This window comes from Macaca thibetana, chromosome 9 (genome assembly GCF_024542745.1).
Source record: "Macaca thibetana thibetana isolate TM-01 chromosome 9, ASM2454274v1, whole genome shotgun sequence".
Classification (NCBI taxonomy): domain Eukaryota; kingdom Metazoa; phylum Chordata; class Mammalia; order Primates; family Cercopithecidae; genus Macaca; species Macaca thibetana.
The window spans coordinates 38025798-38092469 of NC_065586.1; the positions used below are offsets into that span (position 1 = coordinate 38025798).

The 66672-nt window shown below is 38.1% G+C and overlaps 1 protein-coding gene and 1 non-coding gene across 3 annotated transcripts; both read left to right on the forward strand.

Annotated features, from left to right (window-relative positions):
• The first annotated feature begins 27614 nt into the window (after positions 1 to 27614).
• On the forward strand, positions 27615 to 43008 carry LOC126963114 (putative ankyrin repeat domain-containing protein 30B-like). 2 transcript variants are annotated; one of them, XM_050805106.1, is made up of 7 exons: positions 27615 to 28070; positions 32160 to 32274; positions 32437 to 32610; positions 35906 to 36012; positions 36984 to 37121; positions 39694 to 39758; positions 42375 to 43008. In XM_050805106.1, exons 1-7 carry the CDS (start codon positions 27853 to 27855, stop codon positions 42473 to 42475), a joined length of 918 nt encoding a protein of 305 aa, XP_050661063.1. In that variant the 5' UTR covers positions 27615 to 27852; the 3' UTR covers positions 42476 to 43008. The 2 variants fall into 2 exon arrangements, with proteins under 2 accessions (XP_050661063.1, XP_050661064.1); XM_050805107.1 differs by having other exon boundaries at positions 42378 to 43008.
• On the forward strand, positions 38318 to 38424 carry LOC126963433 (U6 spliceosomal RNA). The gene has a single exon (XR_007729073.1). It is a non-coding gene; the product is annotated as a U6 spliceosomal RNA (small nuclear RNA).
• Positions 43009 to 66672: the final 23664 nt, after the last annotated feature.

Below are 66672 nucleotides of genomic sequence, written 5' to 3' on the forward strand. Positions count from 1 at the left end.
CAAAATGGAGGAAGGTGAACAAGATGGCACAGTCCCGATTGCTTCTGGGTTCTTCATCACCAACTTTCCCATGCCCGGGAAAGTGCAGGACAACCAAGCATGAGCCAGGTGAATCAATCCAAAGAGATTGAAACTTACTTGGCCACGCCTATGGAGACACCCCTATCACGCCCTTGTCCCACCCACTGCCTGCACCCATTACCCCTTCCAGTACCAATGCATAAAAGTCCGCTGCCGGCAGGAGCCGGTGTGACTTCCTCAGCCCCTCTTACTTGTGGACCGGAGAACCTCACCCGAGAGTGCCACCACGACTTCCCTGGCCCCATACCTGAGGACCGGAGAACCTCGCCCGAGAGTGTGTGCATATTTCCAATAAAAGGCTGCCACTTTCTTATGTACTTTGGCTTCATGTTTAATTATTTAGCTCTCCTAAATTAAAATAACACATGTAAGAGTTATAATATAGATTCTAATAATCATACCTAATTTTGAATTAAGCTCTTCTGGCAAATTCAAAAAGGATTTATTTTTAAATAAATATGTATATGTTTTTCAACCTTTCTCCTGTGTTTGTTGTATATCTATATACAGCTTGTGTACACATGTGTTTGTAGGTCAAACTTTGAATGAGTAAGTTTTGTCATTTTCTGTTATTTTGTCTTTATGACAGGATATCACAAATTATAATTACTGGACCGACTTATAGCAGATGATTTTACTCTTCAATTCCTTAATATGTAAATTCTTAATTTTAAATGAATGCTCTTTTCCCTCCATCATATGTAGCTAAAACCCTGGGGCATAATTGCAAGTTTTTGCTCATGTATTAGTGCAGAAATAATTTGCCCAACACTTCCTAATATTGACTTCTAAATTCCCAAATTTTCTGTAGGACTATGTTGTATTTTCTGGTGCTTGTTATTTGTGTCTTACTTGATTTACATGATCATATTAAAAATTCCTACATTCAAGTATCAGAAGGTCAATTCAAACTAGCTTAAGAATTTTCTGGTTTACCCTACTGGGAGTTCTCAAGGAGAATCATCAGGCCCAGTGAAATCCAGGTACTAAAACAATGTTGCCAGGCCAGGCACAGTAGCTCACGCCTGTAATCCCAGCACTTTGGGAGGCCGAGGCAGGCAGATCACGAGGTCAGGAGATGGAGACCATCCTTACTAACATGGTGAAACCCTGTCCCTACTAAAAACACACACACACAAAATAAATAAAATTATCCAGGCATGGTGGCAGGTGCCTGTAGTCCCAGCTACTCCAGAGGCTGAGGCAGGAGAATGGTGTGAACCCAGGAGGCGGAGCTTACAGTGAGCCAGGATCTTGCCACTGCACTCCAGCCTGGGCGACAGAGCGAGACTCCATCTAAAAAAACCCAATATTGTCAGCCAGGACTCTGTGTCCCTTTCCCCCAATCTCTCTACTCTACTTTTTCTCTAGGGCTTACTTTATTTATTTATCTATTTTTATTATGCTTTAAGTTCTAGGGTACATGTGCACAACGTACAGGTTTGTTACATATGTATACATGTGACATGTTGGTGTGCTGCACCCATTAACTCGTCATTTACATTAGGTATATCTCCTAATGCTATCCCTCCCCCGTTCCCCATCCCCACAATAGGACCCGGTGTGTGATGCTCCACTTCCTGTGTCCAAGTGATCTCATTGTTCAGTTCCCACCTATGAGTGAGACCATGTGGTGTTTGGTTTTCTGTTCTTGCAATAGTTTGCTGAGAATGACGGTCTCCAGCTGCATCCATGTCCCTACAAAGGACACGAACTCATCCTTCTTTATGGCTGCATAGTATTCCATGGTGTATATGTGCCACATTTTCTTAATCCAGTCTGTCACTGATGGACATTTGGGTTGATTCCAAATCTTTGCTATTGTGAATAGTGTCACAATAAACATATGTGTGCATGTGTCTTTATAGCAGCATAATTTATACTCCTTTGGGTATATCCCCAGTGATGGGATGGCTGGGTCAAATGTTATTTCTAGTTCTAGATCCTTGAGGAATCGCCACACTGTTTTCCACAATGGTTGAACTAGTTTACAGTCCCACCAACAGTGTAAAAGTGTTCCTATTTCTCCACATCCTCTCCAGCACCTGTTGTTTCCTGATTTTTTAATGATTGCCATTCTAACTGGTGTGAGATGGTATCTCATTGTGGTTTTGATTTGCATTTCTCTGATGGCCAGTGATGATGAGCATTTTTTCATGTGTCTGTTGGCTATATGAATGTCTTCTTTTGAGAAGTGTCTGTTCATATCCTTTGCCCCCTTTTTGATGGGGTTGTTTGTTTTCTTCTTGTAAATTTGTTTGAGTTCTTTGTAGGTTCTGGATATTAGCCCTTTATAAGATGAGTAGATTGCAAAAATTTTCTCCCATTATGTAGGTTGCCTGTTCACTCTGATGGTAATTTCTTTTGCTGTGCAGAAGCTCTTTAGTTTAATGAGATCCCATTTGTCAATTTTGGCTTTTGTTGCTGTTGCTTTTGGTGTTTTAGACATGAAGTCTTTGCTCATGCCTATGTCCTGAATGGTATTACCTAGGTTTTCTTCTAGGGTTTTTATGGTTTTAGGTCTAACATTTAAGTAGTCTCTAATCCATCTTGAATTAATTTTTGTATAAGGAGTAAGGAAAGGATCCAGTTTCAGCTTTCTACTTATAGCTAGCCAATTTTCCCAGCACCATTTATTAAATTGGGAATCCTTTCCCCATTTCTTGTTTTCGTCAGGTTTGTCAAAGATCAGATGGCTGTAGATGTGTGGCATTATTTCTGAGGGCTCCGTTCTGTTCCATTGGTCAATATCTCTGTTTTGGTACCAGTACCATGCTGTTTTTGTTACTGTAGCCTTGTAGTATAGTTTGAAGCCAGGTAGTGTGATGCCTCCAGCTTTGTTCTTTTGGCTTAGGATTGTCTTGGCAATGCGGGCTCTTTTTTGGTTCCATATGAACTTTAAAGCAGTTTTTTTCCAATTCTGTGAATAAAGTCATTGGTAACTTAATGGGGATGGAATTGAATCTATAAATTACCTTGGGCAGTATGGTCATTTTCACAATATTGATTCTTCCTATCCATGAGCATGGTATGTTCTCCCATTTGTTTTTAGTTCTCCTTTATTTCACTGAGCAGTGGTTTGTAGTTCTCCTTGACGAGGTCCTTTACATCCATTGTGAGTTGGATTCCTATGTATTTTATTCTCTTTGAAGCTATTGTAAATGGGAGTTCACTCATGATTTGGCTCTCTCTTTGTTGCCGGTGTATAAGAATGTTTGTGATTTTTGCACATTGATTTTGCATCCTGACACTTTGCTGAAGTTGCTTATCAGCTTAAGGAGATTTTGGGCTGAGACAATGGAGTTTTCTAAATATACAATCATGTCATCTGCAAACACGGACAATTTGACTTCTTTTCCTAACTGAATACCCTTTATTTCTTTCTCTTGCCTGATTGTCTAGGGCTTACTTTTATATGCATATATATAGCTTTTGGCAGCCTCTGACTGACATACTTCTAGTTACAAAGTTTGACACATAGATGTAAGATCTCTTTCTCTCGTTGTGTATCTTTTTGTTTCTCTCACTCTAACTTTGTCTTCCCAATCTCTTTTTCTTCCTCTTCATCCTAGTATAGAGTTCCAGAAAAAATATCAGTTTATATGTACTTATATTACGGAATCTTTTTTGAACCAATTGTTGATAGAATAACAAGATTCTCTGAATGATCCAGCATAGATTATGTATCTGGCCCTATGGCCACTAAGGATTTTTGGAAAGGTAATGGTAGGTCTTTCTTTTCAAGAAAGATACTTTGGTGTGCACTATAATTTCTTCTTTTTTTTTTTTTCCAACTGTTTCTCCTTCTTTTACTTTGCATTTTATTTTGTTTTTTTTTTAGAGACAAGGTCTTGCTCTGTTGCCCATAGCTCACGGCAACCTGGAACACATGGGCTCAAGCCATCTTCCTTTCTCAGCTTCTCAAGTAGCTGGAATTACAGGTATGTGCCACTGTGCCTGGCTGCATTATTATTTCTCTATATATACTTTTCCAGAAGTATTCCTACCTAATACCAGAAATTATTTATGTACAATAAGAAATGCAATCTTTCTCTCACCAAAGGAATATAACCCCAAACAAATCTCTATCTCACATTTTTTCCAAGCCAACGTATTAGGTAATAAGCATCTTTTGAGACAGGTCTGGATGTGGTTTCTCATGGTCTAGCAACTTACAGCTAAAAGACTAATTAACAACCCCTAACACACCCAATGTAACTCCATTAGAAAGGGGAAATGAAAATCTACTCACTACTTCCTTGGCACTACAATGATTTCTTGGATAACTAATCTAATCACCCTAGTTCTTCCCCTAGTCATGCCCCTTGCCCATCCCATCAGTGATCTTCACTGTGCCTGGTGTGTGTGTGTGTGTGTGTGTGTTTTTGTGTGCAAATACATTGGGGGTGTAATACCTAAGTCAGGGAGGGAGTTGTTAACAAGTTAATTTGAGTTTCTCTATTTTATTTATTTGACTGAAATCTCAGTATTATCTTGCCTTGTGTTTTCCATATCTCATCCTTTGTAGTACCACGGTTGTCTTGAAACAGAAAATTTATCTTTTGCAATTTTTTAATTCACTGGATGAAGTCAACCAGGGATATTTAGGCTTTGGTCACTAATCTCTTTGATAATGTTCTATGGAGTATTTATGCACTAACGTAAATTTATGACCTAATATATTTTAATATACTATGCTATACCTGGGTAATAGTAATGTAATTTTGTAGGAAAAGAGATGCTTGGTTTTTCAGATATTCTAAGATGTCATATGTATGTGTTTTGTTTCTTATGGTTCTTGATCAATTCAAAGAATTTGATGGTGTTCTCTCCTTCTTCATATTAAATGCCAGACATCTTCTTTAAGTATTGTTTTAAAACCAGCCAAGTGCAGTAGTGGGTCTCTGCCCCAGATCAGTACAAGCCACTTGTGTGTTGTGTATGACATTGGGTGTGTTTTATTTATCCAGCATAAAATTATATCATCTAGAAATAAAAATTTTTAAGAATCCATAAAAGAGATGTATTACTTTCTGTTAGATTAACTTCATAAGCAAAGTAGTTTTTCTTTAGTTTCTTTTAGCACTTCTAGGTCAAAATAAGAAATAGAGAGGTGTAGGCCAGGTGCAGTGGCTCACGCCTGTAATCCCAACACTTTGGGAAGCTGAGGTGGGCAGATCACGGGGTCAAGAGATCGAGACCATCCTGGCTAACATGGTGAAATCCTGTCTCTACTAAAAATACAAAAATTAGCTGGGCATGGTGGCACACGCCTGTAGTCCCAGCTACTCAGGTGGCTGAGGCAGGAGAATCGCTTGAACCTGGGAGATGGAGTTTGCAGTGAGCGGAGATCGTGCCCCTGCACTCCAGCCTGGCAAAAGAGCAAGACTCTGTCTCAAATAAATAAATAAATAAATAAAATAATAAAATAATAGAAAATAAGGAAAAAGAAAAAAAATGTAATAGAAAGGTGTGACCATTTTTATCAATTGTAAAAACAGAAGCCCTTGTAGTGCTAGACTCTTAATTATTTCATTCTCCTGTTGTGTGAGTCATCTTGTTGATGGCTTAAAGTCTCAGATTACTTCCTGTCTGTGATTTCTGTGCATGGTGATGTGGCATTCTTCCTAAGGGATGAAGCATTGCCATCAATGGAAGGTTTCTGAGAATAGAAGAAACAAAGAAAAGAAAATCATGTTGAAGGCATGGAGAGTCCCTGAATGTTATGAACCTGAAAGAGCCAGTCTCTCAAGATAAAGTTCAAGTGGCTAACTGGGTTTAAATGTAAAAAGGAGCCAAAATGACCATTTGCTGATTGGAGGTCACATCTTCCTCTGAGTTTCTGGAAAACACACATATCTGCTTAACTTCAAGAATTTCATAGCTGACTGTACACGGTCATAACATCTAAACTAACCGATAGGCTGTGGCTTGCATCCATCTATCAGAACTAAGCAAATGTGAATCCTTTATTTACATAGGAGGACCTGACTGGGAACCTGGGCAAGAACATTCCCTATAAAAGCTAGACTCCTCGTTTGTTCTCTGGAACACAGAAGGCTATGTCTCCTCAGTTTGCAAACTGTTCACTGGAATAAAATGTCTTTCCTCCAAATTCCTCTTTAGAGAACTTCTCTTCACAATATGTTAGCACATTCACATACTATTTCTGTATTTATATAAGAACTTTGGATTCTTTCCAAATACTTCATGCTCTTGAAATCTTTTCCCTGCTTTTCTTTGAAATTTGCTTTAGCTGATATTTTTATTTGCATTACTTCTTTCTTAATTTTTTTAAAGTATTTCTCCAAACTTAGAATGTTTTTACAAGACCAGTCCAGATCCACCTAAAAGAAAAACTAAAATTTATATTTGCTTTGAGCTTCCAATATTTTAACACATTTTTGTATTATTAATTTCTAGTTATTTTCAACTTTTGAATGATCTGAATTTGCATATGTATGAATTCTCTTTTTTAAAAAAGCTTTCTTTCAGAACAATAAGATATATTGTTTTATTCTCAAGTGGAATAAAATATCAGTATTAAAGGATCTTATAAAAATATATAGTGGAGAACTTTCTGAATAATTGTAATAGAAGATAAACAGAAATGATTTCTGTTTAAAAAGAACAAGATTGTGTTCCTATGTAAAATGGAGTTTGATTTTATATATATATATATAAATATATGTTCCTATGTAAAATGTTCCTATGTAAAATAGTCACATATATATATAATATATATATATCAGACCCCTGATGAGATATATATATATAGAGGTATGGATTTTATACATATATATACACATATATATATTAGACCTCTGATGATCTATATATATATGTATATAGATGTGTGTGTGTGTATATATATGTACATATATGTACTAAATACAAAATATAGTAGTGTATATATTCTACTAAAAATGCAAAAAAATAGCTTGGCATGGTGACAGGTGACTGTAATCCCACCTACTTGGAAGGCTAAGGCAGGAGGATTGCTTGAACCTGAGATCACTCCACTGCATTCCAGTGCAACACTCTGTTTAAAAAAAAAAAAAAAAAAGTTGGGATTACAGGCATGAGCCACTGCGCCCGGCCAGGTAGACTTGCAAAAGAGTTTGTTACTCTGAAGGTGAGCATTCAGTGAAGAAGTTGGTGGATAACCATGAGAGAGGTCTATGCCGAGGGTAAAAAAGGAACAAGGAGGAATATAGAAATCACTGAAGCAGTATCTACAGAAATATTTCACAGAGGTCCAAGTGATTTGGACATGACTGAGAAGGATGTACTCAAACACAGTCTGATACAGAAAGAGTTGACTACGTGAGTCAGTCTTGATGGGTCTGAATTGAGATCAGATCAAGGTTTCAGAGTCCTCTATGTTGCAAAAGAGTTTGCTACTCTGAAAGTGAGCATTCAGGGAAGAAGTTACTGGATAACCATGAGAGAGGTCTATGCTGAGGGTAAAAAAGGAACAAGGAGGAATATAGGAATCACTGAAGCAGTATCTACAGAAGTATTTCACAGAGGTCCAAGTGATTTGGATATGACTGAGAAGGATGTACTCGAACACAGTCTGATACAGAAAGAGTTGACCAAGTGAGTCAGTCTTGATGGGTCTGAATTGAGATCAAATCAAGGTTTTGGAGTCCTCTATGTTAAGTTGTAATTGAAGGCAAGGAAGTTGCATGGGACTGTCCAAAGTAGAAGACAAAAGCAAAAAAAAGTTAGGAGGTGGAACCATGGTTACATATGCTCAAAGGAAAGGTGGTAGCATCATGGACTGAATGGAGGGGCTACTTTCTCAACACATAAAAGACCCAGGAGCACAGGCCTTAGTGCCAAGAATATTGGGTGCTGAGATGACTCTGGAACAGTTCAGGGGCACTTAAGATGAATCTACTTGGTAAAGTTTGTGGGTTAAATTACTTTTCTGAGTGGCTACGTATGTTGATCCGCATCCTTTAATTGTCCCTGAATAAATTTTGATTACTTAATATAAGCTACTATTTTTTATCTCCCCTTTCCTCCATCAGAATTTGGTCTATCTTTCATGCCATGGCATAGGGAAATGATTTAAATTAAACTTAAGACAGAGGCTGGAAAGAAATCATTCATGTTAATTCTGTTCAAAAGCTAAAAGAAAACAAGGTTTTAAGACTCCTCTAGATGCTAATGCAGTAAATTTATTTTCACTTAAAGAATTTTATGGTCCGGGAGTGGTGGCTCACCCCTGTAATCTCAGCCCTTTTGGGAGGGAGGATGGGGGAGAGGGAGCAGGGAGCGGGGAGGCTCAGATATGGCAGGCTGCAGGTCCCGAGCCCTGCTCCATGGGGAGGTGGCTGAGGCCCAGCGAGAATTCCAGCTGTGGTGCACATGGGCTGGCAGTGCTGGGGGACCCTTCGTAAACTCCGCAGCTGGCCCAGGTGCTAAGCTCCTAGCTCCTCACTGCCCTGGGCCCACAGCTCGGCCAGCCATTCCGAGTGTGGGGCCTGCTAAACCCGCACCCGCCAGAACTCATGCTGGCCTGTAAGCACCGTGCGCAGCCCCAGTTCCCGCCGGCGCCTCTCCCTCCACACCTCCTGCCTAGGGCAGCCCAGAGAGGGGTTCCCACAGTGCAGTCGCGGGCTGAAGGGCTCCTCAAGCGCCGCCAGAGTGGATGCGGAGGCCGAGGAGGCGCCGAATGTGAGGGCTGCTAGCACTTTGTCACCTCTCGATAGGACTCCTAGTTTCAGAGTACGCTAAAAGGGAAATAGAATGAGAAATTCACATTCATTTCTTTGTGAATAATATAAAACTTGATGCCTAAGACCAAAAGGTAAATGAGAAATATTTTTGTCTACTGTGCTTCTTCATTTACTGATTAAAAAAAGAAAAAAATAAAGATTAATTATTCTTCTCTTTAAGGAAATGAAGCAATGGGAATAAGTAGAATTATAGGAATGGATAGAAATAGCAACAGGGGAAAAAATTAAAACAATGTATTTGCATCAACCAACAATTTGAAATACAAGGCAGGTAAGAAAGAGAGTATATAAAAACAGATTATAACTACTGCACAACTTTAGCCTTTGATAAAGTACAGTTTATTGTCTGCTTTACATCAAAATGAATTTCTTCTGGAGAAAAAATTATCCTCTTGCTTTCTGGAGCACAATATGCAAGAAGTACATTTTAGTTTTAATTTCCCTTTAGTGACAGTGACCCCTTCTGCCCTCTCCATTTTATAAATTATTGACAAAGCATCATGAAGATACCAGTTGTGCAACAGCTAATTGGCCTCTCTGGTCATTTTTCAACAGCCCCCAAAAGTTCATTGGTTTTCAATAAAGGCTTTCCTGGATTTGCAGGCACAAACATTTTTTGCTTTTTAAATATAACATTTCTTGACCAAGGCTTGGCAAAAAATTATGAGGTTGGGATACTTACTTGCTAGGAAAAAATGAGAATTAGAATATATGAAATTAAATTTGAAATGTATATTTTAGAGCAAAGATAGACTTTTGCTAACTTTAGAATGGGAAAGAATGAATGTTGATATAGACAAGATTCAGTTATTATGAGAAAAGATTTAAAGATAGGCATATGTAAGTAAAATTTTGTCATACTCAAGCAATATCTTATAAATGTATTTTATAAACCTTAAACTGAGATCAGGATTTTAGCTTTCAAGATGTATTATTTCTGTCTGCGCAATAAAGAATGTCTTTTTGCTGTGAAGTGATTGGGTGTAGAATGAAAACACGGACAGCTTATATTTAAATTACCGGTAGAATATTTTCCAGTCTCTTTATGGAATTTTATTTTGGTTGAGAATTGTGATGTCAAAACCAACTCTTTTGACTGACTTCTAGCTTCTATGACACTAAGACCTCTGAAGTGTGTATGCTGCAAAGGCACATCTGCAGTTGTGACCTTAGCTCTTTCTACAGGATGAACTTTAATCCAAGTAGGCGGATGTTTTGTTCCACACATTGGAGTTATATTCAAATGCTCACAAGAGAAACATCTGAAAGACTATTGGAAAGACCTTACCTTTTATCACTGATAAAACAGAAATGCAATTACTTGCCAGGGTCTCATTTCCATTTTCCGTCTACATTACTTTTCTTTTGCAGTGCTTTTACAAAATTATAGTCTTCAGGTTTTGTGTGTGTGTATGTGTATGTGTGTGTGTGTGAGTGTAAGTGAAAACGTGGTTAGAAGAGATGAAAGCAATTTTCCATATTGCTTACCTCTGCACATTTTCTGTTTTTTTAAAAGCATTATTTCAGTTGTTTATAAGAATAAAGACTTAGAAATTATATCTCATTTTTTATTTTAGAATTTGTCCAAGAATTGTCTGTTTTTCTCAATATATGATATGCTCTAGAATAGAGGTTTTGTTCTGTTTTATCTTCCTTAAACTTTCCAAAAAATAAGATTTTGTTTGATCACCTATTAAGGGTCTGTTAACTGAAAGGTAATCTATGTAAATAAAAGGAAACAAAGTGTAAATTTAGGTAGAAAAAAATTGAAAAGAGGAGAAAAGTAATATGAAGAACACTATTTCAAAATTAATAAAACTATATTTCTATTCAGGTTCATAAATATTTTAAAAGCCTAGTGTTCTTCAAACATTCTTTCAGGAAGTTGATTTTCAAAGTATTCTTATTTTCAATTAAGAGGAAAATAAAGGGATACAGTTTAGATTATGTCAATCTCAATTCAAATGAAGACATTTTGTTTTACTTTTTGAAACTCTAGAATGTAACAATCTGAACATATTTTGAAATTATGTTCAATATGTATATTAAGTATTAAGGATAATCATTTAGAGGCACTACTTGTAGTCTAAATTAAGAGATTAAAAATGGATGTGTGTGAAACAGAAATAGTGATTCAGCACCATTCCAGATTTCAAATGGTTATTTGAGAAACTTCCCACCATTTTGAGCCATCTTGTGCAACTGGATCATCACAATTTTTGTAAAGACAGTTTCTCACTACACAGTGCAATTTCTGCCCTCTACACAATTTATGATTCTTAATTTCTGTATCTGTGCTGCATGCATTCAGGACGTATGAAAGACATTGGTATTGCTTTTCCTCCTTGAGTTGTAGAACTGTAATTACTGAAAGCAGACATTTCTATTCCTTATTTACCCTGGCATTTCAAGGCATTCCAAAATTGTGATGAACAGACACATTCATGTTTACAAATTTTCAGTTAAAAAAAAAAAATCTTCAATGTTCCCTTTGTTTACTAAATGAGGACGTTTATTTTGTAACTGGTTTGGCTCAAATTGCGGAAGGTCACCCACACATCCAGATGTTGACCATATCCTCGCTATACAATCTGGTGGTGGGAGGTTTGTTTGTATGTGCTTTGGTAATCAGAGATCACAAATAGTAATTCTGTGTGCTTGATATCTGTTATCCTCAAAAGTCATGTGATCAGAAAGAAAGACAGTCCATAGGAGGAATGAAAATAGAGCACTGCACATTTCTGCACATTTGGGCATGGACTGCCAGCACCCCTCATGTCATGCACACAACAAGCTATTGTGTCAGTGAGTACAGGGCTCACATTGGATATTGTTTAAACATTATGTTTCTTTGTACCTATTTGTACAACTTTCTTTTCTTCATTGCACTCCCAGGCTGGAGTGCAATGTCGCAATCTCAGCTCACAGCAACCTCCTCCGCCTCTCGAGTTCAAGCCATTCTCCTGCTTTAACCTCCAGAGTAGCTGGGATTACAGGCATGTACCACCATGCCTGGCTAATTTTGTATTTTTAGTAGAGACGGGGTTTCTCCATGTTGGTCAGGCTGGTCTCGAACTCCTGACCTCAGGTGGTCTGCCCGCCTAGGCCTCTTAAAGTGCTGGAATTACAGGCATGAGCCACCGCCCCCAGCCTGGTCTTTCTAAAATTTGACCTAAACAATTCATCCTGTCATGTTCTTCATGAGAGATGAAGGTCCGCTATTTTTCTCTTGTTATTTTAATAAAAACAACCATTTACCTTGAATATACTGAATATACACAAAATACATATTCATTTACACACCATGGCTTTTTAAAAGGGTTGTTCTTAGATGTGGCCTCCAGGGATAGTTAAGCCATAAATGGAAGGCTTCATATGTAAAGATATTTTCTTTTTGACCTTGTCTTAAATAGTGAGTGTGTGTGTGTGTGTGTGTGTGTGTCTGCTTTTAGTGGTAGAAGTTAAGGGGAATCTCTATGATTGTTTCTTTCTCTCCATTTATCCCTCACTTTCTTTCTTTTTTTTTGTTTTTGAGACAGAGTCTCCCTTTGTCAGTGCAGTGGTATGATCCCATCTTACTACAACCCCTGCCTCCTGGGTTCAAGTGATTCTCATGCCTCAGTCTCCCAAGTAGCTGGGATTACAGGCACCCACCACAACGCCCAGCTAATTGTTTGTATCCTCAATAGAGATGGAGCTTCGCCATGTTGCCCAGGCTGGTCTCAAACTCCTGAGCTCAGGCAATCTGCCCACCTCAGCCTCCCAAAGTGCTGAGATTATAGGCATGAGCCACCACGCCCAGCCCCATTTATCCCTCACTTTAATATTTTTTTAAAATTTTATTATTTTTTCTTTTTCTGAGACAGAGTCTCGCTCTGTCGCCCAGGCTGGAGTGCGGTGGCAGAATCTTGGCTCACTGCAGCTTCAGCCTCCCAGGTTCAAGCAATTCTCCTGCCTCAGCCTCCCAAGTATCTGGGACTACAGGCGCCCGCCACCACGCCCGGCTAATTTTTTGTATTTTTAGTAGAGATGGAGTTTCACCATATAAGGCAGGATCGTCTCGATCTCCTGACCTTGTGATCCGCTCACCTCAGCCTCCCAAAGTGCTGGGATTACAGGCGTGAGCCACCATGCCTGGACTATCCCTCACTGTATAACTTGAATCAAGTTGTTTTTAAATTTTATGTTAAAAATTTTTGAATTTTGTCAATCTATTTTGTTTTTCTTCATAAAATGATGACCAAAGCTAGAAAGAACATTACAAAGTATATCATAATCATTAATAGAAAGAGCTCTATAATCAGCTTAAATTTCTTTTCTCTCTTTCCTAGTTATGTGATCTTAGTACCTGTGTTCAGTTTATTTATTTGTGAAATGGGGAAAATAATGGTGCCTGTCTCTGGGTAAGATTGTACTGAGGGTGCATAACAGGTTTATCAAGCATAAAGCAGTGTGTGGGACACAGGAATTGCCCACTTTGCATGCCCCTGCATATGTGTGCATATAGGCATGCATCACTTGATGATGGAATAAATTTGGAGAAATGTGTCATTAGGCAGTTTTGTCATTGTGCAAGTATCTTAGAGTGTACTTACACAAACATAGATGGGATAGCCTACTACACTCCTAGAGCATATGGTATGGTTTGTTGCTCCTAGGTTACAAATCAGTACAGCCTGTTACTGTACTAAGTACTGCAGGCAATTGTAACACAGTGGTAGGTATTTTTGCATCTAATCATAGAAAATGTGCAGTTAAAAAAAAAAAAAAAGGTACACTTGAAGAGGGCACTTACCATGAATGGAGCTTGCACAACTGGAAGTTGCTCTGGGTAAGTGAGTGAGTGGTAAGTGAATATGAAGGCCTACGACATTACGGGCACTATTGTAGACTTTAGCAATACTGGATGTACACTTAGGCTATGCCAAATTTGTTTTTTAAATTGTTTTCTTCTATCAATAATAAATTAGCTTTAGCTTACTGTAATTTTTTAATCTTATATACTTTTTTTTAAACCTTTTTGGCTCTTTTGTCACAACTCTTAGCTTAAAAGATAAACATATTGTACAGCTCTAAAAATATTATTTTCTTTATATCCCAGTCTATAAGCTTTTTTCTATTTTTTATTTTTGTGTTACTTTTTAATTCTTTTATAAAAACAAACACAAACACACACATTAGTTTAGGCCTATACAGTGTCAGGATCATCAACATCATTGTCTCCCACCTTCATATCCTGTCTCAATGGAAGTTCTTTGGGGCAATAACATGCATGAAGCTGCCATCTCCTATGATAACAATCTCTCCTTCTGGATACCTCTTGAAGGACCTGCCTGAAGTTGCTCTACTGTTCAGTTTTCTTTTTCTTTTTTAATAAATAGTACATTCTCAAAACGTGATAAAAAGGGCCAGGCATGGTGACTCATGCCTGTAATCCCAGCACTTTGGGAGGCCGAGGTGGGAGGATCACTTGAGGGCAGGAGTTCGAGAGCAGCCTGGCCAACGTGGTGAAACTCTGTTTCTACTAAAAATACAAAAATTAGGCAGGTGCGGTGGTGAGCACCTGTAGTCCCAGCTACTTGGGAGGCTGAGGCAGCAGAATCGCTTGAAACTGGGAGGTGGAGGTTGCAGTAAGCTGAAATTGCACCATTGCAACTCCAGCCTGGGCAACAGAGCAAGACTCCATCCCCCCCCCCCCAAAAAAAGATAAAAAGAATAGAGTAGTAAATGTATAAACCAGTAATAATGTCACTTACTATCTTTATCAGGTATTATGTTCTGTAAGTAATTGTACGTGCTAGAGGCCTGGCAGCACAATAGGTCTGTTTACACCAGCATCAGCACAGACATGTGAGTAATGCATTGTGCCGTGATGTTACACTGACAATGACATCACTAGGAAACAGGAATTTCTCAGCTCCATTACAATCCTACAGGACCGATATGTGGTCTGCCGTTTACTGAAATGTATTTACATGGTTCATGACTGTAAAATTACTAGCCATAAAAAATCAGCTATATCTTCAACATTTCCTACCTCTGCAAAAGGCATCACCATTCTCCCAATACTGAGGCTTAAAACGTCAGAATTCTATCAAATTATTTTATTTCCTTACATCTCATGTTTAATTAGTGACTGATTCCTATCAATTTCCCCCTATCATGTTTAATAGTACCAACACATTATTTCTCTTAGAAAAAATATTTTTCTAGTTTAGGCCTTAGTTTAGCCTATTTTAAAAATATCTCAGTTTACCATATAGTTTACCATATAGATTACAGGCACGTGCCACCATGCCTGGCTAATTTTTTTATTTTTAGTAGAGACAGGGTTTCACCATGTTGGCCAGGCTGGTCTTGAACTCCTGACCTCTTGAACCGCCTGCCTTAGCCTCCCAAAGTGCTGGAATTATAAGCATGAGCCACTATGCCCAGCCCATTTTTTGTATTTTTAATAGAGATGAGGTTTCACCATGGTGGCCAGGCTGATCTCGAACTCCTGACCTCAAGTGATCTGCCCTCCTCCACCTGCCAAAATGCTGGGATTACAGGCATGAGCCACTATGCCCAGCCAATATGTTACTTTTAAAAGATAAGTTATTTGTATTAGTTTTCTTCTGTTGCTAACAATCATTTCTATTTTCACTTAATTTACTCTGAATCCATGCCACTTTTGCATTTGAGGCTAATGTTTGTGTTGAAGGAAAGGATAGCAAGGGAATTTACAATCTGATTTTTTCAATATAGAGAGTTACATGTTTACTAAAAGGAGTAGCCCTTAATTCTTTTTAAAAAGCCCATAGCAAGCAAGATGATTAACAATTTTTATATGAACCAATGTCTTACAATATTTTAAACATCTAGAGAACACTGATACCATCTTCAGTCATTGACAATGGCATATTATCAATTCACTTTTCCAAAGAGATAGAAGTTACTCCTTTTGACTTAGATCTGACTTCTTAAACTGTCAAATGAAGTAGCTGAGTATAACTCACTACCCACAAATTTGATATTTAGCCTCCTCTCTTCATTTGCTTTGTATTATATGTACTGTAGCCCTTACTTTAATATTTCTATATCTTACACATCTTTCTTTCTCAAAATGTGCTTTCATTTAGTTGAGAAATACAATTTTAAGGGAGAAGTTGACTCATGCCTAGTTCTGTTTTTTTTTTAATTGCTGATCTGTCCTGAGGAAATTAATGTTGCCCTTTTGGGTATGATGCTGTCCCTCTGGAGAGATTCTTGCAAGTTATGACTACTGGGGATTTTATAGGTGTCCACATTAAGCCTTTCACTGAGAGTAGAGATTAACTTGCAGTTGCCTCTCTGACACAAATATATCTAAGAAATCAATATAATCTTCCAAAACCCCTCTGGCTAATAGTAGTTTGTAGCCACTATTAATACAGTGGTTCTAAGTTTGTTCCAGGGTCTCAAAGCCTTAAATAATTTCATGAAAGCCTACTGCAAATGTCAGCATATAATGCTTACAAGGACATAACTGGGTGTTTCACACTATTATTATAGTTTTAACTCACTTGAGATCCATCAAGTTATCTGTTATAGAACAAATGAAAGACCCCTTTAGAGAAGTCTCAGAATAAAAACTGGGCCTAGTTATGTTCCTTGGGAGAGGAGTAAATAAAGCATGGGTTTACATTCTCTGTCTATAAGAAATTGTCATTGTAGCTGTTTGTTTCAAAATCTATGTACAGTTCTGACCCACCAATTGACAATGGCTGCCTGACTCTAACATTCAGGTGTGTTATTGTAAATTCCCTGAGTCGTCTTTACAGCAAGAGAAAAAATCAGGACATTCTGAAGTAATACACTGTGGATATTTACACTGTGGAAAATTACAGAGTATAATTTTCTCTGCTTAACAATAAAACTTAATAATAAGCTTAATAATAAAACTCACATACAAATACAAAATAAACCTCTGTCAAAATTTATTTCACTTATTCCTGAGGAAATCAATAGGTGGGAAAGCTGGTTCCAAGAGCAAGTAAAAAAAAAAAAAAAATTACAGATTTTTTTTTCCCAAAACAAGAAATGTTAGAATAAGATAACTATGTTAGAAGCAAAACTGGGCCAGGCGCGGTGGCTCACACCTGCAATCCCAGCACTTTGGGGGGCCAAGGGGGGCGGATCATAAGGTCAGGAGATCGAGACAATCCTGGCTAACACGGCGAAACCCCGTCTCTACTAAAAATACAAAAACAAAATTAGCTGGGCCTGGTGGCAGGCGCCTGCAGTCCCAGCTACTGAGGACACTGAGGCAGAAGAATGGAGTGAACCTGGGAGGCAGAGCTTGCAGTGATCCAAGATCGCGCCACTGCACTCCATCTTTGGCGACAGAGAGAAACTTCATCTCAGAAAAAAAAAAAAAAAAAAGAAGATGCAAAATTGATTAATAATAACGAATAGTACTGGGAAAACTGGATCTCCACAGGCAAAATACAAAGTTTGGGCCCTTGACTTACATAATATACAAAAATAAACTAAAATAGATCAAAGACTTAAAAGTAACACCTACAACCCTTAAACTCTTAGAAAAAAAATAGGAGAAAATATACTTTATGTTAGATTTAGCAATGATTTCTTAGATATGACATCAAAGGTACAGAAAATGAAAAAAATAACAAAGAAATTGTTTTCATCAAAAGTAAAAGTTCTGTGCATTAAAAGTCACCATTGGCTGGGCATGGTGGCTCACACCTATAATCCCAGAACTTTGGGAGGCTGAGGCGGGTAAGGTCAGAAGTTCGAGACCACCCTGGCCAATATGGTGAAACCCCATCTCTACTAAAAATACAAAAATTAGCTGGGCATGGTGGTGTGCACCTGTTATCACAGCTACTTGGGAGGCTGAGGAAAAAGAATCACTTATTAATTAATGGGTACAGAGTTTCTATATGGGATGATTAAAGAGTTCTGGAGATGGACGGTGGTAAACGTTGTGCAATATGGTGAATGTAATGCCCTCTGAACTTTTCATTTAAAATTCATTAAAGTGATAAATTTTACAGTATGTATATTTCACCACAATTTAAAAAAGAAAATTAAAAGAAAAATGTATTCCCAATTGCACTGTATTTTTGGTTATTAAGTATAAATTTTAAACTTTATTAAACTTATTAGAAAAAGGGATTTGGAAATGTGATATAATGCAGTAACTCACAAAAATGTGTACAGTAAATGCACTCAAGAGCAGTTTTTCTGATGCTTGATGAACTCCTATCAGTTGTGAATTAAAACTGATTAATATCCTTCACAGAAACAGATCCATAAGGTCTGGCATTGTCTTTTTCTACTAGAGAGAAACCTACAAGTTATCACATAATCACATAGTGTCTAGGATCAAATCAACTAACACATAGCCAAGTCAAAAGAAAATGAAGTAATCTTTGGGTTGGCCTTTTAGGTGTTAGCTTTTAATAATGTAATATTACACTAAAAATGCATGTCTTATGTCAGAGTTTTAGATACTTTTCCTTAGCAGTCCCCTATCACAAAAATGTCCTCGGTTAGTGGCAATCCATAACTAACTTAGTTCCTTATTTTCATGTCAATAATCTCCAACTCTTATTCTTTTTTTTTTTTTTGAGACTGAGCCTAGCTCTCTCTCCCAGGCTAGAGTGCAGTGGCGCGATCTTGGCTCACTGCAAGCTCCGCCTCCTGAGTTCACGTCCGCCACCATGCCCAGCTAATTTTTTGTAGTTTCAGTAGAGATGGGGTTTCACCGTGTTAGCCAGGATGGTCTTGATCTCCTGACCTCGTGATCCGCATGCCTCATCCTCCCAAAGTGCTGGGATTACAGGTGTGAGCCACTGGCCCAGCCTCTTAATCAAAAAAAGAAAAAGTTTGTCATACTATATTTGACCCTGATTATTCATGTAGCTTCGGAAAGAGGAGTTAAACACATAGGTGAAGTCTTCCCTCCACCAGGTTCTAAATATGGTAAGATTCATGGCCTTCTGAAAAGACTCCCTTACCAGTGTGAGGCTGGAACCATAGAACAGGTGCTTCTTCATGGAGGACTTAGTAGGTATTGGCTCAACATTTAAAGTACAATCTTGTTCCTTAATAGGTATTTTCATACTTTATAAACAGATGTAGGGCCTTGGATGTCCAATTAAATCCCAAGGAAAAAGGACAGATTCTTGATGAAATTATGCAAATAATGAGACAGCAAGTAAAAAGGGCTCCCCAGCAGAACCTCCGAACAGCTTGCACACTGGGATGAGTTCACACTGAGGTGGAGCCTCGGGAAGTTTGCAGCGTGAAGGAACCTGGCCTCTTCTGTTCTAGGGTGGAAGCTGGGATTCAATCTATGAGGCAGGAAGCTGGGCAGCAGGACTCACTTTACTCGATAGTCTCTATTTCCCCTTTTTTCCCTTTCGCCCAATAGAAATTATTGGACGAAAAATGGAAATCATTTTTCTCACCCTTCAAAGTGTCTGTGAGCCTAATATTTCATGGCCGTGTGACAAGAGTGCAGCTTTTAGCTGAACTAAGGAGAAAGTCCTACAATAATAATATGTTGTCCTACAAGCATGGAGAGTCAATACAAGTATATTGTTCTGAATTCTCAGAGAAAAATAGAAATTAGACAGTGTTTGAATGATGTATTTCATTTACAAGGTGGAGTATATAAAACTGAGGATCAGAGACAGAAAAAGAAACTGTGTAATTAATACTCAGTCTACTGCATGATGAGTCAGTTTTTTGCTTTGGTAAAATTATCTACCAATGAGGCAAAAAGATAAATCCCTAAAACAATGAGATTTAGAAGTAAGTTGTTGTGCTCAGTACTTTATAGGAGAACATTCGAGTAAGTGTTAGAGGAAAACAAAAACCACCTACTGATGCAGCTAAATGACTGTGTTTAATTTATACAGTAAACAATAATATAAAAATGGAGAAGAATAAAATTCTACATTAGGTTCAATACTGTCTCATAAAGACTTGACCAATGTTTCACCTGAAGGCATATAACTCTCCAATTTCCTATTACAATCTCTAATCTATGAGTTAAATGTCTACAGTTCCTAAACCATTCATCTCTCTCTCTCTTTTTTTTTTTTTTTTTTTTTGAGACAGAGTTTCCCTGTGTCACCAGGCTGGAGTGCAGTGATGCAATCTTGGCTCACTGCAACCTCTGCCTCCTGGGTTCAAGTGATTCTCCTACCTCAGCCTCCCGAATAGATGAGACTACAGGCATGTACCACGAAGTCCAGATAGTTTTTGTATTTTTAGTAGAGATGGGGTTTCACCATGTTGGCCATGATGGTCTCCATCTCTTGACCTCTTCATCTGCCCACCTCAGCCTCCCAAAGTGCTGGGATTACAGGCGTGGGCCACCACACCCGGCCACCATTCATCTTAATATGTAAGATTATGTAAAATGAACTCAGAAGGCTGAGCCCTTTAGATTTGACCTCATGCAACTCACACAGATGTGTGGAACTAATGAAGAAATATGGGACACACCAAAAAAGTCCCATTTATTTTAGCCTCACTCATTTTATAAGGCAATTTGTCACGATTTTTCTAGAGGTCACCTAGGAAATCTAAAAAATACTTCTTTTTCCCTAAAAATCAGAAAATATTTACTTTTTGGAATTTAAGATATAATTTCAGATGGGCAAAAATCAAGTGTTATCAGAGGAGATTTGGTCACTATGATAAAGATAGGAATACAGGTGCAGAGAAGAAAATGGTGGAATAATCCCAATGACAATACAATATTCTAACATAGAAAAAGATATCATAATTGTTAGAAAATGTATCCCTTTCATAATTAATTACTTATGCTATACAAATATGTATTTTTCTTATTTTTTTCTAGCTTCATTGAAGTATGATTGATAAAAATTGTACATATTTAAGGTATATAATATGTGATGTATGTATACGTTGTGAAGTAATAGCCACAGTCAATTAACATTTTCATCAACTTACAAAGTTACACTTTCTCTGTATGTGTCTATGTGTGCTTATATGGAAATATGTAAGACCTTCCCTGTTAGCAAAATTCAAGTATACAGTACATTCTTATCAGCTGCAGCTACTATGCTATATATGTTAGGTCTCCAGAATTTGTTCATCTTTTAACTAAAAGCATCTCCCCATTTTTCCTACCTCCTAATTCCTAGCATCTAATGAGTTTAAATTTTTTCGATTTCACAGATAAGTGAGATTATGCAGTATATTTGTCTTTCTGTGTCTGGCTTATTTTACTTCGCATTACGTTCTCTCAGTCCATCAATGCTATCACAAATTTTAGAACTTCTTTCTTTTTTAAGGATGAATAATATTTCATTGTATGTATATGCCACATTTTTTTAATCCACTTATCTGTAATAAAGGCTATTATTCAAAATCCACAAGAAACCCTTCAAATTTCACAAGAAAGCAAACAATTCAATTAAAAATGGGGAAACAATATAAATGGATAAGTCACCAACAGAAATATAAAAATGGCAAATAAGTATTTGAAAATATATTCAACAACATATGACTTTAGGGGGATAAAGCAATTCTATATATTGAAATTTCCTTTAACTAAGAAAGCAAATAGAAAACTTTCTCAGAAAAACAGAATTTAAGTGATACATTGTCAGCTGACCTGTCTTGCAAGAAATACTAAAGGAAGTTCTTCAAGGGGAGGGAAAATGATGCAAGTGAGAAATTCAGATACACAATAAAGAAGCAATAAATAAAAAAGAATAAATTAAAGTTAAAAACTTTTTTATTCTTATTGATCCATAAGATAACTGTTTAGTAACAAAAAATGGGTAATTATAGAATGTGGATAGATGAAATGAACAATAGCAATGTCATGAGGTACAGGAGGTACAATTTGGCAGTATTTTTATGAGATGCCTACATTACATGTGAAGTAACAATTTTATTTGAAGATAGACCTAAAATGTATACAATCAATTCTAATTTATTTAAAGATAGACTTAAAATGCATGTAATCAATTCTAAGAAAACTACCACAAGTTTTCAAAAGAAGTGATGAGATCACATCTCATGAGGTGATGAGATATACCAAGACCTGAGACAAAAATGCAATCATAGAAGATGCTCAGTTAAGATAAGAGGAGGCAGGCCAGGCACGGTAGCTCATACCAGTAATCCCAGCACTTTGGGATGCCAAGGTGGGTGGACCTCCTAAGGCCAGGAGTTCAAGACCAGCCTGACCAACATGACGAAACCCCGTCTCTATTAAAAATACAAAAATTAGCAGGGTGTTGTGGCACACACCTGTAATCCCAGCTACTCTGGGCTGAGGTGGGAGGATCACTTTAACCTGGGATGTGGAGGTTGCAGTGTGCCAAGACGATCACTGCACTCCAGTCTGGGTGACAGAGTGAGGCCCCATCTCAAAATAAAATAAAAATAAATTAATATAGTTAATGTTTATATTCTACTTAACAAAAGTAGAATACACATTCTTTTCTAGTTTGTATGAGACACACTGCATTATGGGCCATAAATGTCTTAAAATTTTTCAAAGAATAAAGTTCATACAAAGTACACACTCAGACCACAATAAAAATTAAAGTAGATATAAATAACAGAAAGAACTGAAAAAATTTTCAAATATTTGAAGACTTAACAAAACATCTGAATGCATCCCAAAAGAAGACTAAAGAGTAATTAAAATATTTGGAATTAAATGAAAATGGAATCACAACTTATTAAAATATATGAGATACAGTAGAACTAGTACATAAATTTATAGCATTAAATGCATATATTAGGAAAAAAGATATAAAATCAGTAACCTAAGCTTCTGCCTTAAGAAACTAGAAAAAGAAAATCCAAAGTAAGTAACAAGAGAAAAATTATATAAAGTACAGCAGATACCAGTAAAATAGAAAACAGGAAAACGGTAGAGAAAATCAATGAAACAGAAAGCTGTTTCTTTGAAAAGATCCATAAACTTGCTAACATTTAGTCAAACTAATAAAGAAAAAAAGAGAGAATGCACAACTTACAAATATTGGAAGTGAAAGAGGGATATGGGTTATCACTACTGATTTTGTGGACATTAAAAGGATAATATATTTACTATATTAAAAACTCTATATTCACAAATTCAATAACCTATATAAAATGGACAAATACCTTGAAAGACACAATATGCCAAAACTCACAAAAGAAAAAAACAGATTACATGAGTACTCTTATATCTATAAAAGGAATTGAATAAAGAGTTAATAACCCACCCCCACAATGGTTCCAGGCCCAAATGGGTTTAGTGGTGAATTCTACCAAGCATTTAAAGGAAAAATTATACCAATTTTCCACAGACTTTTCAAGAAAATGGAAGTAGAGAGAACACTCCTGTAGACATAACATGAAATAAAAACAATATATCAATATCTCTAATGAACAAAGATTCAATAATCCTTCACAAAATACTAGACAATTAAATCTAACTATGTGTTTATTCTAGGTATGCCAGTATGCAAGACTGGTTCAATATTAGAAAATTATCTGCAGAATTTCCCAAATCAGCAGGTTAAGGAAGAAAAATCATGTGACTGTATCAACTGATGTAGAAAAAGCTCATGGCAAAATCTATCACCCATCCATAATTTGAGAAACTCTCAGAAAACTAGGAATTGAGGTAAATTTTCTTAACTTGACAAAGAACATCTACAAAACCCCTAAAACTATCATACTTAATGACGAGAAATGGGATGCTTTTTCCCAAAAAACTAGGAGCAAGAAAAGTTTTTTGTTTTTCTTTTCTTTCACCACTTGCAAATTGAAACCACCACTTTGGAAGACAGATGGGCAATTTCTTATGCCCACAGTTGCTATACTATATTTTTTAAAGAAAAGTCTTACATATAATATAGCAATCGTGGTTTTTTTGTTTGTTTTGAGATGGAGTCTTGCTCTGTCGCCCAGGCTGGAGTGCAGTCGTGCAATAGAAAGATACTGCAACCTCCACCTCCTGAGTTCAAACAATTCTCCTGACTCAGCCTCCAGAGTAGCTGGGACTACAGGCATCCACCACCATGCCTGCTATTTTTTTGTGTGTATTTTTTTGTATTTTTTTTTTTTTTTTGTATTTTACTAGAGACACCTGTTGATTTGGGAAATTTTACTATGTGGCACAGACTGGTGTCCAACTCCAGAGCTCAGGCAATCCGACCGCCTCGGCCTCCCAAAGTGCTAGGATTACAGGTGTGAGCCACCGCACCTGGCTGCAAATGTGTTTTTAGGTGTTTATCCACCTTATTTGAAAACTCTGTCCACACCAAAACTGGCACATCAATATATATAGCAGCTTTGTTTATAATTCCCGATACTGCAAGAAACCAAGAGGTCTCATAATTGATGAATGGAAAAAAACAAAAAACAAAAACACCGTGATACATCATATAAGGGAATATTACTTCCTAAAAAAGTAAATGATCTGGCAAAAGATTCAATGAGGAGGTTTAATAGGTGAAGCATGTGGGCATTATTTGGACCAAAGTATTCTTTATGATACCATAACTGTGGAAACATGATACTATGCATTTGTTTGTTTGTTTGTTTTTGAGACGGAGTCTGCTCTGTCGCCCAGGCTGGAGTGCAGTAGCACGATTTTGGCTCACTGCAAGCTCTGCCTCCCGGGTTCACACCATTCTCCTGCCTCAACCTCCTGAGTAGCTGAGACTACAGGCACCTGCCACCATGCCCGGCTAATTTTGTTTTTGTATTTTTAGTAGAGACGGGGTTTCACCATGTAGCCAGGATGGTCTCAATCTCCTGACCTCGTGATCTGCCTGCCTCAGCCTCCCAAAGTGCTGGGATTACAGGTGTGAGCCACCGCGCCCAACCTGCATTTGTTAAAAAACAAAGAATCTCACAGCACAAAGAGTGTCACTTAATATATGCAAATTTTAAAACAACAACAACAACACAAATGTAGGATTTGTTCTGGGGATCCTGGGATGGAATGCAGAATGTGATAAAAAATCTAAAGTACTACAAATGTATAAAGCCGCTTCACTCTTTATAGGGAAAAATGTGCTGACATCAGCATCTTAGAAAATGAATGGGCCTTCCTTGGTGGCTCACACCTGTAATCCCAGCACTTTGGGAGTCCAAGGAGGGCGGATCACCTGAGGCTGGGAGTTTGAGACCAGCCTGGCCAAAATGGTGAAACCCCGTCTCTACTAAAAACACAAAAATTAGCTGGACATGGTAGCGGGTGCCTGTAATCCCAGCTACTCAGGAGGCTGAGGCAGGAGAATCGCTTGAACCTGGGAGGCAGAGGTTGCAGTGAGCTGAGATCATGCCACTGCACTCCAGCCTGGGCAAGAAGAGCAAAACTCCATCTTAAAAAAAAAAAAAAAAAAAAAAAAAAGAAAAGAAAAGAAAAAAAGAAAGAAAGAAAGGAAAGAAAATGCATGAAGACTGACAGGAAGAGAAGCTGCAAACAACCCATGTGATCTGGTTGCTATAGCTGTTTCCTACAGGAAATGGGATAGCGATTCTGATATTGATAGAGAATAAATGTATATTGGAACTAGACAGTTAAGCAAATGGATGACAAATGACAGGAGCCAGGTTTCTCACTATTAAAGTAGGAGGTTACATATAAGCAAGGGGAGAAGGCCAGAATGATCATGTGATAAAAGAACTGAGTCATAGACATCAGTATGAACTAACACTTACACACTTTACATATATAAATATTTATAGTTATGTGTATATATACAGCTTTGTATACACACACTTATTTCTTTGCTCTGTAAGCTAAGACGGTCTAGAACCAATTATATCCCAGCAGAAATGAGCATATCTAACACTCAAGTCTTCAGTTCTTGGGTTTTTGTCCACAACCTGGGATCCAGGAGCTGGGCCCTGGAGCTAGGCATTGTGTAGCCTCCCGGGTGGTGTTGAGCCTCCATTCTCATCCTCCTGCAGCTGGGGACCCATCCCCTGACCTGGGCCTCCTGGAGGCAAGAACATGGTCACCCACGTTAATCACATGGTCCCTATCACATAATCAGAGGGCACTGTGGATTTTAACTCTGCAAGTTTGATGTGTAAAGGATTCAACATAGATATGATATAGTGACTAGAAGTCTTTTTTTATTTATTTATTTATTTATTTATTTATTCTCTGTTGCCCAGGCTTGGAGCGCAGGGGCACAAACAATCAAACAATAACCAAAATCCAGAAGACTGAAAAAGTGAAATGCTGTCAAGGATGTGGAGCAACAGGCCCTCTCGTTCCTTGTTTGTGGCACAGTTTACTGTACCCACGAACTCCCGGGCCCAAGTGATCCTCCCACAATCAATCTCCCAAGTAGCTGGGGCCACAGGCATGCACTACCATGCCTGGCTGATTTGTTTTATTTTTGTAGAGGTGAAGTTTCCCTTTGTTGTCTAAGTTGGTCTCAAACTCCTGGGATCAAGTGATCCTCCTATCTCGGTCTCCCAAAGTGCTGTAAGTACAGGCATGAGGTCCTGCACCCAGCCTGGAAGTCGTTATAGATGAGTTCAATTTATCTGTTTCTCCCTCTGCTCTACTCAGCTAAGTTTCCCTCTCAGTCCAAGGGAGAGAACCGCAGCTCAGACCCATCCAGGATGGCTGCAGATTACCCAGCACCACCGCCATACTCCAGATGCTGGTCAAGGAGGAAGGGACCCTGATGCCTGGCTGCGGGCGCTCTCCACAACCTTGAAGCCCTCTAAACGGGACCCACCATCAGTGCCTGTCAGAACTGTAGCCGCTACCTGCACTTGGAGCACAGGCAAATAAGGCCAAGCAACCCCAAACTCCCCTATTCCCCTCTGGGCCCAGGCAGCGCTGACCAGAGACAGATGCCACTGCTGCGCTGAAGTCAGTCGGTCCACCCTTTATCTGCACCAGGGCAGTAACCTGCCGCTCAGCCCCATCCTGGCGACTGCACAGTGCCCAGAGCCTGCAAACCAGCGCTCTGGGCGCGAGCCAAGGAAGAGCAGGGCCTAGAGTGGGAGGTCGTGTGCCACACGGCGACCCTCAGACAGTCGGGCCAAGCCCTGCAGCCTCTACAGTGGACTCAGATGCAGCTGGCATTTGAAGGTGGCAGCAGCGGTGGCAACCCCAGAACCTGTCCGTGCCACCAACAGGCGAACCCCAGGGTCGGACACCGCCACTGCGCCTAAGTCAGGCAGTGGGACCTCCGCGGCAGGAGGGTGGGAACCTGCTGCAAAGCCTCATTGCCGCAGCTGTATAGGGCCCAGAGGTCGCCAGCCTGCACTGCCAGCGCCAGCCAAGGAAGAGCAGAGCCCAGGGTGGAAGGGCGGTGTACTTGGCGATGCTCAGCGGTCTGGGCCCAGCCCTGTAGCCTCCACCGTGGAGTCAGCTGCAGCTGCCACCTGAACAAGGCACGTGGTAGCAGAGGCTTCAACCCTGACCCTGCCAGCGCCACCAGCAGCGCGGATACTTGGGACGGAAGCCTCCAGGGCGCCTAAGTCGGAGGTGGGTCCCTGGCAGCAGGAGGGCGGGAACCGACGCTCAGTGCCACCCTGGAGGCTGCACGATGCCCAACGCCAGGGCCCAGCTCCTGGATTTCGGGTTGAGGAGGGGCTGGGGCGACTCTGTCAAGCCGGCCGTGTGGCAGGGCGCTCCCCACGTTCCACTCCAGGGAGCCCCGCCAGTAAGGCAGCGCCTCATGGCAGGTGCCACCTGCACGCGGTGCCCGGCGAAGCGCCGCCAGGGCGGTTTCCCGCCTCTCTTGTCTCCTAGGCCTGCTGAGCTGCGCATGCGCTGCTGCCTAAAGGCGCTGCTCAGCTGCCTAACGGTTCTGCTCAGCTACCTAACGGTTTTGCTCAGCCAGTTTCTCCCGGGAGAGGCTGGAGTGTCCAAAAGCTTGGCCCAACTGCCATTTCTCCTGGTGTCGGGGCGGGTGCGGGGACAGAAGAAGGGCGAGGGCGAGCGGCGAGGACTGGGGAAGGGCCAGCAGCAGGAGGCGTGGGCTCTCTCTAACAGGTGGCCGCAGTCATGAAGAGACTCTCTGCTGCCGCTGTCAAGGGCGAGACGGGCCCGGAGCGCCCGAGCCCCTTCAGTCAGCTGGTCTACACCAACAACGACTCTTACGTGATTCACCATGGGGATCTCAGGAAGATCCACAAAGCTGCCTCCCAGGGCCAAGCCTGGAAACTGGAGAGGATGATGAAGAAGACGACAATGGACCTGAACATAAGAGATGCGAAGAAGAGGTACCAGGCCCTGCCTGAGCCCGGGCTGCAGGAGAAGGTGGCGGCTGTGGGAGGATCGCCCCTTCAGAGTGGGGGCTGGGGGGCCTGGAGACAAGGGGAGCAGGTGGAGGAGTGGCCGGCGGCGGGGCGGCCGTCCTGGGCCCCAGGGTCTAGGCCTTCTTTCCAGGCAGGACCCCCAGGTCTGGGATTGGGGCGCCCTGCAGGGCGGAGGGCCCAGGGCACCTTAAAATCAACCCCAAACACTCTCTGCTTTCTCCTTCACTCCACTTCCTCTCACAGAGCACTGTTTAGAGGATTTTAAAGAGATTTAACTCACAAAATTAAGTGCATACAGGGTTTTAATTTTAATATACAGGTTTTAAAAGATAATGTTAGATACATTATGAAATGGTGCATAATGAAACAATTCCCATAATACATTAACTTTTTGGCTAAAAATTTTGTGGATAAAGTCCAGTATCCATTTTGATATCAATAAATGTCTATATAAATATATTCTTTGCTGAGGGGCCTTAGAAGGAAACTTTGAGGGGGGAAGATGGTTTATGTTTTCGAATTTAAGACGACTCATTTTTCTCAAGATGCAAGCTCTTTATCAGTTTTACATAAACGAAATAAAGTTATCAACGTTTTAACATTTTTAAAAATCACACATGCTGTCTTTTACTATTGTGATGACATTTTTAAAATTTTGTAACGGAGTAGAAAAGTCTTGCCCTTCTAGATATCAAAATGTGCTATTAATTTGCACAAAATGGGCCACGGCAGGGTGCAGTGGCTCACGCCTATAATCCCAGCACTTTGGGAGACCGAGGTGGGCGGATCATGAGGTCAGGAGATTGAGACCATCCTGGCTAACAAGGTCTCTACCGAAAATACAAAAAGGTAGCCGGGCGTGGTGGCGGGCGCCTGTAGTCCCAGCTACTCGGGAGGCTGAGGCGGGAGAATGGCATGAACCCGGGAGGCGGAGCTTGCAGTGAGCTGAGATAGCACCACTGCACTCCAGCCTGGGGGACAGAGCGAGACTCCGTCTCAAAATATAAAATAAAATAAATAAATAAATAAAATTAAAAAAAAAAAATAGAGCCGGGCGCAGTGGCTAACGCCTGTAGTCCCAGAATCCCAACACTTTGGGTGGCCGAGGTGAGTGAGGTCAGGAGTTCAAGACTAGCCTGGCCAATATGGTGAAACCCCAACTCTACAAAAATATAAAAATTAGCCAGGCACAATGTCAGGTGCCTGTAATCCCAGCTACTCGGGAGGCTGAGGCGGAGGCGAGAGAATCGCTTGAAACTGGGAGGTGGAGGTTGCAGTGAGCCGAGATCCTACCACTGCACTCCAGCCTGGGCAATAGAGTGAGACTGTCTCAAAAATAAATAAATAAATAAATAAATAAATAAATAAATAAATAAATCACAAATTGTTTGATAACAGCTGAAAAGACAGGTAAATGAATACAGCAGAATAGAAAATCCAGAAACACCTAAATATCTAAGAATTTAGAACTTGATAATGCTCACACTTTATACTAGTAGGAAGAGAATTAGTTTCATAACGGAAATGCCTGCTTTTTTGGAGAAAACTAGATTTTTATGCCACAAATTAACTTTCCGACGAAATATAGATTAAAAAATTTTAATATAAAAATGATAAAAGCACCAGAAGAAAACATAAATGCCTATTTACTCAGGTACATTTTTATGTTGACACCACCTTTCTAAGAAGCTCAGAAGCAAGAAGTCTGAAGGATAATTAAGCAAAACAAAATTAAATTAACCTGTAATGAGAAAAAATAAAAAAGGCAGCATACTTACTACATATGTATGTGCGTGTGTGTCTACATATTAGATTTTAAAACTGTCATTTTGTAGATAATTTTTCACTTAAATCAACATAAAACTCTCTAATTTAAAATTGGGCAATTTTAATTAGAGCTCTAAATTGCAGATCTAAAAAAAGTACTTTGCCTCTAATTTAAAATTGGGCAAAGTACTTTCTTAAGATCTGTAAGTGACCTATGCACACAGAAAACAATATTTAGTGTTTCTGGTTAGAGAAGGCATTTAAGTTAAAAGAGGAATCAAATACTGTTTTCTATCTACAAAGTTTGTGAGGATAAAGAGCAGTAATATTTATACTGCTGTTTAAAGTTTAAATTGCAGATGACTTTTCAAATAGGCAATTTGGTGGTAAATACCATATTATTAAGAATAATCCATATAATGACTTTTATAAATACATTTCATTGAATTTACAGTATGGGATAATATGTGACCACTGAAGGTAGAAATATATACAGAAGTAGGTGACATTTGAAAATGTATTTTGGTGCATCAAGTGAGGGTAAAGTTCAGTTTGATTATACATACACACAGACTAAAGTCTTGTGTTATTTGAAATTATGTATGAAATATGATAAAATTTGTTATTTGAGGGCATTTGTTTTAATAGAAAATGTTTTTCCTTTTTATTATCTTTGATTTCCACATTGAGCATGTACAATGCTATTAGAAAAAGTTTATTATTAATGAAATAATTTTTGGGAAGAGCAGGAATATGAATTTTGCACCAATAAAAATAATTTCTCATTTTCCATATTTTAATTATTATTTTTTGTGGATTAGTATATTCTATGAACTTTTAACATCTTCAAAAGACAATCTTACCTGTGCTTGTTGATTTACATATTTTATTAGGCACATATTTTATTATATATAGATTTATTACATATATGTCAATAATTATAGATTAATTAGTATAGTTTTATTATTAAGAAAATAAAATAGTAAATATAAGTGCTTTGTTTATAGCAGTTTTTTTAAGGTATTGAACTTCTCAACTGTATTTATCCTTTTAATCAATCTATCACATGTAAGCTGAATGCCTACTATGTAGAAGGTACATTAACTTTCAAGACCCTTTCATCCTTAAAAGTTTCACATTTACCTACTCAGCCTGAGCAAAGTGAGAGATTTAAAGTTGGGTTACTAGGACTGAATCTCAGTTGAAGCTTTTCCTCTCATCTTTCAAACAAAAACACTTCTGAAGTGAGAAACTAGTAAAAGATAACTATCAACCACTATTTTTGAAATTTATAACAGCTTTAAATAGTAATATTAATCATTGAAAATACCTAATTTACATGCATTCTATAAATCTAAATATGAATTTACATACATTCTGTAAATCTAAATACGGAATAAAATGAGCCATACCTACTTGAATCCCATTTTCTTTGGCTTGAAGTTTTAAAAATATTAAAGAAGTACTTTGTTTTAACAGTTTGTTGTTTTTATTTCAACTCTCCTTTTGTGTATACTCTTAAAAGCTAAAATTTCTTTAAGGGTTAATCCTGTGACTAGGACTGCCATCATCCTGTTGTGTATATCATATTCCACTTCATGGAAGGCACCATGAATTGTGTGATGCCTCCTTATTTATGTACCAATGAAAGATTGTTAAATTTCTGCAAAATATACTTGTAATAAATAATGAATTATAAGTGGCATTTCAATGTCAGAGATGTTAAAATATGAGACATAGAGTATCTTAGAATCATTAAAATACAGTGTTATCTCTAACCTTTAAAGCATACCACAAAGTAGGCATAATTGTACCATTTTACTTAAAATGTTGTCCTTGTTAAGTAGTAGAAATAATTACAATATCTAACAATTACTGAGCTGTTACATGTGCTAGGAATTCTTCAAAATACTTTGCATAGATTCTCATGAGGCATCACAGTGATGTCCGGCGAGATAACCGCTGTATTCATCTTCACTTTGACAAGAAAATTGAGGCACAGAAAGGATAAGCGATAGCTAGAAGGTGAAAGACTTTAAAGTAATATTCAAGCCCAAGTTGAACTGAATCCAAAGGCCAAGCTTTTTCTATTCAAATAGGCCACTCTTTCATTAATGTAGTGAGTAATAAGAGCGAATGAGTGTTGTACTTTCTTCAGGAGAATATTAAATATTTGTTTTGAAGGCAGAGAAAGAGCATGGTATTTAATGTTGACAATTACATAAATCATTATATGTTTTGAGACAGTGGACTAAACTTTCCTAAAAAGTCCTCTCACTCTCATAGGACTGCTCTACACTGGGCCTGTGCCAATGGCCATGCGGAAGTAGTAACACTTCTGGTAGATAGAAAGTGCCAGCTTGATGTCCTTGATGGCGAAAACAGGACACCTCTGATGAAGGTAAATAGTAGCCAGTTCTTTCAGCAAGAGATCGATTTGATTTAAATACATAGAATAAAAATGAATTTATCTCATTGAAATATAACTAGTTTGTGAAAACTGTGGAATATTTATTTATATTTCTTATAATTTATAATTTACTTCTTGCTTTAATACTAACAGGCTCTGCAATGCCAGAGGGAGGCTTGTGCAAATATTCTCATAGATTCTGGTGCTGATCCAAATATTGTAGATGTGTATGGCAACACGGCTGTCCATTATGCTGTTTACAGTGAGAATTTGTCAGTGGTGGTAAAATTGCTGTCCTGTGGTGCAGACATCGAAGTGAAGAACAAGGTAGACATTAACCAATGTCATTTTCAAAATATTTGAAATCCATTTGTTTTAACATTAACGTATGTAAATTATTTTATATTTGGAAGCTCAAATATTCCCATTTTTCTATGAAAATAGTTTGACAGAACTTGTCTAGGATTTTACTTTAAATATTAATATTTTATAAGAACTATTAAAGAGTATGGCTTTTCTGTGCATTTATGATAAATATTTGAATTTGTTAAAGGTAAAACTTTTTCAAATATTCTTTCCTACTCAAGTTTTCTTTTTTTCTTTCCAGTTAGTGTAAAACTACAGGAAAGTAAAATTTGTCTGCATAAATTCAGTCAACATGTAAAATTTAGGAGACATGCAGAAATCTGGATTTCCTCTTAAAGGATTGAATCTGGTGTCTCTTGAGCCCATATGACTGTTTGGTATGCTATGAAGATGTTCTAGCTTTATACGAATCATATGTTTCCAGTTTGTTACTGTGCCCACCTAGTTACATCACTTACTCAACTTACCTCTTTTGCCTATGTAAATATTTCAGTTATCAATTCCTCTCTTATAGTATATTTTGGTAAAGATTTCAAGTTATTGATGACAGTTTATAGGTGTTTATAATATATAGTTTATATTTTACATTAATTCATTAATAACGGGGTTGTCTTCTAGAATTTAGAAGATTTTTTAAACAATGATTTTTCTTCATATAAACCATAAATAATCATCTTTCATTAGAATGCCTTTAAGCCTTTTCAGATTAATCATGGTTATATTTGAATAGGTTATGCATATTGCAGAAAATATATCTTTCTCCACAGAATTGTCCCTTAAAATTCAAGTGATTTAGTGGCTTCTATTTTGCTAATCCATATACATGAGTTAGAACTTTCATTAATAAGTCATTTTATTCATATTTCTGATATTTTGCCAAAAACTAAGTAGCAATTACAATAGAAACCAGAATAAAAATGGATTATTGCATTTTAAGAAGTAGATATGCATTAAGATCCTAGGAGTATCATTATAATTGAGAATAAACTTTTATACTGAATTTCTTTTTTTTTTTCTTTCTTTTTTTTTTTTTTTTTTTTTTGAGGCAGAGCCTCGCTCTGTCACCAGGCTGAAGTGTAGTTGTGTGATCTCGGCTCACTGCAACCTCTGCCTCCCTGGTTCAAGCGATTCTCCTGCTTCAGCCTCCCGAGTAGCGGTGACAGCAGGCATGTGCCACCACACCCAGCTAAATTTTTTGTATTTTTTGTAGAGATGAGGTTTCACCATGTTGACCAGGATGGTCTCCATCTCCTGACCTTGTGATCTGCCCACCTTGGCCTCTCAAAGTGCTGAGATTACAGGTGTGAACCACCTCGCCTGGCCTTTTATACTGAATTTCTAATAGCTGAGATAAAATCCTATTGTCTGGTAATAGGATAAAACCCATGGACCATACATTTGTTTGAGTTCTTTGTAGGTTCTGAATATTAGCCCTTTGTCAGATGAGTAGATTGCAAAAATTTTCTCCCATTCTGTAGGCTGCCTGTTCACTCTGATGGTAGTTTCTTTTGCTGTGCAGAAGCTCTTTAGTTTAATTAAATCCCATTTGTCAATTATGGCTTTTGTTGCCGTTGCTTTTGGTGTTTTAGACATGAAGTCCTTGTCCATGCCTATGTCCTGAATGGTAAGTGGGCAAAGGATATGAATAGATATTTCTCAAAAGAAGACATGCATACAGCCAACAGGCACATGAAAAAATGCTTGTCATCACTGGCCATCAGAGAAATGCAAATCAAAACCACAATGAGATACCATCTCACACCAGTTAGAATGGCAATCATTAAAAAGTCAGGAAACAACAGGTGCTGGAGAGGATGTGGAGAAATAGGAACACTTTTACACTGTTGGTGGGCTTGTAAACTGGTTCAATCATTGTGGAAAACAGTATGGCGATACCTCAAGGATCTAGAACTAGAAATACCATATGACCCAGGCATCCCATTACTGGGGATATACCCAAAGGATTATAAATCATGCTGCTGTAAAGATACATGCACACATGTGTTTATTGCGGCACTATTCACAATAGCAAAGTCTTGGAATCAACCCAAATGTCCATCAATGACAGACTGGATTAAGAAAATGTGGCACATATATACCATGGAATACTATGCAGCAATAAAAAAGGATGAGTTCATGTCCTTTGTAGGGACATGGATGCAGCTGGAAACCATCATTCTCAGCCAACTATTGCAAGAACAAAAAACCAAACACCGCATGTTCTCACTCATAGGTGGGAATTGAACAATGAGATCACTTGGACTCTGGAAGGGGAACATCACACGCCAGGGCCTATTATGGGGTGGGGGGGGAGGGATGGCATTGGCAGTTATACCTGATGTAAATGACGAGTTGATGGGTGCTGACGAGTTAATAGGTGCAGCACACCAACATGGCACAAGTATACATATGTAATAAACCTGCACGTTGTGCACAGGTACCCTAGAACTTAAAGTATAATTAAAAAAAATGGACCATTTAATAATAAGCAATCAAAGTTCATTTGAAGCTAATCTCTTTCAATTTAGAGCCACTTCCTTAGTGACCCATTTAGAGCAGGAGTGCCTGACATTGACATCTGGGATCTTGGGATCATTGATAGAAGGGAATCAAGTGAGTTTGTATCACCCAGAGGAAACCTCCGTTTTTTGGGGGAAGCTTTCAGAACTGCATCCCTGAAATTCTAATTTGTCAAATATTAATGTTTGCCACAAAAATACATTGTCAAATAAGGATTAGGCAAAGTTCAATTCATTTCTTGAATAATGAACATTTAATTCACAGTTTTATAACATTTCTTGAACATAGATAATGGTGGAATCTGTTGGGGTACAGTGCTTCTGGTAAGGTAAGTATTCTTTGGAATAAGGTTGAAGAAACACTGCTCTAGAGATAATAATTTAGATTACTAATTTTGTGAAAAACAAAGTATTTACTACCATGTCTTAGGGTTTAAAGATATAGAGATAAAAGATACAGCCCCTGCCCTCAAGAAGCTCTTGATTTACATAGGAAACAATAAAATCATTACAAAATAATGATTTTTGGAGATAACCAGAGTTAATGTGGTGATGCAGAGGCTGAATGTTTACAAGTGAAGGTGCAGTGCATGGGCAAGCACAGAAAAGTGACAAAGAAGGGATTGCTATTGATTTACTTTCTATTGTTTAAGTTCATAGGGTATTACATAAAGTATTCAGTTCAGCTGAGAAATATGTAATTTCATGAATTGTAAATTGTTTTTGCTGTTTTACAGGCTGGCCACACACCACTTTTACTGGCCATAAGGAAAAGAAGTGAGCAAATTGTGGAATTTTTACTGACAAAAAATGCAAATGCAAATGCAGTTGATAAGTTTAAATGGTATAGTAGTTTTTTAAATTAAAAAACACTTGAGTAGTGTGCTAGAGTAATTACACTTGAGTCAGAAATATTAAATTAATAACATTTACTTAAAATTACTAGATTATAGAGAAAAATACTAACACAAATTATCAGTTAGGAAGAAAAGCAATTATTTGGACTGATCAACATAAAGAACAGTATATAGTAGGATTTATCTTCTTTTATTATATTGACTGATTCTTATTTGTAATCTGATGTTTTTGGTTGCATTATCTTCTACTAGCTAAAGTGGTTCTGTATTAGTGTTAAGAAGTATGAATTTTTAGTTAACTTTATAATTCAATATTGAATTATTAGCACCTTTATAGTATTTTTCTAACTTCTGTTTTTCATACACTTTTTAAAAAATGCAATATTTGCTGGGCATGGTAGCTGTCGCCTGTTATCCCAGCACTTTGGGAGGCCAAGGTGGGTGAATCACTTGAGGCCAGGTGTTCAAGACCAGCCTAGCCAACATGGTAAAATCCCATCTCTACAAAAAATATAAAAATTAGCCAGGCATGGTGGCACATACCTGTAGTCCCAGCTACTTAGGACAATATTATTCCTAATATTGTTTTAAGCCTTCAGATTGCTCTCACTTGTCTGACTTCTAGGTAATTTTGAAGTACAAAATATTTTATCAGACTAAGGAAGAAATAGATAATTCTTCACTTAAAACTTTGCCTCTTTTAGATTAGTGAACAGAGCATATTTTCCTGCCCCTCAGTGGACTTCATTTTAGCCAATTCTACTATGCCATATCCCAGTGGGACACGAGTCTTTTTGCCCCTTCCTTTTAACCTTGGTGGTGATTTACAGGGATAAACACTTGAGCACTCAAGATATTTAACGTTTGTTAATGCATGTAGATGGTTAATTCTACACTGACAGGCACATATTAAACTGGTTCTGTTCCTAATAATGAAGTTATCTCTTTGTTATTTTAGCACAGCCCTAATGCTTGCCGTATGTCATGGATCATCAGAGATAGTAGGCATGGTTCTTCAGCAAAATGTTGACATCTGTGCTGAAGATACGTGTGGAATGACTGCAGAACGTTATGCTGTTGCTTGTGGATTTAATCTGTAAGTGTTTACATTTAAAGGCTAGGTGAGATTTTATAGTTTATTTCAGGTAGTTTTTGAATGACAGTGAGTTAGTTCACTTCATCAGCCAGAAACTAGGCAAAACAAGCTAGACTAATTAGAAGGAGTAATGACTCCAGGATTCTTTATTTTAGGGCTTTAGGGATGCTGATGTTGGCTACTTGATTTGAAGTATAATCCCTATGCATGGGATAAACATAATGTCACATTTTTGATTTTTCTAATTAGTTATTTGGGTCTTGAAATATTCACTTTAAGCAGACAACCTGATAGTGTCCCCTGGGGCTGTCTTTAATTCTCGAATTTTTTAAAAGAATCTGAACCTAAGTCCAAGGAAGACATTCGTTTTGTACAAGTCAGAAGGATGTGGGGGGAAATGGCCATTCTCTTCATTTTGTTGTTTCCATTGATTCTATTGCTGCATCGGTGCCATTGAAACTGCTCCTGCAATCTGGTAATGATTGACCTTTGTGACCAGGATGCCCTTAGTAATACAGATCCCTCAGTCTTCATGGTGTAGACTTCAAAGTTATTACACTTTTGTAAAAATTCACATACATATTCTCAGCCATTGTTTCCAAAGTACCAGCACCCCGCTCTGGTAGCTAGAACTTTTAGCTTTAGCAACACACATAGTGAGCAAATTGACCCTTCCCCTCACGCTCAAAACCTGATGTGACACCCACATCTTAGCCTGGACATGCCTAGACCTTCATTGTAAGTTATCCTTTGAGTGGCTTTTTCTATATTCTCTAGCCAATATTAGTAGTAGTTTGAAACCATAAGTCTGGTTGAAATAATGTTACAGGAAGAAATTGGAGATCCATTTTGTCTTTGTTACCAGATCTATGTCCCTGGCCCTTTATATCCTGTGTAGCACCATTTTGTAGGTAGTGGAAGGTCTCATCTTATTCTGTAAGATCCCATGTCATCTTTCCCATGTTGTAGTGTGTTCCAACTTGTGGTTGTCCCCTCGAGTTATTCTTTTTTTCCTAAAAGTAAAAATCTTCCATGCTACTTGCATCTCTACCTCAAGTTTTTAAAATATTTTCAAATTCTGCATCACCATGAAGCCATTCAATAGACTTCACTAAATCTCAAGTAAGTTGGTTAGATTTAACAGAGCTAAGCCTCATCTGTGACTGATCAGTCTTCACATACAAAAGTAAGGATTTGTGCTGGCTTCAGTGGTACAAATGGTAAAATTGAAACAACGTTGAGAAGGTCAGCATGGTCCCTGCACAAGGATGACATACAAATCTGTGAAGTGTTGTGTATTTCTTGCAGTCCCCAAAAAGACATTTTACTACTTTTTAACTAGCTCCAAGGAAATGGTGTGAGTCAAAGCAAAATGGGTGACACCAATGTTGCAATTGTGATTTTCATACAAAAAATTATTTATGTAAGGTGATCTATGAAATGAGATGGTGGTAACACATAGGGTCTTATGTGCAATATTTTGTTAGTAGGGATCTCAGAAATGAGAAAATACCAACTTGCATCTTCTTTGTGGAACTTACAAAAAATAAAGGTGGGATTTTTTCTTCCACAGCAGCTGGAAATGAACATAGTGACTAAGCATCATTCTAATAAAGATTTGTTGATTCAGAGTTTAAGGAGGTGGATAAAGAGCAGTCGTAGTCCAAGCCAGATGCTGACATCTATTAGTTTTCTGCCCTTGGTGTGACTAATGAGCTCAGTAATAGAGGATAATTAGGTTATCTGATTTAATGATTTAACATATTTATAAATAAGTTTCATTACAGAATATAAAATAGCTTAGATGCTCTGAATTACAAGCCACAAATAATAGAACATCTAATATCCAAAAGTAGGAATTAGAAAACTGCAACATTTGAATATTATAATCTATGAAAAAACACGTTTGTGTGTGTGTTTTTTTTTTTTGTAATTTATTTATGTTTTGTAGAGACAGGGTCTCCCTATGTTGCCCAGCTGTTCTTGAACTTCTGGACTCAAGCAATCCTCCTGTCTCAACATCCCAAAGTGTTTGCATCACAAGCATGAGCCACTGCAGCAGGCCAATATATTGGGTTTTATTGGGATTTTTAAAATAGTTTCAGCAATAAGGTTCAAGAACAAATTATTTTTTTGCTCTACTATTTCTTTGAGCATTTAAAAAATGTTATCTTGTTAAATCTTTATAATAACCTAGTGAAATAAGGCCCTAAAATCCTCATTTTTAGAAGACATTGAGTCTAAGAGAAGCAACTTGTTCAAGAAAAAATATCTGTTGGTAGCCATGCTAGGACTTATTCTGAGTTAAGGACATTTTCCATATGTCAAGCTAACTCTAGTTAATTTACTGAGTTATACTGCCCTCAATTCATGAGTGTTTTATCTTTCTTTCTTCTTTAATTAGAAGCTTAATAAGTTCATAGAGCTTACAAACTTAAAGTCTATGGAAAAAGTAATGTTCTGATGTTAGCTCTAATATTGTCTGAAATACTCTAAGAACTTAATGAATTTGGTAAATTTTTTTATAGCAATGTTAAAATAGTAACTTTATTTATTTCATTTTTATACATAGCATTCATCAACAACTTTTGGAATATAAACAAAAGATATCTAAAAATTCTCAAAATAGCAATCCAGGTAAGACCTCTGATAGTAAACTACTCTTGGTGGTGTTACCATAAGATTATAGGGGTGTTGATCACAAAATAGCTATTAAAAAAGCAATCTGTAAATAACATGTGTTTACATATATATATATACCTATGTGTAAGTGTTTGCATATATAGACATAGCTTTGATTTAATTTTTTAGTTTATAATTCAGAATTAGTTAAGAATTTAGTTGTAAGTAGTTTATAATCTCAAAAATATTATCTGAAAAATATTTAATTGCAGTCCCTAATATCCTATATAATACTTTTGTATAAATAAGTAAAACAATTTTTAAGTTTGCATATTGTATGTTTCCTCAACTGTCATAACAACTTAGGTTTGTTATAAAATGTATAATCCGTGGTGTGATTGATGAGCTCAGCAATAGGGAATTATCAGTTTATCCAATTTAATGAATTAATATATTTATAAATATTGTTACAAATTATAAAATAGCTTAGATGCCTTGAATTACAAGCCACAAATAATAGAACATCTAATAATGAAAAGTAGGAATTAATAATAGAAAACTGCAACATTTGAATATTATAACCTATAAGGAAACACAGTTTATTTATTTGTTTGTTTGTTTCTTTATTGGAGAGACATGGTCTCCTTATGTTGCCCAGGCTGGTCTTGAACTTCTGGGCCTTATTTAATTTTTACAATAAATGATTTGCATTTAGAAAATTAGAATTAATTACAGTTGAGTCTTGAATAACATGAGAGTTAGGGTGCTGATCCCCCCATGCAGCTGAAAATCTGCTTTATATGAAAATCTGTTTCTTTTGACTCCTCCAAAACTCTACTAATATTCTACTGTTGACCTGGAGCCTGAGAAAAGGTGAAAGCATAAGCAGTCAATTAACACATAGCTTCTATTTTATATGTACTATATACTGTATTCTTAGAATAAAGTGAGCTGGAGAAAAGAAACTGTTATAAAGAGGAATAAATATGTTCACTATTTATTAGATGGAAGTGAATTATTATATGTAAAGGACTTCATTCTCATTGCCTTCACGTTGAGTAGGCTGATATGGAGGAGGCAGAGGAGAGATTTGTCTTGCTACCTTGCAGTGGCAAAGGAAAATAAAAATCTGTCTATTAGTGGGCCCCTAGACTGAAAACCCTTATTCAAGGATCAACTGTGTGACATAGTGACTTGTGTCACTAAAAAAGTAACTATCTTTAGAATTTGGAACTCAATAATACTTTTCTTGCACCATAAATGAATGTCAATAAGAATTAACATAACTTAGCCAGGGTGCGTCAGTACCAATAGGAGATTGTTTTTCAAAGATACCTACTGAGTGCAGAAGTCAGAAAAGCAATTCTTTGTTGAGAAGCGCAGGTTATGTTACATAGTCTTGTACCAACAAGGTCTCACAATTATCAACTTCATTCCCTCTAAGTTGAAACCAAATAAGATATATTTACTTCATTAGAACAAGATGTGTTGTTCTATCTGCTGGATAATTAGTGTGTTAATAGTAATTTTGTTACAAGATACTCTGTTCCTACTAGCCAAATTATTATCATTATAAATATTCAAATAGCTCAACTCTAGGCTCAACAAATTATAATAAAAGTGGAAAAAATTTACACAATAACAAAAGTGCTACTGTGATACCTAAATGTAACACAATACATTGTACAATATGAACTATATGACCACATTATATATATTATAAATATATAATAAATTAAATTATTATATATTTATCAAAGGACTTCTATAAGTTAGATTTTGCAAGCTGCAGGAGACCAAGATGGAATACACATAGTCTGGGTCTTTAAGGTGCTCATAAAACAGTAGAGCCGTCTCTATTGAATTTCTGCATTTTTCCAACAGAATTTCCTAAATATGTTCTTTATTCATTTATCTACTTGTCCACTTAACAAATAACTGTCAGGTATCTTTAAGGTACTAAGCATCTTTCTTGTTATTATCATTGTCATTTTTTATTATTTACTACTTTATTAAGATATTAAGCATTTTTCTTGTTATTATCATCTTTTTTATTATTTACTACTTTATTTAGTGCTTACTCTGTGCCAGAACCCCTTTGGGAGCTTATAATTGTCACTTATTATGTTGTTACCATATTCAGTATGTGTCAGACATTTTATATCCAACGTGAAGAATTAAAGCTTTAAAAAGTCTGGTAGTGTCCAGGAGCGGTGGCTCACTCCTGTAATCCTAGAACTTTGGGAGGCCAAGTCCGACGGATTGCTTGAGCTCAGGAGTTTGGGACCACCCTGACTAACATGGTGAAATCCCATCTCTACTAAATTCAAAAAATTATCTGGGCCTGGGTAGCGTGCATATGTAATCCCAGCTACATGGAAGGCTGAGGTAGGAGAATCTCGTGAACCCAGGAGGTGGATGTTGCAGTGATCTGCTGAGATAGTGCCACTGCACTCCAGCTTGGATGACAGAATGAGACGCCGTCTAAAAAAAAAAAAAAAAAAAAAAAAAAAGAATTAACAAAAGTTTGGTAGTATTTAAGGAAGGCAAACTGAATGAGTAGAAGTTTGCCAGGTAAAGAGTCAGAAGGATGATATTTAGCAGAAGGAAATTTATACAGACTGTTTTTAGCAGAAGGAACATCTGAAGGAACACCTGAGGAGGCTGCATCCTTGGCAGAAAGAATACCTGACAAGGCTGAATGCTCGGTGGAAAGAACACCTGACGAATAGGATACAGTAAATTCCTCTTCAAAGATTTTAGCATGTAAACATCCTTTAAAATTCAAGAGGAGGAAGATTAAGTACAACGAGTTCTGAGTTCCCCTTCAAAGAACAAATATGTCAGTATGTTCAGCTTCTCTGTTCTTTATTCTCCATTTTAAAGTTTAACTTCCTTGTTCTTTATGCCTCCTTGCCCCTAGTTTCATTAAACAACCCCCTTCTAGCCTCTAACACCTGCTCTGTCTTTAGTCATTCTTAGTCACCTGCTCTGTCCTTAGTCATCCTTAGATACCTGCTCTATAACTGTCTTTCCCTCTGAAACTACTCACCTGGCCACCCCAGCTCATACCCCTGCCCTCTGAAACAGCCAATCTGAATTAGCTTAGAGTGTGCAGTCCAACCTATCCAGTACGGGAAAGACACAACAGTAGGGACTAGCTGCATTAGGAATAAGAACCCTTTCCCCTCCCTTGTCCAGTGTGATCTTGCCCATTGCTCCATCTGAAAGACCACTCTTCTATAGAAGTAAATTTGCCTTGCTGACAAAACTTGTTGTCAGAGTGCTGACTCTTCTTTGCGGCACCAACAATTTATTTTTCACGAATTTGGGGGCCCACCCAGCATTCCCATTCTCCTCTGGGGAAGGGTCCAGTTCTCTCCCATGAGGAGGCGCACCCCGCTGCCTCGTTGCAGTGGCCATAAAGGTAAGGAATTGAGACTCACCTGGTGCAATTAATAAACCTGGGCTCTCAGCAACGTGGAAAGAAACAGGCCAGCAACTTGGGGGACAGGATCTTCACATACCGTGGCAACCAGGTAACTGTGCACAGACTGAGGTAAGAAATGTCGCAGGGGTGACAAAGTGTTTCCTTGGTGGTCACAATATTCTGGAGGTTAAAAGTGTGTGTGAATGATCACAAGTACTACTGCTTGTGGTGCTGTTTGCATGGATGATACTAGGCATTACTGCTATAAGCAGTGAGTGGGTCCTATCTGCGGTTTTTTATTTGAATAAAAAACCTTTGAAGAGGAATTAACTGTATCCTCATATGGCTTAAGGTCGATCCTGCTGTGGGGTTTATACCATGATGCTAATGCTAAGAGGGACCTAAAATTCCTGGGAGGGAAGTAGTCAGAGTGATGAAGCGAAAGAAGGGTGCAAGGAGCCTCCAGCAGGTGGGGCTAAAGGATAGGAAAGAAATCTCTAGCACGCGGGATTGAGCCATAGCAAAGCCTCCAGGGAAGGAAAGGCAAGATATTCTCTAGCATGAAGGATTAAGCCTAACCAGGACCTAACATGAGAAATGCCCCAAGTAAGACAGGGAGCAAAAAGGAAGAGGATAGTAAAAAAGATATTCCCGCTGATAGTCCCCTGGGTCTCATGTTAAAATATTGGAAGGATAATGAGAGGACTAAACATAAGAAAAAGCATTAGATGAACAGTAGAAATACTGCTGTTTCACTTGGAACCAAGGTCCCACCCTCAAAACCCTCAATCTTCTGGTCAAAGTTTGGGTTGAATGAGCATGTAATGTGTCAACTTCTAATTCAATATGTTAATGATAAAAATCTGGTTTCTCAAGAAGAACTAGACTATGCTCTTTGTTGGAGACAGGGACCTGTCCTTATTCCCTTAAAGGCAACTAGGGAAGAACACAATCCAGCATCTCAAATTGAAAAGTCAGACAAGCTGACTCCAACACCTAAAGCCAGCACATGGGATCCCCTATACCATTTTCCCCCACTCAGTGCCTCTGATCCTTCCCCTCAGGGTGTTGCTGCCACCCCAGATCCCATCCCAGATCCTTCTCCTGCTCATGTTGTTCCTTCTCCTTACAACTCTAATTCTTGGGAGTTATCATCCCATGAGCCTGTCCCCTGTCAGCCTAAATACCTCTCCCTAAAGGGACTCCAGCATGAGGTACAGCAATGTAAAAAGGACATTCAGAACTTCCCTTTTCCCTCCACACCTAAGGAGTCAGCCGCAACTCTCTTCCCCTTAAAAGACATGCCACAAGGAGGAGGAGCTATTGTATTTGTGAATGCTCCCTTGACCAGTTCAGAAGTCTGAATTTTGAAAAAGGAATTTAAGCCATTGTTAGACGACCCTTATGAGGTGGCAGAACAGATTGATCAGTTCTTGGGACCTCAGTTACACACTTGGTTTGAGTTTATGTCCATCCTAGGCGTTCCCTTTTCAGAGGAGGAAAGAAGCAGGATCTGATCCACAGGGCTGCTATGGCAATTTGGGAATGTGAGCACCCTCTTTGTCAAAACATTCCTACCATGGACCAAAAATTCCCCACCCAAGATCCCCAGTAGGACAATAACACAGCTCACCAAGAAAACATGCAAGACATAAGGGAAATGATAATGAAAGAAACTAGGGAATCAGCACCCCAAACTCAAAATCTCTCTAAAGCATTTGATATACAACAGGAGAGAGATGAGGGGACTATGAAATTCTTAGACTAAAGGAGCAAATGAGATAATATGCAGGCCTAAATTTGGAAAATCCCCTGGGACAGGGAATGTTAAAGCTCCATTTTGTCACTAAAAGTTGTCCATATATTTTTATTTTTTTGAGATGGAGTCTCGCTCTATCACCCAGGTTGGAGCGCAATGGTGCAATCTTGGCTCACTGCAAGCTTCACCTCCCGGGTTAGCTCCATGCTCCTGACTTAGCCTCCCGAGTAGCTGGGACTACAGGTGCCCACCACCATGCCCAGCTAATTTTTTTGTATTTTTAGTAGAGACGAGATTTCACCATGTTAACCAGGATAGTCTCGATCTCCTGACATTGTGACCCACCCACCCTGGACTCCCAAAGTACTGGGACTATAGGCGTGAGCCACCGCGCCTGGCCAAAGTTGTCCAGATATTTCAAAAAAGTTACAAAAATTAGAAGATTGGGAAAACTGATTTCAAGTGAACTTCTCAGAGAGACTCAAAAAGTATATGTGAGGAGAGACGAAGAAAAGCAAAAACAAAGGACAAAGCTTATGTTATTCACCTTCCAACAGATGGCTCCAAACCTATGTACCCCTAAACAGAGCTTCCAGTGGCCAGAAACTATAAAGGTTCCAAACCTTCCTTTAAAGGACACAAGCCTCCATCCAGAGGATCAAGGCTGTTGTCTACCAGGCCCTCTAAATAATATGGGGGAGTAAAATCAAAGGATCCCAGAGCTGAGAGGCAGGGGAAGGGCAAGGTATGCACTACAAATGTGGAAGAACAGGCCACTTCAAGAGATAATGTCCAAAATTAGAAAAGGAAAAAGAAGCCCTTCCACTCATGGCTTTTGAAGAAGAATAAGGGGGTCAGGGGCTCTGTCTCTTTTATCTTGAGTCCTACCAGGAGCCTTTGATAAGTCTAGAAGTGGGACCTAAGCATGAGATTATAACCTTTTTAATCAATTCAGGAGTGACTCGGTCCTCTGTTTGTTTTCCCCCCAATCTAATATTGCCTGTTCTTCAGAGGAACTTTTGGTCTCTGGGGTAAAGGAAGAAGGATTTAAAGCAAAAATTTTAGAAAGCACAGAAGTCAGATACCAGGCTCAATCAGCCCATATTCAGTTTTTGTTAATCTCTAAAGCAGGGACTAATTTACTAGGGAGGGATTTAATGTTGAAGTTAGGCATAGGCATGCAACTCAGCCCAAGAGGATTTCTCACCTCATTAAAGCTACTCACCACTGCAGATGAAAAATATATTAATCCTGATGTCTGATCCAAAGAAGGAATCCAAGGGAAACTCTGAGTCCCTCCAATCCACATCAATCTAAAACTCCCAGGGAAGTAGTAAGGAAGAAACAATACTCCATTCTCCTAGAGGGCAGGATAGGATTGAAACCTATACTTGAAGGTCTTATTAAAGATGGGCTTCTTGAGCCCTGTATGTCCCCTTATAACACCCCAATATTGCCAGTCAAGAAATCAGAAGGGTCATACCGGCTGATACAGGACCTTAGAGCTATTAACCAAATAGTCTAAACTACCCACTCCATTATCCTCAATCCTTACACCATTCTCAGCAAGATTCCATATAATCATCAATGGTTTACTATTATAGATTTGAAGGATGCTTTTTGGGTATGTCTCCTGGCTGAAGATAACCAAGATATATTTGTTTTTGAGTGGGAGGATCCCCATTCAGGGTGGAAACAACAGTATTGAGGGACAGGCTTACCCCAAGGGTTCACAGACTCCCCTAACCTTTTCCGTCAAATTTTAGAACAAGTATTAGAAAAAGTCATCCCAAACAAATATGCCTGCTCCAATATGTTGACGATATTCTTATATCTGGTGAAGATATAGAGAAGGTAGCTGGCTTCTCTACACATATTCTTAATCATCTGCAGTTTGAGGGGTTATGAGTCTCAAAGGGAAAGAAAGCTTCAGTATGTAGAACCTGAAATTAAATATTTAGACCACTTGATAAGTGTAGGCAAGTGAAGAAAAGGGCTTGAACAAGTTGAGGGAATCGTGTCCCTACACTTGCTTCAAACTAAACAAGAACTCAGGAATTTTTTAGGGTTAGTAGGATACTGCTGCTTATGGATTAACTCACAGGCACTAAACAGTAAAATTCTACATCCAACACTTGCCCAGGGGAAGACTGACCGTCTCCTGTGGACTTCTGAGGAAGTCGATCAGGTTGAAAAGCTGAAAAAAAGGCTTATAACCACCCCTGTCTTAGCCTTACCTTCCCTAGAAAAGCCATTCTACTTTTTTGTCAACGTGGATAATGGGGTAGCTTTAGGAGTGCTCACTTAAGAACACGCAAACCGAATCCAGCAACACATCAAAAAGCTTATCCACCATGAACAAGTGGGCTTCATCCCTGGGATGCAAGGCTGGTTCAACGCATGCAAATCAATAAACATAATCCAGCATATAAACAGAACCAAAGACAAAAACCACATGATTATCTCAATAGATGCAGAAAAGGCCTTTGACAAAATTCAACAGCCCTTCATGCTAAAAGCTCTCAATAAATTCGGTATTGATAGACTATATCACAAAATAATAAGAGCTATTTATGACAAACCCACAGCCAATATCATACTGAATGGGCAAAAACTGGAAAAATTCCCTTTGAAAACTGGCACAACACAGGGATGCCCTCTCTCACCACACGTATTCAACATAGTGTTGGAAGTTCTGGCTAGGACAATCAGGCAAGAGAAAGAAATCAAGGGTATTCAGTTAGGAAAAGAAGAAGTCAAATGTCCCTGTTTGCAGATGACATGATTGTATATTTGGAAAAGCCCATTGTCTCAGCCCAAAATCTCCTTAAGCTGATAAGCAACTTCAACAAAGTCTCAGGATACAAAATCAATGTGCAAAAATCACAAGCATTCTTATACACCAGTAACAGACAAACAGAGAGCCAAATCATGAATGAACTCCCATTCACAATAGCTTCAAAGAGAATAAAATACCTAGGAATCCAACTCACAAGGGATGTAAAGGACCCCTTCAAGGAGAACTACAAACCACTGCTCAGTGAAATAAAAGAGGACACAAAAGGAAGAACATACCATCCTCACGGATAGGAAGAATCAATATTGTGAAAATGGCCATAATACTCAAGGTAATTCATAGATTCAATGCTATCCCCATTAAGCTACCAATGACTTTCTTCACAGAATTGGGAAAAACTGCTTTAAAGTTCATATGGAACCAAAATACCCTGCATTGCCAAGACAATCCTAAGTCAAAAGAACAAAGCTGGAGGCATCACGCTACCTGACTTCAAACTATACTACAAGGCTACAATAACCAAAACAGCATGGTACTGGTACCAAAATGGAGATATAGACCAATGGAACAGAACAGAGCCCTCAGAAATAATACCACACATCTACAGCCGTCTGATCTTTGACAAACCTGAGAGAAACAAGAAATGGGGAAAGGATTCCCTATTTAATAAATGGTGCTGGGAAAATTGGCTAGCCATATGTAGAAAGCTGAAACTGGATCCTTTCCTTACTCCTTATACGAATTTGATTCAAGATGGATTAGAGACTTAAATGTTAGACCTAAAACCATAAAAAAACCGAGAAGAAAACCTAGGTAATACCATTCAGGACATAAGCATGGGCAAGGACATCATGTCTAAAACACCAAAAGCAATGGCAACGAAAGCCAAAATTGACAAATGGTACCTAATTAAACTAAAGAGCTTCTGCACAGCAAAAGAAACTACCATCACAGTGAACAGGCAACCTACAGAATGGGAGAAAATTTTTACAATCTACTCATCTGACAAAGGGCCAATATCCAGAACCTATAAAGAACTCAATCAAATTTACAAGAAAAAAACAAACAACCCCATCAAAAAGTGGGCAAAGGATATGAACAGACACTTCTCAAAAGAAGACATTCATACAGCCAACATGAAAATGTGCTCATCATGAAAAAAAAATGTGTTCAACATGAAAAAATGCTCATCATCACTCACCATCAGAGAAATACAAATCAAAACCACAAGAGATACCATCTCACACCAGTTAAAATGGCAATCATTAAAAAATCAGGAAACAACAGGTGCTAGAGAGGATGTGGAGAAATAGAAACACTTTTACACTGTTGGTGGGACTGTAAACTAGTTCAACCATTGTGGAAAACAGTGTGGCGATTCTTCAAGGATCTAGAACTAGAAATACCATATGACCCAGCCATCCCATTACTGGGGATATACCCAAAGGATTATCAATCATGCTGCTGTAAAGACACATGACGTGTATGTTTATTGCGGCACTATTCACAATAGCAAAGATTTAGAATCAACCCAAATGTCCATCAGTGACAGACTGGATTAAGAAAATGTGGCACATATACACCATGAAATACTATGCAGCCACAAAAAAGGATGAGTTCGTGTCCTTTGTAGGGACATGGATGCAGCTGGAAACCATCATTCTCAGCAAATTATTGCAAGAACAAGAAACCAAATACCGCATGTTCTCACTCATAGATGAGAACTGAACAATGAGATCACTTGGACACAGGAAGGGGAGCACAGGAAGAGAAAAAAGAGAAGAATCAAGTAGACATAATAACAAATGATAAAGGGGACTTGGTATGGTGGCTCATGCCTGTAATCCCAGCACTTTGGGAGGCCAAGGTGGGTGGATCACAAGGTCAGGAGTTCGAGACCAGCCTGGCCAATATGGTGAATCCCATCTGTACTAAAAATACAAAAATTAACTGGGTGTGGTGGTGCGTGCCTGTAGTCCCAGCTACTGGGGAGGCTGAGGCAGAAGAATTGCTTGAACCCCAGAGGTGGAGGTTTCAGTGAGCCAAGATTGCACCACTGCATTCCAGCTTGGGTGACAGAGTGAGACTCCATCTCAAAAAAAAAAAAAAAAAAAAAAAAAGATAAAGGGGGTATCCCTGTTGATCCCACAGAAATACAAACTACCCTCAGAGAATACTAGAAACACCTCTCTGCAAATAAACTTGAAAATCTAGAAGATATGGATACATTCCTGGCACATACACCCTCCCACCACAAAATCAGGAAGAAGTCGAATCCCTGAATAGACCCATAACAAGTTCTGAAATTGAGGCAGTAATTAATAGCCTACCAACCAAAAAAAACCCAGGACCAGATGGATTCATAGCTGAATTATACTGGAGATATAAAGAGAAGCTGGTACCATTCCTTCTGAAACTATTCCAAACAATGGAAAAAGAGGGACTCCTCCCTAACTCATTTTATGAGGCTGGCATCATCCTGATACCAAAACCTGGCAGAGACACAACAAAAAAAGAAAATTTAAGGCCAATATCCCTTATGAACATTGATGTGAAAATCCTCAATAGAAGACTGGCAAAATGAATCCAGCAGCACATACAAAAGCTTATCCACTAAGTGCAACACTTTTTTTTAAGAGTCATGCTTCAATAAACACTTCCATTTAGTCAGAAGACTATCTCTTTAAATCTAACATAGATTATAGCCTTGAAATGAATAAGATTCTTCTTTTATGTACTCAACAGATGTTTACTTACAGCCTATTTTATGCTGGGTAGTATTATGGGAACTGGAGAGAGAAGGTCTGTCTTTATGGAGTTTGCAGTATGGTGACAGAGGTAGAACATAAATGCATAAACAGTTCCACATTAAAGTGATGGATGTACTAAGTGCTATGAAGAAATATATTAGCCAAGTGTGGTGGTGCTCACCTGTGGTCCCAGCTACTTGCGAGGCTGAGACAGGAGGACTGCTTGAGCCCCAGAGTTTGAGGCTTCAGTGATCCATGATTGTGCTACTGCACCCCACCCTTGGTGACAGAGTGAGACACTTTCTAAATAAAAAGTATAATAATACAAAGAAAATAAGGTAGGGTAATCACATTCAGGGGTCAGGGGCTGCTACTTTAGATAGGGAGCTCTGGAACAATCTTTTTGAGGAGATGACACTTGAGCAGGTCAGCTATGATGGAGTGAGTTAAGCAAATGTCTAGAGGGCAGAGAGAAGAAACACTGTGCAAAGTCTGAATGCAGACAGCACTTGATGAGCTCAAAGACCACTACAAAGACCAGTCAGGCTACAGGCACTGGGAGGAGGAAAGGAGAATGCACACAATCCGAGGAGCAGATAAACACAGACCGTAATAAACAGCTTGGATTTCTTTGTTAATTGTGATAGGTAACCACTGGAGGATTCAGAACTGGGAATGAAATGGTGTAAGATATGTTCTTACAGGAATAGTCCAGCTTTATGGGAGAACAGATTACGGATTGCCATAAATAGAATAATAATAAATGAAAAAGCAAGTTAGAAATGATTATATCTGTCCAGGGGTTGATACTGGTGGTGTTAGAACTGTGAGGTCCAGTATGACAGCCACCAGCTGCATTTAGTTGTTTACATTTAAATTAATTAAAATACCATAAAATTTATCCCTACCGGGGGCTTGGGAGGAAAGGGAGAATGAGGAGTTATTGCTTAATGAGTACAGAGTTTCAGTTTGGGGTGAAAAATTTTTTGGAAATACATAGTTTTGATGATTGCACAACATTCTGAATGTAATTAATGCATCTGAATTTTATGTTTAAAATGGCAAAGCTTATTACGTATGCTTTACCACAATAAAACATTATAAAATTAATCACAGAACCAAAACTCTAAAACCATTCTTAAAAATTGTATAAATTTAAGGAGTCCAAGTGCAATTTTGTTATGTGGGTATATTGGGTAGGAGTGAAGTCTGGGCTTTTAGTGTGTTTATCACTGGAACAATGTACACTGAATCCACTAAGTAATTTCTCATCATCCTTTCCCCTCCCACCCTCTCACCCTTCTGAGTCTACAGTGTCTTATCATTTTACACTCTTTGTTCATGTGTACACATTATATATTTCCCATTTTTAAGTAAGAACATGCAGTATTTGATTTTATGTTTCTGAATTGCAAAACTATAAAACTCTTAGAATAAAAAATAGCAATAAATCTTCATGGCCTTGGATTTGGCAATAGTTTCTTAGATATGGCACCAAAAGCACAGTGATAAAAGAAAATGTACTGGGCTTCATCAAAATGAGAAACATTTGTGTTTCAAAGGACATAACAAAGAAAATAAAAGGACAGCCAGAAAAGTGGAGAAAATGTTTGCAACATATATATTTGATTAGAAATCTGTATCCAAAATGCACAAAAAACTTTTACAACTCAACAGTAAACAGAAAAAATACATAAAAATAGGCAAAATATTTAAATAGGCATTTTTTGTGAAGAAGATATGAGTGTCCAATAAGTGCATGAAGAAAAGCGTAACATCACAAGCCATCAAGAAAATACAAAATCAAAACCACAAGGAGATACCACTTAACACCCACTAGTGTACCCACAATAAAAAATGACAAACAGCTGGACGCAGTGGCTCACGCCTGTAATCCCAGCACTTTGGGAGGCTGAGGCGGGCAGATCAGGAGGTCAGGAGATTGAGACCATCCTGGGTAACATGGTGAAACCCCGTCTCTACTAAAAAATACAAAAAATTAACCGGACGTGGTGGCGGGTGCCTGTAGTCTCAGCTACTTGGGAGGTTGATGCTAGAGGATGGCGTGAACCCGAGAGGCGGAGCTTGCAGTGAACTGAGATCATGCCACTGGACTCCAGCCTGGTGAGGCCGTAGAGAAATTAGATCTTTCATACATTGCCGGTGGGAAAGTAAAATAGCACACACTTTGAAAAACTGTGAGGTGATTGCTGAAAAGGTTATGCATAGGTACTTTATGACCCAGCAATTCCATTCCTACGTACATACCCAAGATAAATGAAAACTTATGAATGAAACGTACGAAAGCTTGTTTCTAAATATTATAGCAGTATTATCATAATTCTGAATAATACACACTAAATCGAAGGGATATTAAAAGTAATATTGTAGAAATAAAGTTAAAAATATAAAATTTTTACCAGAGACTGATTTACCTGATTCAAATTACTTCTTACAGTCTTCAATTTCATATTTTGTATATTCGGAGAGCCAGTTCAAGTTGCTTCACTTGTAACTTTTTCTTACGTTGCTCTTCGATTCTTCCTAATTCTTGCCTAATTTTTTCATTTAATATATTGGCATTTCTTCTCTTCTTCTTGGTTTAAAGTCAATCTGCCATTAAATATACTTATATTAAAATTCATTTTGTTAGAAAATAGAATTCACTTTGAGATCTACTTCTTCCTATATTGGTTTATTATTCCAAAAAAATTCCTATATTTTTGAATATTTTTTTCTTTTCTAGTTCTGAGGTATTTACTTTATTACTAGACTCTCTTCCAAATGACACACATACCTGAAAAATAGTGAGAAAAGAACATCTTCTAGTTAAAAATGTTCTGTTACTAGTAACTTCAACAACTGTTATGGAAAAGAATACAGGAAGCTATCCAGTAAATTTATAAGCTGAAAAGTATTATTTTAAAAATATAACTGTCAAAATTACTCCTCAATGTGGACAGATCATTTAGAGTTAACCAATTAAAATGACATTACTTTTGTAAACAAGTTTACAGAATTATTAGATATAAATATTCATCTTTATAAAATAAGGCAAGTATCCCTAAAAATAATTATAATATTAAAATCTGAGACTAGGCTAAATAATCTAACATCTATTATCCCATGTATCTTTTGTTTCTTTTTTTAGTAATAATTTAAATGTATCTTGCTGATTATTATATATTTTATCAACAAATTTTAAATCTCTTTTAGAATAAGACAGAATAAAATATTTAATTAAACAACAAAAATAATATGTATTTTTAACATGAACTCTGAATTAATTTTATTTATGTAGGAGAGAGAGATATTGAATATGCTAATCATAAATTACTCTATATTTTTCTTTATAATCCATGCATATTAAGATTACAAGTGTATAATTAAAAGAAAATGATTATCGGGGGTAGAGGAATGGCCATTTCACACTCTCTTTGTTGAACTATGAATGAATATAAATTTTCGTGAGAACAATTAAGAAGTAATGAACAAAGAACTTCTTAAAAACTTCCTATAACTTAACCAAATATTTTTATATTGAAGAATTTATTCCAAGTCAATAATTAGAATGGTAGAAAAAGACTTACATACAGTTATGCCTTGCAACACTTATTATAACACACAAAAAAATAAAAATAAGAAAATTTAACTTGTTAAGTAAATAATGGGGTTTCCAAATAATGGCCTTCTATATAGCCATTAAAATTGTGATTTAAATAAATATGCATTTAATTATCAGGAGAAGTATTCACAGTTAAAAACTTGTATTATTTAAAAGAATTTGGCACTCTATAAGACAGATATATTTTTCTCCAGTTAAACCTCAGAAGGTAAGTCAGCTAGTACAAAAAGTATCCTATATACTAGTATGTTATACCTCACCCTACAGAGCTCTTGTTTCCATTTAATTTTTTGATTCTCTGTGATTTTATTTCTTTTGCTTCTGATCGTTCCTTTTGTAGTACACAAAGCTTCTTTTTCATTTGTTTCATTTTTGCTGTAAGTTGTTCACAGGGACTTTTTTTTTTTTTTTTTTTTTTTTTGGACAGAGTCTCGCTCTGTCGCCCAGGCTGGAGTGCAGTGGTGCAATTTCCTCTAACTGCAAGCTCCGCCTTCTGGGTTCACGCCATTCTCCTGCCTCAGCCTCCCGAGTAGCTGGGACTACAGGCACCCGCCACCACGCCTGACTAATTTTGTTTTTACATTTTTAGTAGAGACGGGGTTTCACTGTGTTAGCCAAGATGGTCTTGATCTCCTGACCTCATGATCCTCCCGCCTCAGCCTCCCAAAGTGATGGGATTACAGGTGTGAGCCAAGGAGCCCGGCCCACAGGGATATTTTTTAAGTTCCCTTGCTTTTTCACAAGAAAGAACTGCATCCAAGATTTTTGATAGGCTAGTTGAATCTGTCTCAAGGAGGAGGTAGAAATAAAATATATTAGTACTTTTGGGACATAAAGAACCGCATATTTCAACAATCACTAATTCATACACTGAACAAATATATATTGATTGCCTACCATGTGGAAGGCATTATACTAAGCTCTGCAGATTAAACAGAAAAAAAAGAAAAGAAAAAAAAAACTCTGCCCTTCCTTAACTTAAAATGTGCTGAAAGACAAAGCCCCAGAAAAGTGACAATTATAAATTCAGATAGATACTATAAGAAAACAGATTGCTAAGAATTAGATCTATACTAGGCTCATGGAAAATTCCCCCAAGGAATGTATAGCTACACTGAGGAATGAAGACTGAAAAGGAAGCAGTTGAGCAAACAGGGAAGGAAAGTATTTTAGCCAGTGTGTGGCATGTGCTGAAGCTCTAGTGTAGTCTGCCTCTAGCCAACAGAGAACAACAGGTACTGATTTTTCTTTGTAGCTAAAATAAATAAAATCAAAACCCACAAAATACATTAAACAATTTTTTAGACACTGGACATTAGGCAAAGAAGATAATAATCCCTGAAAAACAGAAAAAAAAAAAGGTTTTATGAAGTTTCAGCTTCCTACCTTGACAGAGATTCCGAGACATGACACAGGAAGAAAAAACTGAGGTGGGATCTACCAGACTCTCTTGGTTACACTGATGAAGCTTAGTGTCTGGTAAAACCAAAACAGACAGACATTATAGAATAAACACTGAGGAGGAGCTAGAGGTACAGAGGCAACAGCAAGAAATCCCTGTAAACCCTCTGTCAGTATTCAGCAAAATTTTGAACATTGCATGTGAGCTAGAAAACTACCTAAGGGGGTGGGGGGTGGCTTATAAAATTAGAGGAAATCACACCTGGTGCTTGCACAGTGCCAAGAAGTGTGTCTATTTTTATAGATTTGCCTGGGAAAACCCAGACTTCATGGGAAAATGAATAGTCAGAAAGGCCTTGCCTCAGGTGTGGGGAGTTAGCTCATACCATAAAAAGCAAAAATGAAAAGGGTCAAGCTGTTTATAAGTAACTCTATTCTACTATAAAAATCAAGAAGATAAGTAAAGCATAGAAGATACTTTTAAAAACCAAATTGCACTTGTAGAGATACAAGTTACAATGCCGGAGATGAAAGCTGCACTGAGTAGATATGAGCATAGATTAATTCGCCATCACGAAAGAAAAGATTCACAAATTTGAGACACTAGTGAACTATGAGCAAACTTCCAGCAGATAATATATAAGTCCCCAAAGAGGTAGGAGGAGAGGCAGAAAAAAAATTTGAGGAAAAATTGGCTAAATATATTCTAAACTTAATGAAAGTCATAATCCCACAGATCTAGGCTGGGATCTGGCTGATAGAAAAGAAATGAAAATATATGATTGTAATTTCTTATGCCATCTATGTTACTATATAATATTACTTGAAGGTGGGTCGTGATGAGGTAAATTCATACACTATAAATCCTAAAGCAACTACTAAGACAGCAAAGAGTTATACCTAATACCAAATAAACTTATACCAAAAAAGATATGACAAAATTATAAAGAAATGTAAAACTAGATTAATAACTAAAAATGTTATACATGTATAGATATGTAACTAAATCATAAAAATTACTAAACTAGTCTGAAGGAAGCAGAAAAAGGAAAAAAGCAAAGCAAATAAGATCTGGGACTAATAGAAATCAAACAGCGTGATGACAGACAACTCTAATCATATCAATAATTACATTATAAATTAGAGTGGTCTAAAGACCTCTGCTCAAAGGCGGATTTTCAGAATGGATAAAAAAGCAAGACTTACATGTATAATGCCTAAAAGAAATAAACTTTAAATATAAAGACAAAAATTGGTTAAAAGATGAAACAAGATACACCACACTAACACTTGATAAAAGAAGGCTGAGGAAGAGTATTAATACCAAAGTACATTTCATAGCAAAAATATTACCAGCAATGAACAAGGTCATTTTATAGTGACAAATGGTTCAATTAATCAAGAAAACGTAACAGTCCTAAATATTGATGTACATAATAACATAAATGCTTCAAAATACATGATACAAAAATTGATAGAACTGCAAAAGAAATGGACAAATTCCCAAGTATAGTCTAAAATTTCTAAACCCCTTACTCAAGTGGTATAATGAGGCAGAAAATTCTGGAAAAATGTTGGCATGTGTACTCACCAGTCTAGACATTTTCCCACCCCTGTGTTTGTATGCTGCTTTAGTTACAAAAAGTTAGGTGGGCTCTTGGGAGATTTCTTCTTGGATACCAGAAATATCAACCACATCAACAGTATACCTAATAACTCTAAAAGAATTCTTTTGAACAGATTACCAGTAAAGAACTTGTAAGTTAAATCCAGTAGACCTTTCAGTAATTTTACTTCTTGAAATTCTCACACTTAAAAGATATTTGCAACATCACTTTCTCTGACTCCTCTCCTACGTTTCTTTAGCCACTGCTCAGTCTCCTTTACCAAGTCCTTTGACTCTTGTGAAATTTTGATATTCCCAGAGTTTTGTCAATGACTTTCTTTTTATTCTACATCTACTACATCATGGAAAAGCTCATTGAGATCTATGGCTTTGCCTAATAATTATAATAAAATTATTCTAAACCTGCATCTTCAACCAGAGTTCTATCTCCAGCTAGAAATGCCTATAATCCCATTACCTACTGAAAATATCCCACATGAATGTTTCATTGAACTCAATATGTAAAGAAAACTGTTGGGCTGTCCCATGACTGTTTGCTCTTCTCTGGTAACCTGACAATTTCCTACTCCTTCCCCATGAGCATTGTAAATGCTTGTGCACAATCTGAAAATTTATGAATGACCTGAGAGGGTATCTGTCCCCTAGCTTTTTAAACTCAATAATCACTAAACCGGGGGCAGAGCAAGATGGCCGAATAGCTCCAGTCTCCAACTCCCAGTGCCAGCAACATAGAAGACTGGTGATTTCTGGATTTTCAACTGAGGTACTGGGTTCATCTCACTAGGGAGTGCGGGACAATCGGTGCTGGTCAGCTGCTGCAGCCCGTTGAGTGAGAGCTGAAGCAGGGAGAGGTATCGCCTCACCTGGAAAGTGCAAGGGGGAAGGGAATTGCTTTTCCTAGCCAGGGGAACTGAGACACACAACACCTAGAAAATTGGGTAACTCCCACCCCAATACTGCGCTTTACCAAGGATCTTAGCAAATAGGCACACCAGCAGATTATATCCCACACCTGGCAGGGAGCGTCCCAGGCCCATGGAGCCTCCCTCATTGCTAGCACAGCAGTCTGTGATCTACCAGCAAGGCAGCAGCGAGGCTGGGGGAGGGGTGCCCGCCATTGCTGAGGCTTAAGAAGGTAAACAAAGCCTCTGGGAAGCTTGAACTGGGTGGAGCTCACAGCAGCTCAAGGAGTCCTGCCTGTCTCTGTAGACTCCACCTCTGGGGACAGGGCACAGCTAAACAACAACAACAACAGCAACAAAAAAAGGCAGCTGAAACATCTGCAGACACAAATGACTCTGTCTGACAGCTTTGAAGAGAGCAGTGGATCTCCCAACATGGAGGTTGAGATCTGAGAACGGACAGACTGCCCGCTCAAGTGGGTCCCTGACCCCTGAGTAGCCTAACTGGGAGACATCCCCCACTAGGGGCAGACCAACACCCCACACCTCACACGGTGGAGTACACCCCTGAGAGGAAGCTTCCAAAGCAAGAATCAGACAGGTACACTCACTGTTCAGCAATATTCTATCTTCTGCAGTCTCTGCTGCTGATACCCAGGCAAACAGGATCTGGAGTGGACCTCAAGCAATCTCCAACAGACCTACAGCTGAGAGTCCTGACTGTTAGAAGGAAAACTAACAAACAGGAAGGACACCCACACCAAAACCCCATCAGTACGTCACCATCATCAAAGACCAGAGGCAGATAAAACCACAAAGATGGGGAAAAAGCAGGGCAGAAAAGCTGGAAATTCAAAAAATAAGAGCACATCTCCCCCTGCAAAGGAACGCAGGTCATTGCCAGCAACGGATCAAAGCTGGACGGAGAATGACTTTGACGAGATGAGAGAAGGAGGCTCCAGTCCATCAAACTTCTCAGAACTAAAGGAGGAATTACGTACCCAGCACAAAGAAACTAAAAATCTTAAAAAAAGAGTGGAAGAATTGATAAATAGAATAATTAATGCAGAGAAGGCCATAAACGAACTGACAGAGATGAAAACCATACACAAGAAATACGTGACAAATGCACAAGCTTCAGTAACCAACTCGATCAACTGGAAGAAAGAGTATCAGTGATTGAGGATCAAATGAATGAAATGAAGTGAGAAGAGAAATCTAAAGAAAAAAGAAGAAAAAGAAATGAACAAGAAGTATGGGATTATGTAAAAAGACCAAATCTACATCTGTTTGGGGCACCTGAAAGTGAGGGGGAAAATGGAACCAAGTTCGAAAACACTCTGCAGGATATCATCCAGGAGAACTTCCCCAACCTAGTAGGGCAGGCCAACATTCAAATTCAGGAAATACAGAGAACGCCACAAAGATACTCCTCGAGAAGAGCAACTCCAAGACACATAATTGCCAGATTCACCAAAGTTGAAATGAAGGAAAAAATCTTAAGGGCAGCCAGAGAGAAAGGTCAGGTTACCCACAAAGGGAAGCCCATCAGACTAACAGCAGATCTCTCAGCAGAAACTCTCCAAGCCAGAAGAGAGTGGGGGCCAATATTCAGCATTCTTAAAGAAAAGAATTTTAAACACAGAATTTCATATCCAGTCAAACTAAATTTCACAAGTGAAGGAGAAATAAAATCCTTTACAGATAAGCAAATGCTTAGAGATTTTGTCACCACCAGGCCTGCCTTACAAGAGACCCTGAAGGAAGCACTAAACATGGAAAGGAACAACCAGTACCAGCCATTGCAAAAACATGCCAAAATGTAAAGACCATCGAGGCTAGGAAGAAACTGCATCAACTAACGAGCAAAATAACCAGTTAATATCATAATGGCAGGATTAAGTTCACACATAACAATATTAACCTTAAATGTAAATGGACTAAATGTTCCAATTAAAAGACACAGACTGGCAAACTGGATAAAGACTCAAGACCCATCAGTTTGCTGTATTTAGGGGACCCATCTCACATGCAGAGACATACATAGACTCAAAATAAAGGGATGGAGGAAGATCTACCAAGCAAATGGAGAACAAAAAAAGCAGGGGTTGCAATACTAGTCTCTGATAAAACAGACTTTAAACCATCAAAGATCAAAAGAGACAAAGAAGGCCATTACATAATGGTAAAGGGATCAATTCAACAGGAAGAGCTAACTATCCTAAATATATATGCACCCAATACAGGAGCACCCAGATTCATAAAGCAAGTGCTTAGAGACTTACAAAGAGACTTACACTCCCATACAATAATAATGGGAGACTTCAACACCCCACTGTCAACATTAGACAGATGAATGAGACAGAAAGTTAACAAGGATATCCAGGAATTGAACTCATCTCTGCAGCAAGCAGACCTAATAGACATCTACAGAACTATCCACCCCAAATCAACAAAATATACATTCTTCTCAGCACCACATCACACTTATTCCAAAATTGACCACATAATTGGAAGTAAAGCACTCCTCAGCAAATGTACAAGAACAGAAATTATAACGCACTGTCTCTCAGACCACAGTGCAATCAAACTAGAACTCAGGACTAAGAAACTCAATCAAAAAAACCGCTCAACTACATGGAAACTGAATAACCTGCTCCTGAATGACTACTGGGTACATAACAAAATGAAGGCAGAAATAAAGATTTCTTTGAAACCAATGAGAACAAAGATACAACATACCAGAATCTCTGGGACACATTTAAAGCAGTGTGTAGGGGGAAATTTATAGCACTAAATGCCCACAATAGAAAGCTGGAAAGATCTAAAATTGACACTCTAACATCACAATTGAAAGAACTAGAGAAGCAAGAGCAAACACATTCAAAAGCTAGCAGAAGGCAAGAAATAACTAAGATCAGAGCAGAACTGAAGGAGATAGGGACACAAAAAACCCTCCAAAAATCAATGAATCCAGGAGTTGGTTTTTTGAAAAGATCAACAAAATTGATAGACCGCTAGCAAGACTAATAAAGAAGAAAAGAGAGAAGAATCAAATAGATGCAATAAAAAATGATAAAGGGGATATCACCACTGACCCCACAGAAATACAAACTACCACCAGAGAATACTATAAACACCTCTATGCAAATAAACTAGAAAATCTAGAAGAAATGGATAATTTCCTGGACACTTACACTCTCCCAAGACTAAACCAGGAAGAAACTGAATTCTTGAATAGACCAATAGCAGGCTCTGAAATTGAGGCAACAATTAATAGCCTACCAACCAAAAAAAGTCCAGGACCAGATGGATTCACAGCTGAATTCTACCAGAGGTACAAGGAGGAACTGGTACCATTCCTTCTGAAACTATTCCAATCAATAGAAAAAGAGGGAATCCTCCCTAACTCATTTTATGAGGCCAACATCATCCTGATACCAAAGCCTGGCAGAGACACAACAAAAAAAGAGAATTTTAGACCAATATCCCTGATGAACATCGATGCAAAAATCCTCAATAAAATACTGGCAAACCGGATCCAGCAGCACATCAAAAAGCTTATCCACCATGATCAAGTGGGCTTCATCCCTGGGATGCAAGGCTGGTTCAACATACGCAAGTCAATAAACGTAATCCAGCATATAAACAGAACCGAAGACAAAAACCACATGATTATCTCAATAGATGCAGAAAAGGCCTTTGACAAAGTTCAACAGCCCTTCATGCTAAAAACTCTCAATAAATTCGATATTGATGGAACGTATCACAAAATAATAAGAGCTATTTATGACAAACCCACAGCCAATATCATACTGAATGGGCAAAAACTGGAAAAATTCCCTTTGAAAACTGGCACAAGACAGGGATGCCCTCTCTCACCACACGTATTCAACATAGTGTTGGAAGTTCTGGCTAGGGCAATCAGGCAAGAGAAAGAAATCAAGGGTATTCAGTTAGGAAAAGAAGAAGTCAAATGTCCCTGTTTGCAGACGACATGATTGTATATTTAGAAAACCCCTTTGTCTCAGCCTAAAATCTCCTTAAGCTGATTAGCAACTTCAACAAAGTCTCAGGATACAAAATCAATGTGAAAAAATCACAAGCATTCCTATGCACCAATAACAGAAAAACAGAGAGCCAAATCCTGAGTGACCTCCCATTTACAATTGCTTCAAAGAGAATACCTAGGAATGCAACTTACAAGGGATGTGAAGGAGCTCTTCAAGGACAGCTACAAACCACTGCTCAATGAAATAAAAGAGGACACAAACAAATGGAAAAACACTCCATGCTCATGGATAGGAAGAATCAATATTGTGAAAATGGCCATAATGCCCAAGGTAATTTATAGATTCAATGCCATCCCCATTAAGCTACCCATGACTTTCTTCACGGAATTGGAAAAAAACTACTTTAAAGTTCATGTGGAACCAAAAAGGAGCCCACATTGCCAAGACAATCCTAAGCCAAAAGAACAAAGCTGGAGGCATCACGCTACCTGACTTCAAACTACACTACAAGGCTACGGTAACCAAAACAGCATGGTACTGGTACCATGACAGAGATATAGACCAACGGAACAGAACAGAGCCCTCAGAAATAATACAACATATATACAACCATCTGATCTTTGACAAACCTGACAAAAACAAGAAATGGGGAAAGGATTCCCTATTTAATAAATGGTGCTGGGAAAACTGGCTAGCCATATGTAGAAAGCTGAAACTTGATCCCTTCCTTACACCTTACACAAAAATTCATTCAAGTTGGATTAAAGACTTAAATGTTAGATCTAAAACCATAAAAACCCTAGAAGAAAACCTAGGTAATACCATTCAGGACATAGGCATGGGCAAGGACTTCATGTCTAAAGCACCAAAAGCAATGGCAACAAAAGCCAAAATTGACAAATGGGATCTAATTAAACTAAAGAGCTTCTGCACAGCAAAAGAAACTACCATCAGAGTGAATAGGCAACCTACAGAACAGGAGAAATTTTTGCAATCTACTCATCTGACAAAGGGCTAATATCCAGAATCTATAAAGAACTTAAATTTACAAGAAAAAATCAAACAACCCCATCAAAAAGTGGGTGAAGGATATGAACAGACACTTCTCAAAAGAGACTTATGCAGCCACCAGACACATGAAAAAATGCTCATCATCACTGGCCATCAGAGAAATACAAATCAAAACCACAATGGGATACCATCTCACACCAGTTAGAATGGCAATCATTAAAAAATCAGGAAACAACAGGTGCTGGAGAGGATGTGGATTAATAGGAACACTTTTACACTGTTGGTGGGACTGTAAACTAGTTCAATCATTGTGGAAGACAGTGTGGTGATTCCTCAAGGATTTAGAACTAGAAACACCATTTGACTCAGCCATCCCATTACTGGGTAAATACCCAAAGGATTATAAATCATGCTGCTATAAAGATACGTGCATACGTATGTTTATTGCAGCACTATTCACCATAGCAAAGACTTGGAATCAACCCAAATGTCCATCAATGATAGACTGGATTAAGAAAATGTGATATACACCATGGAATAGTATGCAGCCATAAAAAAGGATGAGTTCATGTCCATGTAGGGACATGGATGAAGGTGGAAACCATCATTCCGAGCAAGCTACTGCAAGGACTGAAAACCAAACACCACATATTCTCACTCATAGGTGGGAATTGAACAATGAGAACACTTGGACACAGATTGGGGAACATCACACACCGAGGCCTGTCGTGGGATAGGGGGTGGGGGGAGAGATAGCATTAGGAGATATACCTAATGCAAATGATGAGTTAATTGGTGCAGCACACCAACATGGCACATGTATACATATGTAACAAACCTGCACGTTGTGCACATGTACCCTAGAACTTAAAGTATAATAAAATAAATAAATAAATAAATAAATAAATAAAAATCTCCTACGAATCAGTTACAGAATATATTCAAAGAGCCAATTAAGCATCAGAAAATGTGTTCATCAAGCACATGCAACTTAAAGTGACAATGGGATACCATGACACACAGACCAGATTGGTCAAAATGAAAAATACAGATAATGCCAAGTGACAGCAAAGGTATGGAGCAACTAGAACTGGTGAAGGTAAAATAGCACAACCACCTTGAAAAATTCTTAGGCAGCATTTAATAAAGTTAATATATACATTTCCTAAGACCCAATAATTCCATTCTTGTTATATACCCAACAGAAATGCATACAAGTGTACCAAATGACATGTATAACAATGTTCATAGAAGCATTATTTGTAATAGCCAAGAGCTGGAAACAACCCAATTGTACATCAATGGTAGAATGAACGCATAAATTGTAGTGATTGTAGTGTATTCTTACAATGAAATACTATAGCGCAATGAAAATAAATAAACTATGGCTATATGCAACAAGATGGATAAATCTTACCAACAATGCTAGACAAATGAAGCCAAACCAGAAATTGCACATATTCTATGAATCCATATATGCAAAGTTCAGAATAGGTGATAGTGGCTACTCCTTTGGGAAGGAGTGAGGAAAGGACTAAGAGAATACTACAGAGGGGTCTCTGAGTGTTTGTAATTTCTATTTCCCAATCCAGGTGGGGTTTACATGAGCATGCTAACTTTGTGGAAATTCATTGAACTGTAACTAAACATACGGAATTATTTATGAATAAAATGATACATAATTCAATGGGAAGCTGGGAGGATAGGGAGGAGGTGTGGGGGCACTAAAGAAACATGAGTGACCAAATGCTTACAATTGTTACTGTTGGGTTATGGAAACCTGGGGGTTTGTGTAATATTCTTTCCATTTTGTGTACGTTTAAAATTTTCCATTATAAAAGGGACAAAAAAAAAAAAAGAGAGAAAACAAACAAAAAAAGTGTTGCACTCGTTAGTAAAAATAATCTTAAGGCCAGTTACTAAAAAGTAAACCCCTACAATTTTGAATAGCTATTTGCTAATACATTGATTTGCTGCCTTCTTGGGGTTAGCTTAGCTTCCTTTTTTAACTTGCTCCCTTCCTTCCCTGTAATAAAAGTCCATTCATTTTTTAACTTGCTCCATTCCTTCCCTTTAAATAAAGTCCTGCCTAAGCCCCAGACTCTATTTACCACATCTCCCTTAAGATTTGAGATTGTTCCTTTTTAAGTCAGTGATCATGTCTCTCCCTGTTCTCTTAGTGTAACACTTACATTACCCAGCAGCAGGCCCTCTGTTTGGGGCAGCCCATGATGTTGCTTTTCTGATTAATCTTCCCTTATCCATAAACTTACCTGTCTAGAATCAGGAGAAAGTGTGTGCCCTGGAGCTGGATTCAGAGATCCATGATTACTTAATTCCACTTATGACTCCATCATTACACTATTTTAGGAAAATAAACAGATCTTGATTCTTTCATAAGAGCGGGATTACTCAGCAAGCAAATGGGAAAATCAGCAGGCCCAAATATGCGTGCATAGCAGCTACTAGTTGGAAATTTGAACACAAAAATCTTTATCTACCCCAGGCTGTGGGCTACAAATCTGGACTGAGTATAAAAAAGAATAAAACCAAATACCACATGTTCTCACTTATTAGTGGGAACTAAATATTGAGTACACATAAACATAAAGACGTGAACAATAGATACTGGGGAACATGAGAAGGGAGGGAGGCAGTAAAGGGTTGAAAAACTATGAATTGTGTGCTATGCTCACTACCTGGATGATGGATTTATTTGTTTTTTGTTTTTTTGTTGTTTTTTTTATTATTATTATTATACTTTGAGTTCTAGGGTACATGTGCATAATGTGCAAGTTTGTTACATATGTATACTTGTGCCATGTTGGTGTGCTGCAGCCATCAACTCATCAGCACCCATCAACTCGTCATTTACATCAGGTATAACTCCCAATGCAATCCCTCCCCCCTCCTCCCTCCCCATGATAGGCCCCGGTGTGTGATGTTCCCCTTCCCCAGTCCAAGTGATCTCATTGTTCAGTTCCCACCTATGAGTGAGAACATGCGGTGTTTGGTTTTCTGTTCTTGTGATAGTTTGCTAAGAATGATGGTTTCCAGCTGCATCCATGTCCCTACAAAGGACACAAACTCATCCTTTTTTATGGCTGCATAGTATTCCATGGTGTATATGTGCCACATTTTCTTAATCCAGTCTGTCACTGATGGACATTTGGGTTGATTCCAAGTCTTTGCTATTGTGAATAGTGCCGCAATAAACATACGTGTGCATGTGTCTTTATAGCAGCATGATTTATAATCCTTTGGGTATATCCCCAGTAATGGGATGGCTGGGTCATATGGTACATCTAGTTCTAGATCCTTGAGGAATCACCATACTGTTTTCCATAATGGTTGAACTAGTTTACAATCCCACCAACAGTGTAAAAGTGTTCCCATTTCTCCACATCCTCTCCAGCACCTGTTGTTTCCTGACTTTTTAATGATTGCCATTCTAACTGGTGTGAGATGCTATCTCATTGTGGTTTTGATTTGCATGTCTCTGATGGCCAGTGATGATGAGCATTTTTTCATGTGTCTGTTGGCTGTATGAATGTCTTCTTTTGAGAAATGTCTGTTCATATCCTTTGCCCACTTTTTGATGGGATTGTTTGTTT

Bases quoted from the DNA above. Each gene is read 5' to 3' on its own strand.
- LOC126963114 (XM_050805106.1), top strand. From the start codon at position 27,853: ATGAAGAGACTCTCTGCTGCCGCTGTCAAGGGCGAGACGGGCCCGGAG. The intron at 28,071-32,159 runs GTACCAGGCCCT...TCACTCTCATAG, and splicing joins ATAAGAGATGCGAAGAAGAG to GACTGCTCTACACTGGGCCT. The intron at 36,013-36,983 runs GTATAGTAGTTT...TTGTTATTTTAG, and splicing joins GCAGTTGATAAGTTTAAATG to CACAGCCCTAATGCTTGCCG.